Genomic DNA, 67510 nt, shown 5'->3' with positions numbered 1-67510 from the left:
CCCCCTCCACCACCTCTAGGCTGGGCCAGACAGAGGTGAAGACTCCAGGCCCTTGGGCAGAAGCAGAGCCTCACTCCCTGGCCCGGCCCGGGGTACCGCCTGGCCCGAGGCCCGGGAATAGACTGTGCAGACGAGATGCCATCTGGGATCCGGGCACTGATTCCGGGGGTGGAGAGGCCACCTGGCAGATATCCGCAGGCCTCGCCTCACCCACCACCTCACACATTCATTGAGTAAGCGTTTCCTGCCACTTCCCCTGCCCAGCGTCAGAGGCTCCTGCTAGGTGGCCCACGGGAGCCCTTCCAAGCGGAGGCCGACCTCCACACTCCATGGCCCTGGGCTGTCTGAGCTGTCTCGTCTGACAGGCTCAAGCAGGGCTGAGGTTTTCCGTTGCACCCCTCGTTCCCGTCAAACTCAGCCCCTTCGCTCCTCAGTGTTCCAGGTGGAAGTTACCTCTATTTTCCGCCTCCCCATCCCTACCCCTACATAGCCTCTGGGAGCAGAGGGCAGGGCCTGGCACCCGGGGCTGCTCCTCATTCGGTCCTAGCACTGGGCAGGGGGCTGGAGGCAGGCACGATGGGGGCGGTGAGGGACAGAAGACCGGGGCAGGGGCATTCCCCAGGTCCACAGCCACCAAAGTTCAGCCCGCCAGGGCCTGCTGGGGCCCACACCTAGTGCTCCCGAGGGATCTAGTTACTGCTCGTCCTGTTCCAGGCGTGTGCGTGCGTGTGTGTGTGTGTGTGTGTGTATAGTGAGGACGAATGGTAGCCACATATGCAGTTGTGCATAAAATGCTGCAGTTCCGTTTTCTTAAAACGACATCAAATTGCATCTGTCCCCTCATCCCTCTTGTGGGCAGATGTGACCTCGGTCCCCTTGGGGCTTCCTGTCCGTCCCCTTCCAGGAGTCTTGCCTGGGGCAAAGCACTGGGGAGTCCCTCTGGCGTATAGCCCACAGTGTATACTTGAAAGCCACTGTTCCTGCCCTCAAGGTCTCACGGCCTGTGGGGACTCTGCCATCTCTGGCCCACGTGCGGGTATGGGATTCTCACAGGCTGGGAACTCTGAGTCCTGGGCGGCGGGGAGTGAAGCACTCAGGAGAGTCCAATGTGAGAAGCCGGCAGCACTTTATTGTGACAGATACATCCATGGATGTGTGCCTTCCGCGCTGCACCTGCTCCCTCCGGTTCCCGTGCCTGAAGGGGTCTAGGTTATGGTCACACAGTTATGCTTTAGAAGTTGGGAGGAATTCTGCCAGGGGACCACCAGGATCTCGAAGTCACAGCGCAGTTTCTGCAGGGAGAGAAGGAGAGGTGGGCGGGGCCCCAGGCCTGACCCCTGGCAACTGCCATCCTCAGCCTGCGACGCTGTGCTCTGGGGTTCGAGAGCGGCGGTCACTGGCCCAAAGGGACAATGACTCAGATGGCCAGGACTAGATCCCAGATCTTGCTAGCCCGCTCCTGTGAGGGAGAAGCCCCAGTCTCCTCCTCTCTGTACCCCACCCTGGCCTGGTGAGTGAGTCATCCAGGTGACAGGGACAGGTTCAGCCAGACATCAGCCTGGCCAACCAGACCAGTTCGGGCCGGACAATCTAGGGCCTTGGGTGCTGGGCAGTGGGGTGCGGGGCTGTTACCTCCTCCTGCACGCCTGTGGCCAGGGGGCAGGTAGTGACATCTACGCCATCTCCGGTGGCCACGTTCTTCCGGCAGGCTGTGCTCCCCATCTCCAGGGTCAGGTAGTACTTGATGCCAGCCACCAGCTGGGGAGGGAGGGCAGGAGCGGGTGAGGGGCACCGGAAAACTACCCCAGACCCAGACCTCTCCCCTCTCTCCACATTCGGCATGCTGGGCTGGGCCTCGGGATTCAGACCCTGGATGGGGAAGTTCTGGTGGCGACCCCTGGGGAGAGGGGCGGAGGCCCGGGCCACACAGGAAGCTGAGACCCAGGTGTGCACATGTCCTGAAGCCCACCGCCCCATCTCCCTCACTCCCCTCTCCCCAGTCCGCCCCTCAGGGCGGGGGCTACCGTGAGGCTAGTGAGAAAGGGCTGGATCCCGTCCACTGAAAGCTGGATAGGTCGTCCATAATGAATTCTTGGCATTAATCCGATTTAAAAAATACATCGTATGAAAATGTCCCGATTACTCTCGTGGCACCCCCTCAACCTGGCCACCGGCTGAAAGCCCTGCTGGCCTGGTGGGAGGCTGCCTCTCTCCCCTGGCCCGCCCGCCCGTCCACACCTGACTCTGGGCCTTGAGGATCCTGGTGTCGCGGAAGTAGTAGAGGCTGTTGCTGCCCATGTTGTAGCTGGCCACGGCCGCCTGCGCTGCCTTCTGCACCTGCGGGTCACTGAGTGACAGGTTCTGGCGTTCTCCGACTCTGCGTTCCGCCGGGCGGGCACGGGCGTCACCGGGCAGCGCCAGGAGGCAGAGCGCGAGCAGGCCCAGGCCCAGAGCCCGCGAGAGGCTCGGGGGCGCCATGGCCACGGTCGGTCGTCAGTGTCAGGCCCTCGGGGGCGCGCCGTTTTTATAGGCTAGCGGCCCCGCCCGCCCCGCCCACCCCGCGGCAGAGGCAGAGCCGGGGAGGGATGGGAGCCTGGGCGATCTGAGAGGCCGCCGTCCTCGCGCCAAAGGGGGCAGTCCGTGGCCCCAGCACACCTGTGTCCCCCGCGATGCTGCCCTGCCCTCCAGGGACACACCCAGTTCGTGAGGGAAAGGACCGTGACAGTCCCCGGCAAGTGCCACCATTCAAACAGTTTCATGGAAAGCTCAGCCGGCATGAAATACCGACAACCATTGGCGAGGTCTTACTATTGCCACCGTTTGCTACCTGTGTAACCTGGAAGGAATGCCTTAATCGCTCAGTGCCTCAGTTTCCTTCTCTGTAAAATGGGTTGCTGTGAGAACTCAACAGGCAAAGTGCTTGGAGAAGCCCTGGTCCTATAAATATGACAGGAAAGGAGACCAGTGCACTGAGCTGGGCACCATTTGACCCTCCCGGCCAGCATGAAATGGGAGTTGGTAATGTTTCCACCTTACGCAGTGAGCCACAGGACGCAGAGGGGAGAACTGATTTGCCCCAGGATGTCAGCTAGTAAATAGTAAGTGATGATGCTGGCTTTTGAGCCCCGGCAGTCGAACTCAAATCTGTGCTCTCAGACCACGCTGAGCCCAAAAGATGAAGACGGGCCAGAAAGAGGGGTGTGTGTTGTACCAGCTCTGCCGTTTACTGACTGGTGACTTGGACAAGTCCCATGGCCTCCCAAGGCCTCTGTGTCATCATCGAGGATAGGTGACCACTCTTACCTGCTAAGGTTACACTGGCATTAACACCCGGGACTGGGCCACCCATAGGTAAACTGTGCGTGCTGGAGGTAGCAGCCAAATAGGGCACTAGGAGTTTTTTTAGAAAAATCTGGTAATCGATGAACAGCACTGAAGCAGCTAACACGGGAAAAGTCTGAATCTTGGTGGACTTCCTTATTTGTGTTTTAGAGCTCAGTGTAGCTTGTACTTTTAATCACGAGTTGTGGGGGGTAGGGGTGCATTTTGCTCTGGGGCACTAAGATCTTGTTAGTGCTTAGGGCCTCCAGGGATCTCGCTTGGGGCTTGTAAGGGGTAGTGGGTTACAGTACCTGACAAACCGTTGGGGGCTATTACGATGGTGAATATTACGAGCAGGTAGAATTCCCGGTCGGTCGCAGAATCCCAGGGCCAGGAAGGGCCGTGATTTCCTCCCAGGGAGACCCAGACCAGCTGCTCCCCACCCCCTCAGCCCAGCTGTGAAAACCAATCTGGGATTCCAAGGCACAGTCACACAGTCACACAGTCACAGGGTAGGCTCAGGTGTCTGCCTTAAAGGGACAGATGCCCGTTTGTGGGAGAGCCGGCTCACTTGTGGCTTAATGAGGCAGAAACCCAACGTGAGAGAACCTGGGAGGGGGTGGAGTAAGAGGCTCAGGGCAGAGGAAGGAGAGGCAGCCCCAGGGGGCCAGGAGCCTCCCCAGGCTCTCCCGGTCCTGCTCTGCCATTACTTGGAGCTCAGCCATGGCCACACTTACCTCCAACAGCTCCTTGGAAAACTAGCCAAGGCCTCGTCTCTGACCCACCAAGGGCCGGTGGGTCCCTAGCTCGCTGGCCCCTACCCTCCCCCTCACTCCTTTGCACCGGTGCGAATGAGTACCACAGGTTGCACCACAACCTAACAGTCTCCGAAGATCTTTCACCCACTGGTCTATCCCAAGCACTCTTAGGTAGTAAGCATCGAGCTTGTTTTTCAGATGAAGAAAGTGAATCAGAGAGCTCAGGTCATTTGTCTAGGGTCACACAGCTAGAAGCGGTGTCTTGGTGGGAAAAGAGGGATGGGGAAGGCTAAGTAACAATTGCTGGGCTTCTGGTGTGTGCCGGGCCTTGCACCGGGGCCTCGACACACTCTCATCCTCATAACTGCTCTGCGGAAGCCGTTTTACTAGGGAGAAATGGGGGAGGTCAAAGGAAAAGTGTCAAGGGTGGAGCCCGGTGCGTGCCAGCATCCTGGTGTGTGAGTCCCGGACGTGAGTCCCACGTCTCCACGGGGATATGAGGTCTGCTGTGTAGGCGGAGGCTCCCTGGAGGCAGGGGGACCCCAAAAGGATTTTCCCAGGGCTGGGTCTCATCTGGAGAAGAGCCCTCGGCCTGGGCTCCATCCTGTCGGAACCACTCTGGCTTCCAGAAGGAGGCATGGGCCAGGTGTGAGCTCAGGGTTGGCCCTCCCTACTGGCCACAGGGCACAGTCTTCATTTTTGCTGTGGCCCAGGGATCCCAATCCAGGTTGCCCGTGGCACCACCCTCTTGCCTCTGGCCGATGGGTCTTGCTGACCAGGGTGGGCTCTCGACATCTTCACCCTGGGATCAGGCTACTCGGGGCCTCGGTGCTGCCCCCAGAACCCTCTTCCCTGGACTTCCAGTTGGGCCACGGATATTCCCTCCCCCAGGGCTTCGCTCCCCCTGCCCTAAGCACATCTGAGAAAAGAGACGTTAAGGCAAAGAAAGCTGAGATCCAGGAAGCTCCCATCGGTGGAGGAGTGCCCCAGAGTGCCCGGGGCTTCAGGTTCATTAGCCGGTTGAACCTTTACCAACCTATACCAGGTGACAGAGGAGAGAAGTCAGGCTCAGAACAGTGAGCAGCTGGCCCCAGGTCACACGGCAAGTCAAGGAGGCCCTGATTCAGAAGCGGGTCTGGCTGGCTCCTTCAGGCTGTCAGCAGTCGAGGCCACGAGTGACAGTAGAAAGAGCCTTGGGTCCCTGAGGGGGTGTGGGCAACGGGGAGGGGGGTTGATAGGCAAGAACGTATCCTCTGAGCCTTTCACACCGTCTGGGCTGCTACTGGGCCAGAGTGGGGAGGCGTGTCTCAGGCTGGGGTTCATCCTGTAGCCTCCCATTTCCCTCCGGGGACAGCAGGACCCCTTCCGGACTCCAGACCGTGGAAGTTGGGTTCACCCCAAGCTCTGGCCACATCTGAGTACTCATAACTAGAGTGGCCGAGCGGGTCAAGCTCTGGCTGGGTACCGCAGGGGAGGGAGGAACAGGGGGCAGTATCTGCTGACTCCCGTGCCCACCCATGCCCCCTGGCCGGGCACATCCTGTTGAGCAGTTTGGGTTGACATTTAGATAACCTCCTACCCGTCCCCACTCAGGTCTGCTTTCTCCAACATTACAGGCCTTGGTCCCTATGTCCTGCAGGCTAAGTTGGGGCTGGATCTCTGAAGCCACCCTGTCACAAAGTACATTCTAGATGCCTTCTGTCTCCTGCTGCTCTAGGACTGAACCAGGAACTTGTGTGGGATGCACTAAGGGACCCAGATAAAGGGTTTCGACCTTCAACGTGTCACAGACGCTGCCTGAGCCCCAAGTGAGAGGTGAGATAGCAGGTCCCAGCCGCTTCAGAGACAAAGACTGTGGGTGAGGCAGGGAAGGGCCCACGAGACTGTGGGTGAGGAGGAAGCAGAGCGGGCAGTGTGGCCCACGAGCTTCTGCTGGGCGGGCCCCCTTGCCAGAACCACGAGAGGCAAGACCTGCCAACCGGCATGGGCAGGAGCCATGGGAAGGGTGTTGTGGGGGAGGAGGGAGTCTCCATTGCCTCCCGAGCGTCAGCAGCCATCTGGCAGCGTCAGGATTGAGGTAGGGGGAGGGCATGGCCCTGCCGAGCCCCTGCCTGAGCACCCCAGGCCCGCGTGGCAGCGTCACACCGCAAAGGGTTGAGGCTGAGGGGACTCTGAGGTGACCCTGGACCCATCCAGGAAAACATCTGAAACTTAGCCTGAAACTCCACGGACGGCCTGAATTACCACCGCGGTCTGGGAGTCAGACTGGCATCCTCCCAGAAAGTGGTCTGTAACACAAGCTGGGCCCTGCTCTGGCCACCTGGTGCCCTTCCAGGAGGGCTGCTCACTTTCCAGACCCAGCCCCGCACTCACCCCTTACCCCAACCAATAACCATCCTGTTTTCTAAGTAATCACATAATTGCTCTATTCCTGGGGCCTTACTTCTGGTTTCCTTTTTATCCTTCCACTGTTCTGAGATGTAGCTTACACCGAAAAAGCACACAGTACGTATGTGTTAACAAATTAGTCGATGTCTGTATTGCCACCCCCGCCCCCAAGCCCCCCGCTCCTCACACCTCCTTCCCCCAAAGGGAACTACTCCGCTTCTGCTATTGACTTTTACGATAAGCATTTCCTCGTCTTTTTTCTAGAGTCTTACCACCTATACAGGGATCCCTGAGCAGGGATCCACTTAACTTTACGTGAACGGCATCACGGCATTTGACATTTTGGGCGCTCGGTTCACCTGTCATTTGTTCGCGTTCACTGGTACCGACAGCCGTTACGGTTGGTCCAGTTGGGGGTTGTTATAAATAAAGCTGCGGTGAACACGCATTCGTGAACACACATTCAGGTGCAGATATGCGAGTCCTTGGCAGTGGCCCCGGGAGCAGACCTGCAGGGTCACAGGATGGGTCTTATCTTTAGTTTTACTAGAAAACGCCCAACTGTTTCCCCAAGGGCTCATACCAATTTACACTCCCACCAGCTGGATGGAAACTGTTGCTTCACTCCCTCATCAGCACTTAGTATTGTTTGACTTTGGAATTTTTGCCAGGGAGTGGACAACGGCATCTCATTTGCCTTTCCGACTCCTGTGATCGAGCACCTTTTCCTAAGCTTATCCGCCATTTGGGGTATTCCTTTCATGGCTGCCATTCAAGGCTTTTACTCTTTTTCTGTCTTGTCTGCTTCGTCTTCATCATAGTCAAGTTCTCTGGATGCAGCCCTGTTGTGTATGTGTGTGGCCCGTATCCTTTCCCACCCTGAGGTAGCACTGCCACTCTCTTTGGTACTTCAGACAAAGTTGCTATCAGCGGAGTTGAGTTTCTCAACTTTTCTTTCACTTTTCCCTTCCCCGGGATCACAAGAACCTTCACATAGTATCCCAATTTTTTGCATTTAATACCTGTCACGCTCCCCTCACCAGACTGTAAGTCCTGCGGGGAGAAGTCTGTAAGCAAGGAGTTCCTCATTAGTGGTCCGGGGAAAGAAACAAAGCCAAGCAGGGCTGGGTGCCACACAGCTAGCGTTATACCTGATCCTTACAACCACCTCATTTGCCAAGTGGGGAAACAGAGGCTTGGAGAGGCCAAGTGACGTGACCAGGGAACAAAGGGCCCTCAGGTACGTGGGTTTTGAGCTACATTTTGAGGGCCAATCTGGCAACTTCCGAGCAGGAAGTCCATGGTCAAATTACTTAGTCTCTCTGAGCCTCTGGTTTCCTCACCTACAAAAAAAAAAAAACAATTACCTCTTACCAGGGGAGAAAAATATGTTTGCAAAGATCTTAGCTGCGGGCCTGGTTAACACTGACCGTTCAACAAAGACCAGGACAAAAATATACCCAACAAAAGTATAACTCACTCAAGCCCGCGTAGTTGTGACGTCCATGTTCTTTCTGGCTCCCTAACCTCCCTAAGAGAGCCAGAGGCCTGGCCACTCCTCCCAAAGGCCAGGAAAGCACCCGATGATTGGCAGGTGAACTCTTACCTACATCTGATTCACCCTCTTCCCGGTACCCTGGACTCCCACTGACTTTTCCACCAGGTGCTGCCTAGCCCAGATGTTGACTTGGATGACATCTGGAACATCACAGCCCACCCAGATCCCAGGGAGATATCAGCCCACACTCCCTGCCAGGTTACTAAGGGACACGCCAAAGCACCTGGCTGAGGCCTACGTGGCTAGGGTGGCTACCCTCCCGGGTAGGAAGGAAGCCGCCAGTTTCGATCTGCGCTGATAAGGAGTGTCGCAGACCTGGTCAGTCTGTGGGGAAGTCCCAGCCCACCTGCTTTTCAACGCACAAAGCCCAGTCAGGAAGGCCACTGACTTTATTGATTTAAAAAACTTTACAAGGACAGTGACTGTTTTGCCAAAAAAGAGCCAAATAGCATAAAACAGACCAGAGGTGGGGGTGGGAGTGGGGGTCAGGGAAGGGCCTGGAATCCACTCGGAGAAGCTGGTAATTGTTGACATGAAATTGGCAGGGGAAGGAGAAGGGAAATGCATGCAAGGGCGAGAATTTCAAAAAGTTGAAATGGTGAGGGGAGAGAACTCCCAAAAGACCTTGGAGTACATCAGAGGTGGAGTACGACAACAGCAATCTCTTCCTTTGTAGAGGACAGGGGAGGAGTCCCCACGCGGCTGCAAACTCTGGAGACTCCATGCTGGGGCCAGGGGCTGGGGGCTCCCCGGAGAGCCTCACAAGAAGGCGTCGCACCACTCCCGAAGGCACCCGAAGCAGTCCCGGGACTGCTTGGCATTGGCACCACATGTGTCCTTCAGCCATTCCCGGAAGAGATCTTCATCTTTCTTTAGCACCAGGAACTGGCCAAGGACCACGTACGCCTGCACAACAGGCAAAGTAAAGGGCATGCTGCTCAGTGCTCGAAGGCCACTACTGTGGCTTCAAAGCACGTGAGGCTGGCAGGTCCGACAGGCTCTGGCTACCCCTTCAGATCACACACCACTGTCCACCCCCAACAGTTACTCTCGCTTTCCTCACCCCTAACTGCCAGGAAACATGGTAGTCTGCCCTACCCACGCCCCCCCCCAGATGCATGCAGTCACCCCGCACCTTGTCAAAGCCCCTTTCCTCCAGCTTCTTGCCCAAGACTTCACCAATCCCGGCCAGGCTCCCCACTGGCTTTTCCCCCATGGGCTCTGCCACGAAGTCTCGGTGCTTTTGGGAGGTTGTCATCTTGATCAGCTTAATCTAGGAATCCCAAGAAAAGGGAGTTAGGGCTGAAAACCGGGAACTCCCAAGGGCCCAGGGGCCCTGTTCTAGTAAGAGAACGCGAAACCAGCCATTGTGGCGGCTAACCCGATCCTACTCCTTTCACGGAGGAGAGAACGGAGGTCCAAGAAGAGTGTTTCCCCGCCAGGCAAAAGAACCTTTCCCTGCGGGATCTGGGTTTTAGCGCTGCCCAGGAGGAAAAACTCTCCTGCCCTCACAGATGGCGCACTCGGGGCAGCGGGAAGATTCCCAGAGTCGGTGGCCGGGGCCCTCCCTGAGCTGTCACTCCCTGTGTGACCTTGGCTGGGCTAAGAAGGCACTGACCCCGCCAGGAGCGGCTCCCCTGGGCCGAAAAGCCAACGAAGGGTCGCTCTGCCCCCACTCGCCCGCGCACGCCGCTCACAGAGCGAACGCGCTGGCCGGAGCGCGCGCACCTGCTCCTCCCGCGCGGCGGGGTCCACGCACGCGCTCCCGCCCCGCCCTCCGGCCCCGCCCCACGCGCGCCGCCCCGCCCCCTCCACGCGCCGCCGCGCCCCGCCCCGCCCTCTCCCCGCCCGGCGGCCGAGCCCTCTCTGAGGGCGCAGCCTCTAGGCCGCTCCAGCGCTCGGGCCCCTCTCCACCCCTCCTCCCCGCGCCTCCTCCCGCCTCCAGCTCCGGCCCTCCTCCGCAGCTAGCGCTCACCGGCAGCTCCCGCTCCCGTAACGGCTCCTCCCGCCACCCGGCTGCTCCGAGCGATACCTCAAACCCACTAGAACTTTCTTCCACTTCCGCTTCCGGGTCGCCTCAAGAGCCGCCTGTGAAAAAAAATTCCGAATTGGGCACTTCTAGCCGCCTCGAGCCATAGAGATGAGGCGCTCTCGACCTCAGCGGCACCTTTAAGTAGGCTTGGCTTTCGGGTTGCCTCTCGGGAAGCCCGGCTGCCTTCTGTGGTCTCGCTTCTCGGGCAGTATGTCCGGTCTCAGGAAGCTGGGGCGTCGGAGAAAACTCCATTCCCCGCTGCACGCATCGGGAACTTAAAAACTTAGCCTCGGCTGACCTGGCGGTGGGAAGAGTTAAAGAGACGGACGAGGCGGGGGAGGGTAGCCAGGAGGCTTCCGAGGTAGCACCGGAAGTACGGTGCTCGGAAGGATCCGACCCAGGAGGGCTCGCGTAGTCCTCGTCGTCACTGGGCTTGGAGGAGTCGGCTAGAAGTCAGAGGCGCGGGGGACCTGAGTATATGTCCACGCCATCGTCGTGACCGCCGGCAGGCCCCTTTTCTGTGCCTTCGTTGGCTTAGCTGCGAAGTGAGTCGTGGGCGAGCTGCTCTCAGCGTCCTGGAGAACGAGGTCGTTCGGGCAGCGCCCGTGGGAGACGAAGGCCAGAGAGTAAGTGTGGGTCTCGCTCTCAGCGTCTTTCCTCCAGGAGAGGGAGGGAGGAGGGCAGGGGACAGCAGCTAGAGGTGACACTTTGGAAACCTTCAGCCTTGGTGGAACGAGTCTTGTCTTCTCAGTACCCAAGTCAGAAATCAGATGCCGCAGACCAAGCCGGCTTACCCGACCTTTTATGAACTTGTTCCTGGCTCGGACCATCGGTCTCTGACTATAGTGTGTTGAAAAATTGAGCATCTGTGTTGTGTGGCTGTGCTAGGGATGTACGGATGTGTTGAGGAACATACAGTTAGGTCCTCACACACTCCTTCCCCGGGCGGTTGCTGGAATGACTTATTTCTGTAGGACATGTATTTAGTTTCTGATTGTGCCAGCACATGTGGTAACAGGAGGGGGTTTTTTATATTTATTTAAAAATGTTTACTTAAAATGTTTATTTCCGGGGGCGCCTGGGTGGCTCAGTCGGTGGAGCGTACAACTTTGGCTCAGGTCATGATCTTGCGGTCCCTGAGTTCGAGTCCCTGAGTTCGAGCCCTGCGGCGGGGCTCTGTGCTGACAGCTGGGAGCCTGGAGCCTGCTTCAGATTTTGTGTCTTCTCTCCCTGCCTCTCTCTTGCTCGTGCTCTGTCTCTCTCGGTTTTAAAAGTAAATAAACATACATACATACATACATACATACATACATAAATTAAATGTTTATTTAGAGAGAGAGAATGAATCCCAAGCAGACTCCTAAATAAATAAGTAAATAAATAGAATGTTTATTTAGAGAGAGAGAGAGCGAGAGATTGAATCCCAAGCAGACTCCACGCTCGGCACAGAACCAGACTCCCGGCTTGATCTCACAGCTGCAAGATGAGGACCTTAGACGATCTCAAGAGTTGGACACTTAATCTACTGAGCCACACAAGCACCCCAGTCAGTTGTTTTTATGTGCCATATGCTGTGCTAAGTGCTTTGCTTGCCTTATTTTATTCTACTAACGGTGATCAGAGTTAGCTATTATTTTTCTCTGAAACTAGGGAAGTTGAACAGCTGGGACATAGCCAAGATAGAATTTGAACCTTAGTAATTAGATTTTAAAGGTCATGTTCTTAACCAGGACATAGTCACTCGTCAGTAAAAGGTCTTTCTCCATCTTCAGAACAGTCCTGGGTTCTGAACTTGCCATCGAAGAAACCCGGGAGGAGGAGTTGACAGTCTTCCCATCCCTCACCCCCCTGGGACGGGCCCCAGCATGTCTCAGGCCACCAAGAGGAAGCATGTGGTGAAGGAGGTGCTGGGGGAGCATATGGTGCCCTCTGACCAGCAGCAGATCGTGAGGGTGAGTGGCATTGGGCATAAGCGGCTCTGCCTCCCCATCCTTCTACTCCCCTTGGACCCCTAGCACGGCGGTAAGGTGCAGCACAGCTCACTGAGTATTTGAGCTGGCTGACGAGGCTGACTGGTTCTTGGTCTCTCTTGGACCAGGTACTCAGGACCCCAGGGAACAATCTGCATGAGGTGGAGACAGCCCAGGGGCAGCGCTTCCTGGTGAGCATGCCCTCCAAATACCGGAAGAACATCTGGATCAAGAGAGGTGAGAGAGGTAGCCCTGTAGGAGACAACTGTTTCCTGGGGGCTTGGTTTCCCCCGCTGCGAGCAGGATTTATTGTGTCTTTTCTCCTGTCTTACCTGCAGGCGACTTTCTCATTGTTGACCCGATTGAAGAGGGAGAAAAAGTGAAGGCCGAGATCTCCTTTGTGCTCTGCAAAGACCATGTGCGCTCTCTGCAGAAGGAAGGGCTCTGGTAGGGTGGTCCCCTTGGTCACTGCCTGTCTCATTTTGGGGGATATTGACTTCCTAGCTGTGGAGGTGGGGGAGGGAAGATGGCATCCCAGGCAGGGACAGCTGGAAACAGCTTTTTTGCTGATAGATTTTTCTGTCTTTTCTGACCCTGGTTCTTCTCTTGGTACAGGCCTGAGGCCTTCTCAGAAGTGGCTGAGAAGCACAACAACAGTAGGAACAGGTGAGGAACAAGCCTTAGGACAGAAAATAGGGGCTGAGGCCTTGGAGACTCGAGGGGAAAATAGAGACCTTCTTTCTATCTGTGTAGAGTCCCTGGTGAGCGCTCCAGAATATGTGGTTGTGAGTGTGGCTTGAAAGTCAGATGCCTGGGGTTAAAATCATGGCAATACCACTTGTAAATGAATGGTTTAAGCAGGTTACTTCATCTCTTAGGCTTGGATTTCCCCGCCTGTAAGATGGGAGCTTTGTGAGGATTAAAGGAGTTAATGCTTGTAAAATTGGTTAGTATAGCACTTGGTATGTAGTGTGAGTCCATTGAGTGTTGGTGATTGGACTCCTTATTAAAACCAGTGGTTCTTGCAGACTTTTGATGTGAGGTGGGAGGTAGTCTTTAGACAATATTTCTTGGCCTTATGCCCTCCTTTTTATGGGGCTCCTTGATTGCCAGTCTAGTTTTTCCAGAAGGCATTGGGTTAACCCTGTCCCTTTCCCCCATGCAGACAGACTCCGCCAGAACTCCCAGTGGAGCCACAGTCATCAGGAGAAGAGTCCAGCTCTGAAGATGATTCTGACCTCTTTGTTAACACCAATCGCAGACAGTATCATGAGAGCGAGGAGGAGAGCGAAGAGGAAGAGGCAGCCTGAGTCCCTCGACCCGCTTCTCTTGCCCAGAGACTAGGATTGGCTCCTCTGAGCTCAGACATTCCTGAGGTGCTCTGCAGATCCTCCCCCTCTGGATGGGGGACAAGGCAGGGCCCCTCTCTGAACTGACCTTCTGCTCAAGGAGAATTAAACCCCTGGTGGGTGACGACTTGTGCTGGTGTCTGAGTGGCTCTCTGGAGGGAGGAGGGATTCGTGAAGTTACAGACTGCTCCTTGGTGCAGGTCCTAAACAGGCAGGAGATGGAAATGGCTGGAACCTTTCCTAGATTCTCACTGGGCACTCAGTAAGTGCCAGGCCCTGTGCTGTGCCTTCATGCATGTATTTACTAACTGGGAGCAATCCTTCTCTGTTGCCTGCTGGCAAGTAATACTGAGTCAGGCATTCAGGAGCACGGCGGAAGGATCTAGTGCCTCCGCCTCTAAGAGACACTCAGGACAAATTTTATAGTGCCTCGTAAGCTGTTTTCCTGGCATGCCAGTCACCACGACTGCAGGAATGCCCACCTCCGTGCTGTGGTGTACATCCTCTGCCTGGTGGCGGCCTTGTGGCTACACAGACCATTACTCCTCAGCCCTCTTGCAAACCATCCCACTTGTCCTTTGAAGCTCATAATTCCGGCCATACACTCCCTCTTCATTATTGGCCTTGACCTAATCACTGTTCAGATGTTGAAGAGTTTGCCCCCTGGCTTAGAGTCTTCTATTCCTGCTTCTGTCGTCATTTTCTACCTCCTGGGGGTGGGTCTCTTCAACACTGTATGTGGCCCCCTACTTCTTTGTCTTCCACTTCAGGCCTGCTGCCTGTGTCTTCGGTCCCTCCCTGGATCCCTGCCATTGGTAGGAATTGCCCTTCTTGAATTCATACATCTGTGCAGTCACCACCTCCTGGCTTTCTCGCTTGCTTGCTCAACTACCTCCTCTTTATCTTTATCTGCAGGCCTCCCCCCACCCCCCCACCCCGCTCCTTTCCCTTCTTACTGTTACTCTCCTATCTCCACTTCCCTATACCCTCCCGCTCCCTTGTGTCCCTCCACTGTGTTCATCTAGTAAAACCTAACCCTGGCCAACCCGTTTACCTCTCTGCTTATGCTCAAGTAACTGCTAGAGGAAACAGCCAACCTAGTTCACTAGTTTTACCTTAAATTCATAATTAACAAAACCTCAAGTGGACACTCAGCACTGCCTAGCAGATCTTCTCTGGGATGTTGTATTTGAAAACTTTTACGTTGTCTGCCAATTCCTCCTTCTCCTCTTAGGTGTTGACCACATCATTAAATCATAGCCTTTGGAGGGAACTCTCACCTCTCCGTTACCAAGCGTACAAATGTGCTCATGGATTGTCTTGTCTCTAATTTCCCCATGTAATCCAGTGGGACTAAAACCTTTTCTCTTGTGCTTTGGAGCTTGTCTGTCCTCCTGCTTAAGGACTGTATGGAAGTTTTGGTTTTTGTCATCCTTTCTACTGGATGTGTTAGCATCGAACATGCTGTAGACTCTCTCATCCAAAACAGCCTGAAACACCTGTCGCTGTTCCCACATCCTCTCCAGCTACTGCTTCATTTATCTGCTTGTTCACTTTCCTTTATAGTATCTTAGCATAGCTTTAAACGTATACATGTGTATGTGTTTGTATGTCTGTGTGTACAAAAAATAAACTTCAGGTGAGTTAAGGATATGTATGTGTGTGTATATTGAACTTGGCTGAAATTTATTTTTTATGGGAAGTGACTTTTGCTAAAGGGATAGTCATCCGTATACCATCTACTGAAGGGGTCATTCTTCACAGATTTAAGGTATCTTTTTAAAACGAAATTCCTGCGTATTTATGGGTCTCCTTTCGGAATTTCTAATCTGTTGATGTATGTGCACGTACCACATTTTAGGGCAGGATTAATAATCTCATAGCTCCCTCCTCTCTGCCTTACTATTCCTTGAAAATTTCATATTTTCTCTTACATAAGAACTCTAAAAGGAACTTGTTAATTTCCACTTAAAAATCCTGTTGAGATTTTCATTGGCAGGGTTTTAAATCTAGCTTGAGGGGTGCCTGGGTGGCTCAGTCTGTTAAGTGTCTGACTTCAGGTCATGAGCTCACGGTTCATGAGTTCGAGCCCCACATTGGGCTGTGTGCTGATAGCTCAGAGCCTAGAGCCTGCTTCAGATTCTGGGTCTCCTGCTCTCTGTGCTCCTCCTCTGCTCATTCTCTCTCTCAAACATTAATAAGTGAATAAATCTCCTAGCTCAATTTGGAGAAAAGCGCTATCTTAACTGGTGAGCCATGAGATCATGACACTTAACAGGCTGTGCCACCCAGACGCCCCTGAATTCTTTAGTTCTCGTGGTTTTTCAGTTAATTCTCTTGGCTTTCTGGGTAGTCCAGTCATGTCCCACTGGTGGTAGTTTTATCCTTGACACTCTTTTTTCTTTAGGGATTACAGGGATCAGGACCTCCAGTGTAACGTTGGGTGGCATCCTTGTTTTTCTCCCAATGGGAATGGTTCTCGTGTCCTCACACAGTTCTTGCTCTAAGTTTCTGCTAGATAAACTCCATTAGGCTGAAAATGTTTCCTTCTGTTCCCAGCTTGCTGAAGGTTTTTACCCTTTATTTAACAGTGATGGATTTTGCTATCTACTGAGTTAACCAAAAGTCTTCATTTTATTACTGCGCTGCTGTCCTTGGGTTTGCTTGTAAGCCCTGTTCAGTTTTAGAGGATTTGTTCATTTCTTTAGGATTTTTATATTTACTTCTGGGCCAATTTCACTTTTTGTTTTAATGATGTCGCTGTTCCATTTTGATAACAGCATTATGCTAGCCTTGTAGAATGGATTTGGAGATGTTTAATCTTTATCTTTTTCTTTGTTCTGCAATAATTTGTAGAACAGAAGTAATTTGTTGCCTCAAAGTTTGGTAGGCTTTATTTCTAAAAATATCTCTGTTTGGTTCCTTTTTAAGGGGTAGATCTTTGCTTTTTAATTCTGTGCCATTTTATTCAGGTTTTCTATCCTTGAGTCCATTTTGGCAGTTTATATTTTGTGAGTCGTATTTCATGTGTATTTAAGCTGTTTGGGGCATCATTTTGGACTTTCTTACTTATAAGCGACAAAATCTAACTCCAACTAGCAGAAGCAAACCAGGGCTCGTTGACAGAGGTCTAAGAATACAGCTCTAGGCAGAGCTGATCCAGGTCCGGCATGATTTCGTTAGGACTCTCCTTTGTTTCTTGGATTACCTCTGCTTCTGTAGGTGGACGAATCTCTTTCTCCCTACCATTGTTTTCTGCAGGAAGCTCCGGTTTACATTCAGTCCTTACAGGCAAAGAGTTCCTCCCTTAGCATCTGTGTATTTCACAGACGATCAGTGGGTATTCTTGGGTCACTGGCCCTCCTGAGCAAGCGCTGTGGCCAGGGCTGAATAGGGAGGATGGGGGTTTGGTGGGAGGCGAGATGAGCCAAACCTGATTCATATGTACCACGTGCTCCATAGAATAGAGAGGTTCTTTTACCAGAATAAGGAGACGGGGTGAGAGCAGTTAAAACCAACAAACATTTGTCCTGTATTCTGTGCATTTTATTTTCTTTGACTAGCTTTGCAAGATGTCTGCCTACTTTATTGGCCCTTTCCTTCTGTTTCTTTGCGTTTATTTGCTCAAAGCTACCTTATTGAGTTGTGTGCTTAATTTCAGTCGTGTTTTCTAACATTTGTGGCTACCAGTGTTCCTCTGAGTACTCCTTTGACTGTCACCCGCTTGGTCATGTGTATCTGCGATTTTTTTTGGCATTGTATCTGTAAGCCTGGCCTTAGATATTTCTCTAGCTTTCAGTGATTGTGTGATGTACCTAATAGCCCCTGTTTTCCCCCTAAAACCTTTTCATCACCATTTCTCCATCTCTTCTCAGTCTTTTAGCTCCTGTGGGTCGTAGCTAAGCTTCCCGATGCAGGTACAGTCCTGTGTTCTGCATAGTACTCCCCTTTGCCATTCTCTGAAGTTGAATGCCCCCTCCATTTCCCAACTTAGCGGCAGAATCCAATCATGAGTGAATAGATCTCCCAGAATGAGCTGAGTATTCTAAGAGCTCCCCCTCCGCCCCCCACGATGCCATGGTCCGTCCATGCGATTGGATGCCCAATAGTAGTAACTTGTTAGGTTTGAGACTTGTGGCCCTTCGGGCTCTGCGCCTGTATCACTTTAGCATCAGCCTTACGGCAGGTCATTTCCACGAGAACTTCCCCACCCGCTTCCTCCCTCACCATGCGGCCACCGGCATATAGGTGCCAAGGAGCACGCCTGGAAATCTGAGCGAGCCACATGTTTTTTCTCCTTTAGCCTGTGACTGTGGTAAGCTACCTTGAGAGTTTTCTCACCTTAAAACATCCTTGCATTCCTGGAATAAAACAGTCATGATATATTTTCCAATATATTGCTGGACTTGTTTTTCTGATATTTGGGGGCATTTTGGCATCCAGCTCAGAAATGAGATGGTTTAAGTTTTTTCTTTCCTGCGCTGCCCTTGTTTTTATATCGAGATTATTCCAACTTCATAAAATGAGTTAGAGAGTGTTCTATCGTCATTACAAGTGTTTGTACAACATTGGAATTTTGGATTTCTAAAATTTTTGGTAAAGTTTGCTGTAAAACCACTGTGCCTGGCATGTGTAGGGTGGGTGGGAAGGTTTTTTTTGGTTTGTCTTGTTACAAGAGCAAGAGATTATGAGCTGGGGAGAGGAGCAGAGGGAGAGAGAGAGAATCCCAAGCAGGCTCCAGGCTCAGTGTGGAGCCCCATGTGGAGCTCGATCCCATGACCCTGGGATCATGACCTGAGCTGAAATCAAGAGTCAGCCGCTCTACCGACTGAGCCACCCAGACACCCCAGGTGGGGAGATTTTTAACTCTAGATTTTTGGTGATAATAGATCGTTTAGGTTTCTCTGTTCTGGATTCTGTGATACTTTTAAGGAAAAATGTTTTCCTATTTTCTTATCTTGTCTGTGCTTTCAAATTTATCACAGAGTTCTTTGTAGAACTGCCTTATGTTTGTAATCTTGACTATCCACATTGTGTCTCCTTTTTTATATCTAATATTGTGCTTTCTCCTTTTTTGTCAGTCTTGGTAGACATTTCATTATTCTTCAGCGCATCCGTTCTTTGTTGTCATTCTTCTTCGCTATTAGTTTGTTTCTATTTCACGAATTAGAAATACGAATTTCCCTTTTTCTCACACTCGCCTGAGTTTATCCTGTGGCTCTTATTCTAACCCTTGTGTTTGGGCACTTCGGCTCGACCTCCTGCCCACGCCCAAGCCTGAAGAAAAGGTGAAAGAATCGTGTGCCCTTCGTGGGGCCACCGCTTTGTAAGATTTGCCACGTTCTACTCCTTTCTACACACAACATGCGTAGGTTTTACATCGAGTTGTTATGTCTGTTTAACCTCTTTTAATTTAGAATAGATCCCTTAATGGGTTGTTTTTTTTTTTTTTTTTTTTTTTTTTTTACAAGTTCAAGCCAGTTATCTTATTACAATGTACCATGTTTGGATATGTGTGATTCTTTATGCATACTTAGATTTGGGTTAAATAATTTTAGCAAAAATAGCTTAGGACTGATGTGTTCCTATTGCTTATCTAAGGTGCATGGTGGTGATGGAGAAGGTCCCAATCACTGGTGGTGCTAATTTTGATCACCTGGTTAAAGAGATGGCTTCTAGATCATTTTTCTTTTTTTTTTATTTTTTTTTCAACGTTTATTTATTTTTTGGGGGACAGAGAGAGGCAGAGCATGAACGGGGGAGGGGCAGAGAGAGAGGGAGACACAGAATCGGAAACAGGCTCCAGGCTCTGAGCCATCAGCCCAGAGCCTGACGTGGGGCTCAAACTCACGGACCGCGAGATCGTGACCTGAGTTGAAGTCGGACGCTCAACCGACTGCGCCACCCAGGCGCCCCTAGATCATTTTTCTACAAAGGTACTCTTTTCCCTTTGTGGGACAGTCTTACCCTTTAAGGCCAAAATGTCCTTTGATGCAGGTCTATATGCATTTGTATTTAGTTATTATTATTAAAAAATTTTTGTTTAATGTTTATTCATTTTTGAGAGAGAGCACAAGCGGGGGAGGGGCAGAGAGAGAGGGAGACACAGAATCCAAAGCAGGTTTCCAGGCTCCAAGGTGTCAGCGCAGAACCCAACATGAGGCTCGGACCCACGAACTGTGAGATCATGACCTAAGCTGAGGTCAGAGACTTAATCAACTGAACCACCCAGATGCCTAATTTAGTAATAAATTAAATTATTTAATTAGTAAGTTAAAATGTACATACAATTTCCCATCATAACCATTTTTAAAGCATTTTTTTGAATGTTTATTTTGAAGGACGTGAGTGGTGGGAGGAGGGGCAGAGAGAATCCCAAGCAAGCTCTGTGCTGTCAGCTGTCAGAGCCCGGTGTTGGGCTTGATCCCACAAACCATGAGATCGTGACCTGAGCTGAAATCAAGAGCTGGATGCTTAACCGACTGCGCCACCCAGGCGCCCCATCCCATTGTAACCATTTCTTAGCATACAGCTCAGTAGTGGTAAATACATTCACAATTTTGTGCAAACACTCTCCTTTTCTGACTGGCTTATTTCACTTAGCATAATGTCTTCAAGGTTCAGCCATGTTGTTAGCGCATGTTAGAATTTCCTTTTTACGGCTGAACCTGTCCCGTTGTTTGTGTATACCACAGTTTGCTTATCCATTCACCCATCGGTGGACTCCTGGATTCCTTCCACCGTTTAGCTATTGTGAATAATGCTGCTATGAACGTGGGTGTACAGGTGTACAAGTATCTCTTTGAGACCTTGGTTTTAACTCTTCTGAAGATATACCCAGAAGTGGAATTGCTGGATGATAGGGTAATTCTATTTTTAATTAAAAAAAAAATTTTTTTAATGTTTATTTTTGAGAGAGAGAGAGAGGGAGACAGAATCCCAAGCAGGCTCCGTCCGTCAGCACGGAGCCTGATGTGGGGCTTGAACCCATGAACCATGAGATCATGACCTGAACCGAAACCAAGAATTGGATGCTTAACCAACTGAGCCACCCAGGCACCCCTCTATTTTTAATTTTTTAAGGAACCATCAGCATACTGTTTTTCATAGTGGCAGCATTATTTTACATTCCCACCAACAGTGCATAAGTTTTCCAATTTCTTCATATCTTTGCCAACACATTATGGTTTTTTTTTTTTTAATAGTAGCTATCCTGGTAGGTGTGAAGTGTCTAGTGTTTTATTATAGTTTAGTTTTTTTTGTTTTAATTTTTTTTCAACGTTTATTTATTTTTGGGACAGAGAGAGACAGAGCATGAACAGAGGAGGGGCAGAGAGAGGGAGACACAGAATCGGAAACAGGCTCCAGGCTCTGAGCCATCAGCCCAGAGCCTGACGCGGGGCTCGAACTCACGGACCGCGAGGTCGTGACCTGGCTGAAGTCGGACGCTTAACCGACTGCGCCACCCAGGCGCCCCTATAGTTTAGTTTTGAGTGTTTTCTAATTTCCATATGATTCCATTTTTGGTCCATAAATTATTATATTTAAATATTTGATTAAAAAAAATTTTAACATTTATTCATTTTTGAGAGTGAGAGAGACAAAGCATGAGCAGGGGAGGGGCAGAGAGAGAGGGAGACACAGAATCCAAAGCAGGCTCCAGGCTCCGAGCTGTCAGCACAGAGCCTGACGCAGGGCTCGGACTCACAAACCGTGAGATCATGACCTGAGCTGAAGTTGGACGCTTAACTGACTAAGCCACCCAGGCGCCCCTAGTTGATTAGTTTTAATAATGTAAGCACCTTCAAACTCACCACCACAAAACAAAGACTCCAACTGACTATACAACAACCCAAGCTATCATTTGCCTCTACCCTCCCATCCTAAACCCTGTCCGTCCCGTCTTCCGTTCCTCCACCCAAGGCAACCAACTCGGACTCTGTATGCCCTTGTCTTCTTCCCATGTCATTTTCTTCTATCTACGTGCATTTTCTAAAAGGTTTTTTTAGGGGTACCTGGGTGGTTCAGTCGGGAAGCATCTGGCTCTTGATTTTGGCTCAGCTCATGATCTGTTTGTGAGTTCGAGCCCCACATCAGGCTCTGTGACAGTGCGGAGACTGCTTGGGATTCTCTTTCTCCCTCTCTGCCCCTCCCCTGCTCAGTCTCTCTTTCTCTAAATAAACTTTTTACAAAGGTGGTTTTTAACCTTATGAAAAGGATAACATGCCAAATGTCATGTTTAGGGGCTGATGTTTCATTTAATATACTACTTTGATTCTCCTAGTTGCTGTAGTTCATTTGTTTTGACTGCCAATAATATCTCCTTGTGGGACTCTCTCACAATTTATCCATTCACTCTTCTGCTGGTGGCCCTTGGGGTTCTTCCTCCCCGCCTCCCCCTCCCCCAGTTGTAAACGTTCCGGTAGATACATCTGTGTCGGTGTGAAAGTTCCTCTTAGGACATTTCTCGGGCATGGAATTTGTCAGAATTTTAGGCGATGCCACCAAATGTTTTCCAAAGTGGCTACATCGATGGACATTCATCAGCTGTGGGTCCCTGAGGGGATTGAACGATTTCTTCCTGTAGTCTGTCACCTTTTGCTTAATCGATTTTGAGTTTGTGGTATTAAGTACAACACATTTAAAATTGCTGTCTCCTTTTGTGAATTGAACCCTTTCTTATGGAGTGATGCTTTCCATCCCTACAGATGCGTTTTATCCTTGTTTATGTGATGTTAGCATAGCTCCCCCCAGTTTCTTTTTTTTTAATATGAAATTTATTGTGAAATTCGTTTCCAAATCCCAGTTTCTTCTGCTTAGTATTTTTCTTTCTGCCTGGTAAGTGCTCTTCCATACTCTTACTTTCAGATTTACTTTACTTTCAGATGCTCTACCCATCTCTACATCGTAAAAGTTGAATCACGCATCACCATTTTTCTTTTAAATGATACACTCAGCTCCTTTAACTTCTTTTAATAATTGGTATAGGGGACCCATCCGTCCTATTTGGCAGTTTGGATGGATATAAATTTCTAGATTCTAAATCTTTTCCTTCAATACTTTGAAAATATTACTTGATTGTCTTCTTGCTTTCAGCATTGCGATTGAAAAACCTGACATTGGTCTCGTTCTCATTGCTTTGCGTGTGGTATGCTCTTTCCTATCTGTGTTATCTGTGCTATTCGTAAAGTTCTAGATGGTGTGTGTAGATGTGAGTTATTCCTTTTTCTTCTCCTGGCACTCTGGGCATTTTGTGATCCCAGGTGCTTTATGTTTATATGATTCCAGGAAGTTTGTCTCCATTATTTCTTCAAACATCTTCTCCCTCCATGTTCAGATTTCTCTCCAGAATCCCTGTTTTTCAGATTTTAACATCTTTATTTCTACCTTCCATATCTTAGCTTTTCTTGTGCAGTTGTTTTCTTTAGTCCTTCCTCTTAGATCTTCTCAGTCTGGTATTCTGATTTCCCTGTTTCATGCCTAAGAGGTATCCCTTCTGTTAGACATCCCGTCTATTATGTTCCTTGTTTTTTTAATGTTTATTTATTTTTGAGAGGGGAGAGGGGCAGAGAGAGAGGGAGACACAGAATCCGAAGCAGGATCCAGGCTCTGAGCTGCCAGCACGGAGCCCGACACGGGGCTCGAACTCACGGACTATGAGATCCTGACCTGAGCTGAAGTTGGACACCTAACCGACGGAGCCACCCAGGTGCCCTCCGTCTGTTGTGTTCTTTACTTCAACTCAGGTTGACTTTTCCAGCAGGTTGAAACTGCAGCTGACCATACTAGAAATTTCCTTCCTAGAGAACTCTGGGAGCCAGCATCTAACCCTTCAGCAACAGCCCAAGGGCGAGGCAGCGAGGGCATTTCCCCATCAACGCACACCCGTCATTGGTGGAAGAGGGCTGCTCCTGGGGGGTTGGCTTCCAGCCTGCCCCTGTGTGGGCACACAGACTTCGGTGGCCAGGGAAAGTCCTCAGGCAGAGAGTTGCGTGTGATGCCCATGGAAATCTGGCCAGTACGCACGCATCTGTCATGTGCTGAGGGAATGCGTGTGGGGTTCTACAGAAGGCACATCCCAGCGGCAGGGAGAAGACCCTGAGAACTGGTGGAATGGAATTTCCGAAGCTGAGACCGTCATTCTGTGGGGTGTGCAGGAGACGGGGCTCAGTGGCGGCGCTGGGTTCGCAGCTGCTTGATCTTCCAAAACTTCCTGTTCCAGAGGCCCTTCAGGCACGGTCTCTCGCCTGCTCGCCTGGTGCACGGGCCTCAGTAAGGTTCTTAAATGCGGAGTCTGCTGCCTTCAAAATACAAGGAAGCTAAGCTGGCATAGGGCTTCTTTCTTTGTAGTTGGAGGCATAAGGCCGGCAATTTATCCTCAGTAGGTGCCCAGACGTCCCTGAAGGAAGTCACCTGCGTTGCAGGACCCCGGATTTTGCCCTCACCCAAAGCCCAACCATCTCTGTTTATCTGTATCTGAGCGGCGTGTGAGGCAACATGGACAGTTGGCTCAGTAGGAACCGGGGTCCGTGTCGTCGACCTAATGGAAAGTCAGGACAACAGCAGTAGCTCATATCGTGCTCCGGCCTGATCCACTGAAGACACCTGCAAGAGACTCCACCGCCCCTACAGAAGGCGTAAAGGCACTTTGCGCACCTTGCCTGGTGACGCAGAGGAATAAAAGCGCTGGCCGAGGCTGTCCGCTGCGCGTTCATAGTGACAGCAACTTTTCAGCTGCTGTTGCGATAGAGTCCGATGATGCTAGCTACTAAAGTGTGTGTGTTCAGTAACCCTCGCTGGTTCGCAGTGAGGTGCCAAGGGCCAGGAACCTTCGTTCCCAACCAGTCCCTGTTGTTAGCCATGGAGGTGGTCGTGGGTACCACAATGCCTCAGTGATTTTTGTTTGAGACCGGCACTCTCTTTTCCTCCCTGTGGTATGCACTCTGGTTCCAACTGTGTGACCCGGGCCCAGGGCCCACATGAGGTTGCTGGCTCCATATTCCGCCCACATTTCTAGAAGCTACCAGCAGAGGTCACGATGAGCACGTCCAAGCGGCAAGTCAGCACCACGCCTGTTCGGCAGCAGCCGCACCATCCGTCCTGATGGTGGGATCCAAGACCAGCCACAGCAGGCCAAGTTCAACCGGGGACTCCAAGTTTCTCAACAGCAACTGCAACACAAGTCCCACGCCCCACGGGGAACTCACTTACAAGGCGCTATCAGTCCCCTCCCCTCCAGCGTATATAAAACAGAAGACGTGCTTGGGGAGAGGTGGGGAGCTGCCTTCGTCTTTCAGTTTGAAAGTATCCAAATCAGGGTGCCGGGGACTCAGCAGTATCTGTCCCCCCAGATTTTTCAGAAAATGGCATGGAATCCAGGAAACCATGAGAGGCCGAGGAGGGGGTGAGACCTCGGAACCCTACAGGGGTATTCTCCCCAGAGGCCTCCTCAACCCCCTATTTCGAGTGTTTCCCTTCTAGAAATTGCTGGAACTTTCAGACTCTTACTTTCCTTGCTCCCTTCATTTGCCTTGTCTCTGAACCCTCCAAGTGCTTTCCTCCTTCATATGGGTCCCCTGTCACCTTATGTCTTCCATAATCTAGCATTTTGATAGTCAAGTTGTGCCTTATTAAACCGTCCGTGGCCACGCATAGCTTTGCGAGAGGGGGCCTTTGCAGGGAGAACCTCCCCTTTCTTGGTTCTCTGTCCAGACACTTTTTGGACCCCCTACCTCCCCGCCAGCTGTCTCCTCCCCACTCCCCAAGGCAGAGCATATCTTGGCACAGAGAACTATTTTACTTCTCTCAGTGTCTCCCAGAGCAGGTGCACAGAGGAAGGAAAGGCCAGGGGTCTGAGGAAGGGCAGGTAACATCGTGTGTCTGTGCTGGGCAGGGGCATGGTAAGTCTGGAAGGTACGGGGCTTGGAATGCCAGGCTAAGGGGCTTTGACCAGAACTTGAGGTGGCAAGATCTGGTACATCCAGTCTGGGAAGGGGAGACGGATGGCTAGAAGCCAGCCCAGCCCGTGTGCAGACCCTGAGTGAAGGGACTCCGACTTCCCAAGGTGTTGGGGCTTCAGAGAAATGGCCTAGGAGGAGAGACTGACTCGCCCCAGTCCCGTGAGCAAGGACGGCCATCCCTATCTTATACCAAGGTGAGGGCATTCAGACCAACTGAATATAGGAGTTTATCACCAACAGACAGGAGGAACTTCTAGAAGATGAACTTCAGAAAGAATGAAAATGACTTCAGAGAAGAGATCTGAGAGGGAAGAAGGAACGAGGAGCAAATGAGTGACTGAGGATGATGTCCAATCTGGGGGTGGTTCTTAAAAAGTCAAAATTAAGTACTGGAGAACAAAAACCCGTAAGAACAGAGAGCGATAATAATAAAGTGTTCTAAAGGCTTTGTATAGGTTGAAGGGAGATAGATCCATTGACTAAGTTTAGACTTTTGTCAATACACTTGTTGAAATGTAAGAGTACTCTCCAAAAGAATAGAAATTGTAGGGCGCCTGGGTGGCTTCGTCGGTTAAGCGTCCAACTCTTGATTTCGGCTCAGGTCATGATCTCACAGTCGTGGGATCAAGCACAGATCTTGTTCAATATTCTCTCCCTCTCTCTCTCTGCCTCTCCCTTGTGCTCACTCACCAAGAAAGAAAGAAAGAAAGAAAGAAAGAAAGAAAGAAAGAAAGAAAGAAGTGCATACCTTCTGAGTCAATAGAAAGAAAACGTACTGGGGCGCCTGGTTAAGTGTCGACTTTGGCTCAGGTCACGATCTCATGGTTTGTGAGCTCAAGCCCGGCTCCAGACTCTGCACTTTCTCTCTCTCTCTCCCTGCACCTCGTGGGATTCTCTCTCTTTCACTCACACACTCTCAAAAACAAATTAATTAACTAATTAATTTTAAAAAAAGAAAAGATGTTTAAAACCCAATCATTAGAAAAGAAAGCAAGGAAGCAGAAAATCAATAGAAAGCAGGACAAACCGAACATACAAAGGTTGTGTAGAATAAAAGCGACTCTGTTTTTGTTTAAGCGGAAAAAGAATTTTGGAGACTGTTTTAGGTGACACGTTTTGATGTTAATTTTCTGTGTCAGCTTGACTGGGCTAAGGGATGCCCAGAGAGGCTTTATTTCTGGGTGTGTCTGTGGGGCTGTTTCTGGAAAAGACTAGCATTTAGATCAGCAGGCGGAGTAAAGAAGGTCCCCCGCCCCAGTGCTGGCGGGCACCATCCAGTCCGTTGAGGGCCTGGAGAGAAAACCGGAGAGGGAGAGCGAACCTGCTCTCTGAGCTGGGACCGCCACCTTCTCCTGCCCTTCTGGACTGGGACTCACGCTGTCGGTTCCCCTGGTTCTTGGGCTTCAGACTTGGGCTGACTTACGCCACTGGCTTTCCCAGTTCAGTCCACAGACGGCAGACGGTGGGACTTCTCGGCCTCCAGAATTACGCGAGCCAATTCCTATAATAAATCTCAGACATATGGGTATATCGTGTTCATTCTGTTTCTCTAATCCACTCATGGAATCTCAGAAAGCTCAGAGACTCAGAGGTTCCATGGCCAGGAGAAACACCACTTCGAAGCGTCCAGTGGCCCCAACTGGGGAAGTGTTGCCCCTGGAGGTGTCTCACGGCGCTGGCCTGGGACCTCAGCATCCATAGCCCACCACTCTTTCTTCTGGAAGTCAATACACATCAGAACTGCTTTCAGCATCATTGCCACTAGTTGACTTAGAGCTTTTACTTGATGTTTATTTATTTTTGAGAGAGAGACAGAGAGACAGAGTGTGAGTTGGGGAGGGACAGAGAGAGAGAGGGAGACACAAGAATCCGAAGCAGGATCCAGGCTCTGAGCTGTCAGCACAGAGCCTGACGTGGGGCTCGAACCCACGAACCGTGATATCATGACCTGAGCCGAAGTCAGACGCTTAACCGACTGAGCCACCCAGGCGCACCCCCAAGAGCTTTTTTATTTGAAATAGATGATGTATTTTTATCAAACAGAATGAATACAATTGCATGGTTTGCTTATTTAATTGTGCATGTAATGAATGATGTCAATAGATTCTCCATGAAGAATCACCCTTACTCTTCTGAAATAAACCTCATGGTGTATTATTCTTTTGATACACTCCTGGATGTGATTTGGTATTTTATTTAGAGACTTTGCATCTATATGATTTATAAGCAACATTTGTTTTTTGCAGCATATTCCTCAGAGTTGGCTATTCCCATTTTATCAACATCACAAAGTATGCTAGAGTGTTACCATCTCTCCCTGGGGTCTGGAACAGTGTAAATAGCATATGAATCATCTGCTATTTATTTTTTTTAATTTTTTGATGGTTATTTATTTTTGAGAGAGACGGAGCGTGAGCAGGGGAGGCACAGAGAGAGAAGGACACACAGAATCCGAAGCAGACTCCAGGCTCCAAGCCGTCAGCACAGAGCCTGACGCGGGGCTCGAACCCATGAACCGCGAGATCATGACCGGAGCCGAAGTCAGATGTTTAACCGACTGAGCCACCCAGGCGCCCTGGAATCATCTGCTATTTAAAGGTGAGACAGAACCATCTGGGTCTGGTGCCTTTTTTGATAGTTCAAAGAATAACCACAACAAAGATTTACACTGTGTTTAGATTTGGAAAATTAATAGTGGCTCTTTGTTTGAAACAACTGTAGCAGGAAGACAGGAAGTTACGGGCCTGGGAAATGATAGACCCTTAAGAGAAAAAGGAGAAAAGTGAGCTTTCTACTAGTTGTTTACCCCTCAAGTGAATGGAAGAATTCATGGACTTTCCTCAGTTCTCAAGCTGGACATTTTTGTTCCTTTTGCAATTATTGAAAACATTGCTTGACATATCTTTTTTTGTGTTTATTTTTTTATTTTTGAAAGAGAGAGAGAGCGAGCGAGCACTATGGGGGTGGGGCAGAGATAGGGGGACAGAGGATCTGAAGCCTGTTCCGCGCTGACAGCACAGAGCCTGACGCAGGGCTCGAACTCACAAACTGTGAGATCGTGACCTGAGCTGAAGTTGGACGCTCAACCCACTGAGCCACCCAGTGCCCCCAATGCTTGACATATCTTAATGAACTTAATGAACTTAATGACCACGAACTTTTTATTTCATAAGAGAAAAAGATGAACTTTCCGGAATGTAAGAGCCAACTTATAAAATAATACGGCGAGCAACAGGAATTTTAGCTTAACAAATTTAGCTAGTGAAGCAATTTACAATCTTATAAAGGGAGCCAATATTTCTGACTTTTTGCTCCTTCACAACGAAGGGCCTTATATATATATTTTTTGCCTTCACTATCTTTAATCATCTTTCCAATCTCTTGTTTGGTCATTAATCTATTCCTGAATTCTAATGGTTTCAAGGTCAATCTTGGTATTTTACATTATCCTAGGAAATGATTAATTTCCTTGGAATTTTCCAGCTGGTTGTTGTACTTTTTCTCAAAAACATTCCCTAGTGATTATTCTGATTTCTTCTGGATCTGCAATAATGTATCCTTCCTCTTTCTAAGCCTGTATATCCTTAAGTTTTTTTTTTTAATTTTTTTTAACGTTTATTTATTTTTGAGACAGAGAGAGACAGAGCATGAACGGGGGAGGGTCAGAGAGAGAGAGGGAGACACAGAATCGGAAACAGGCTCCAGGCTCCGAGCCATCAGCCCAGAGCCCGACGCGGGGCTCGAACTCACGGACCGCGAGATCATGACCTGAGCCGAAGTCGGATGCTTAACCGACTGAGCCACCCAGGCGCCCCTATCCTTAAGTTTTTTATTGAAGAATATTCATACAATAAAGTAAACGAATAATAAGTATACAGCTCAATATATTTCCACAAAGTGAGCAAACACTCCCGTATCCAGCACCCAGAAGAATAAATAAAACGTGTCCAGCCCAGCTCCCCTAGTGGCCGCTCCTTGTCAGTCTCTACCCCCAGAAACAATATACTGACTTCTAAGGGCATAAATTAATTTTCCTGTTTTTGTAAAGCGGAAGCGGCATGTATGATTTTATGTTTTACTTCTTTACTTCTCTACTATGTCTTGAGAGCCATCATGTTATTCATGCCATTATATGAATATCCACTGTTATTTATCCATTTTACTGTTGATGGACATTTGGCTTGTTTCCAGTTTGGGATGGTTATAAATAGTGCTGTTCTGAACATTCTTGTTCATGTTTTTGGCTGAACATATGTACATTTTTCTGTTGCTAAGCCAACATTTTTGCTTTTTTTTCTTAATTTTTTTTTTTTTTTGAGAGAGAGAGAGTGCAAGCGGGAGAGGGATGGAGGGGGAGGAGAGAGAGAGAGAGAGAGAGAGAGAGAATCCCAAGCAGGCTCCATGCTGCCAGTGCAGGGATCGATCACACAACCCTGGGATTATGACCTGAGCCCAAATCAAGAGTAGGACGCTCAACCGAGTGAACTACCCAGGCTCCCCTTTGTTCTTTTTAAAAAAAATTTTTTTTAGTTTATTTTTTGAGAGAGAGAAAGAGAGAGAGCGGGGGCGGGGGGACAGAGAAAGGGAGAGAGAGAGTCCCAAGCAGGCTCCGCACTGTCAGCACAGAGCCCAGTGCGGGGCTCAAACCCACAAACTATGAGATCGTGACCTGAGCCAAATCAAGAGTAGGACGCTTAACCGACTGAGCCACCCAGGCGCCCCATGTTCTCTCTTTTTAAACAAACTTTTACAATAGAAGTTTTCAAATATATTCAAAAGTAGATGGAATGGAATAATGAACCCCCTTGTGCCCATCACCCAGCTTCGATAACAATCACCTTGCTACCCCTGCCTCATATATCCCCACTCCCCATATTTTTATTTATTTGTTTTTTAATTTTGGAGTAACTTAAAGCAAATCCCAGATCTCAATGCGTACTCCTGGCGGTTGTATACATTATAACACACATATCATATATATAATATATACACATGTATATTACATGTTTCTCTAGCAGATAAGGATTTTTTTCTTAGCATAACCATCTGATGGTATCATGCCCAACAAAATTAATAGTTGCCTTGATAGTATCATCGAATACCCAGTCTGCATTCAAATTGCTCTGATAATCTTAAAAATGTTTTTCTAATCCTGTTTGAATGAGGGCAGACAGGGTCTACATTGTGCTTTCCTGTGGATGTCTTTTTTTGTCAAGTTTTTTTTTTTTCTTTGAAAGAGAGTGAGTGGGGGAGGAGCAGAGAGAGAGAGAGAGAGAGAGAGAGAATCCCAAGAAGGCTCTGTGCTGTCTGCTCAGAGCCCAACACGGGGCTTGAACGCATGAACTGTGAGATTGTGACCTGAGCCAAAACCAAGAGTCAGATGCTCAACTAAGTCACCCAGGCGCCCTGTGTCTTTTTCATCCACCACATTCACCTCTCACCTTTTCTTGTGCCTTTTATTTTTGGTGAAACAGGTTCACTTGCCTGTGGACTGTCCATGCGTGATTTGGCCGTGTCCTAGTGGTGATGTCTTTTTTTTTTAATGTTTATTTTTGTAGGAGAGAGAAAGCATGAGTAGCGGAGGAGCAAAGACAAAGGGAGGCACAGAATCCAAAGCAGGCTCCAAGCTGTCAGCACAGAGCCCGACGCAGGGCTCGAACTCACAAACCGTGAAATCACGCCCTGAGCGAAGTCGAGCATTTAACCTACTGAGCACCCCCCCAACCTGGCGCCCCCTAGTGGTGATGTCTTAATGTGCTCTGCCGTTGCCCGTTTGTCGTGTAGACTGGTAGGTAAATTTAGAAGCTATTGTTTTGGAAAGAACACTTCACAGGTGATGCTTCTGCATCACATCAGGAGGCATGTTCTGCTTTTAAATGTGAAAATTGTGATTTTAGATGTGAAAATTGACCCGCGTGTTCAGGAATTGTTGGCAAGACGCATCTGTTATAAAGTCTCCTATCGACCTTCACGTGATGGTTTCAGCAGCTGTTGGTCGAGTTCATCATGATCCCGTTGATCAACCTTCGTTAGCCAGGCATTGCAAAAGGGTGATTTTTTTCTCATTAGATCATTAGTTCTCTATTCTCAGCTGGAATTTTTCTAAAAGGAAAAGCTTTTCATTATTAGCTATTTGGTTACCCTCAAATATAATAATCAAGTAGAGGAGAAACAAGAAAAGTCTTGTTTTTTCTTTTTTTAACATTAATTTCAGCATTATCTGGCGCCTGTACCAGCCAGAGCCCAGCAAGGAGATAGAAGGAGCCACTTCAACGGTGAGAATGTTGTCTAAAGAACCGTTCAGCAAAGTCTTTAAGAACTGGGAAGGCAGGGGCGCCTGGGTGGCTCAGTCGGTTCCGACTTCGGCTCAGGTCACGATCTCACGGTCTGTGGGTTCGAGCCCCACGTCCTGCTCTGTGCCGACAGCTCAGAGCCTGGAGCCCACCTCGGGTTCTGTGCCTCATTCTCTCTCTGCCCCTCCCCCACTTGTGCTCTGTCTCTGCCTCTCAAAAAATAAATGTAAAAAAATAAAAGTGCACAACTTTTGAGAGTATGATTATGAACTCATGATTTTTTTAAATGTATTTGAGTGTGTTTGAACCCAAGTCATTAATATTGTTGATGCTTAAATCGTCCTATCTCTGGCTGGCGGTGGTCCCTTACAGGTGGCTCCTGTGTCGATCTGACAACCCCCATCCTAGGTTCCTTGCTATCCAGCGTGACAAGATATTTCAGACTCAGCTTGTGTATTTCCTGCCCCAGACCCAGAGTCCACCTTCTCTAAAGATACCTGCTTCCTTTTAGTGGTAAGTGGTTTTTGTTTTTGTTTTTGAGAGAGAGAGAGAGAGAGAGCATGAGCAGAGGAAGAGAGAATCTCAAGCAGACTCCACACTGCCAGTGCAGAGCCCGACCCTGGGCTCGATCTCACGAACTATGAGATCATGACCTGAGGCGAAATCAAGAGCCGGATGTTCAACTGACTGAGACACCCCAGAGCCCCGTGATTTCTTAATTAATTCATTTCTTAATGGCTCTTTTTATCCTTAGTTGATACCCCAGTAGGGGGTGTAAAGTCAAAATGTATTTTTTGTATCATTCAAAAGAATTTTTTGCTATGTTGCTATGCAATCAACTTGATATAAAATTCGGTTCACTTGTTTATTTAGGCTTTTAGGGATTGCTTTTATATTGACTTACATTTAAAAAATAATGTAAAAAACTTACCTGGTTTCCAAAGTCAAAATGAGAAAACAAGACACATCAGAGAAGTCCAGACTTCTTCCGCGTTTCCACTCAATTTTTTTTCTTCCATTGTTTATTTTAGAGAAAATAAGATTATTTGCATGTATTAACATCCCTCCACTTTGCTCAAAAGTTCAGAGGTCTGTCTAGCTTTAGCAGTCTCAATTCTTCAAGCTTTTGCTCTGTTAGACACCAAACCAGCTTCCAGGGGCTCCCACTGGTAAAACTTGGGACAATTTGAGGTGGGAGCTTTTGTCTCCATCTGGGAGCCAAGGAGGCGGGGCTCAGCGGGGGCACGCAATGCACCCAGGGTCCCCAGGGTCGTGTAGATGATGAGCTGGGCGAGACCTGGCCTAGTGACCAAGGAGGGAAAGGGAATTTGAATGTTCCTCCCGCTGTTGCACCCCCTCCTCTGGGAAACAGCCCCTTCTGGGCACTTGACATAGAAGCCTCAGAGGCTTGACAACCCAGAGCCCTGCTCAGTAGGCTCCTTAAGCCACCTGGCTCCTTCCTGAGGATGCCAAGGGACGATGTGGGACAGCTGGGAAAGGCGGGGCAGGGAGCATAGCTCCAGGGGGCAGTCATGGGCTTGGCGCTGAGGGGCGCCAAGGATGGCACCTTGGGGGCAGACAGGAAAGAATTCAGCTCACCAGCCTGTGTGTGCTCCGAGGACCTACTGCTAACAGCCCAGACTGGCACCTCTTTCTGGTTGCATCGGGATGCCTGGGCCGGCCCTGCCTGAGCTGTTTCCGGCTCCGACAGTGATAGCCTCCTAAGGGACCGCTGCCTACGAAGTGAGGCCTGAGGTCGGCACGGGCCTGGCCAGGGCGGGAGCCGCACGAGGCACGGCGACCGTGCACACCGCCAGCCGGGTCTCACGAGCTTCTGGGAGAAATGTCCTGAGTTCCAAACGCTAGACCCAGCGTTGGCGCCCCGAGCCCGCGGGCGGCCTTCCCCAGGGACCGGAGGGGCAGCCGAGGTGGAAATTCAACCCGGGCGAGACCTCACACGAGGGAGACCGCGAGCTCAAAGAAACCGCTTGCTGGGTTTGCCCGGCAAAACCGTCCCCAAGAGCAATCAGGGCAACTGCGTGTCGCCCGAGCTCACACTTCCTGCGAGACCGTTTGAAACCATCCTTCTCTTCTACTTCGTGTTTGTTGGCCTCAAAAAAAAAAAACCTGTGAACCACCTGGAAAGTGTTTGGGCATCGGCGGCAGCAGGACACCAGCTCTCCAACGGGAGCCTCGATTCAGGGCTCTGGTGCATCCCGTCGTGGCACGTCCAAGCCTCCTTCAGAGCTCACCTCCCTGGGGAACCACACGCGGGACACGTCCCCAAGCAGACGGGGGCGGCACAGGGGCTCGAGGAACGCGGCATGGAGCCCGGCCCACTGGCCCACGCGGTCCCGGGCCCCCGAGGGCAGTGATTCATGTGCCATCAGAGGCTGGAGAGACCAGGGTGACCGAGGCTCTAAAACCACCTCCACTTCTCACCCGACAGCCATCCCTGGCGAGGGTAAGGTGACAATCAGCCACGACCTGAACCACCACACCGGGGGCGGGGGTGGAGGACTGTCCTAGAGGATCTGGACAGTCTCTCCCTCGTCTCTTTATCTGTGTCACTGGATGGCTGGGTCATACCTAGCAGATGTCAGACTCTGAGGCATCTCTGAGGGGTCCTGCTCGCCTCTAAATGCCAGGTGGGTGGGTGGGTAGATGGACGTACAGATGGATGGATGGATGGATGGATGGATGGATGAACTCATTTAATCCTCACAAGACAGTCTATGAAGCAGAGGTGCTTTGACTGTACAAATGGCAGAACTAAGGCTCAGAGAGATTCGGGGACCGTCCTGAGGTCACACAGCAACCAGAGCCCGCCTGAGGGCAGCGGATGCCCCGCCCAGCACTGCCTGCCCCTCCTCCCAGGTCTAACCCTGGAATCTGCACCATGACGAAGGAGGAAAAAATAAGGAGGGAACTTTATTTAATATTAAAGTCGGGGAGGGGATCGGAAGGGAGATCGGATTCACTTGGTGATGGTGTTCCTGCGGAGAGAAGAGAAGCGTGAGGCTGGACACCGGCTCGGGCCTTCCCACCCGGTCAGGTGGCCCCTGCCCCGGCCCTGCCCGCCGTGCGTCCCCACTCACGCGTTCATGCTCTTGCCGCTGCCACTGAGCACGATATACGGGGTCTTCTGGGCCTTTTGCTTCTCCTGGAGCAAAGCCACTGTGCCCAGGGGCGTGTCGCTGGAGCTCATCTTCTTCAGGAGCTGCAGGACGAGGGCCAGTCAGCACAGGGCAGGAGTGGGCCCCAAAAGACCCATCACCCCAGCACCCGCAGGTGCCGAAGCCACCCCCCGTCTCCACGGGCCACCCACCGCCTCCTCGTCCAGCTTCTTCATCCGCCGCTCAGTCTTCATCTTGCCTGAGCCTTTCCCGTGGAAGCGGTGGGACAGCTGCCGGAAAGCCTGGGGACACGGGGCAGGAACCGTGTGACAGCCGCCTGTGCCCCAGAGGGAGGGGAGGGGTGGCTGGGACTGGGCTGGGAGGAAGGCAGCGACCTGGCGCCCCCCAGGGGCTCCGCAGAGTCACAGAGACGGACGCGGGGGCCGGAAGTGCCGCGACAGGGACACCGAGGGTCCTCAGTGAGACCTGCGTGCGGAGGCTGAGCCGGCCAGGGGCCGGGGCCGGGTGGGCCGTCCGGGTTGACGGTGCACCCCGAGGCCGGGCTGGGAGCACGTGGGGAAGAGCGCCAGTGGGGCGGGGGCCTGGACACCAGCCACCAGAAAGGCGGCCCCCAGGGTGGGTCAAGCCACGAGGGGGCAGGCCGGCAACGGGCCCATGATGGAGCCTGCTGTGGCCCCCAGAGGTGGAAACTGAGGCACAGGGGCTCTGACACTTCACCAGCACTCCAGCCAAGACCCCGCGGTGCAGCTCTGCCTCCTCCGGGAAGGGCAGGGGCCCCACCCTCCGCGACTCAGTCGCCCACAGCCCTGCTCACCTCCTTGGGCGTGAGTTTCCGGCCCGTCTCGTCCACATACTCAATCTTAACGTCGGGTTTGTAGCCGTCCTTCTCCTTGAAGTCCTGGGTAAAGCCTCGGTACTCCTCCCGCCGGCTGTACTTGTCGTCGATGGCCCTGGGTGTGAGACGGGGGGGGCGGGGCTCAGGGCCAGCACCGCCCACCCCGCCTGAGTCCCCACAGCCTCCGGCCGGTGACACCCCCATGACCCGCTGCCCAACCGCCCCGCTCACATCTTGTCTTCGATGCAGTACACGGCCGACGGCAGGGACTTGTTGGGCGCCTTCACCCGGGCCACCTTCTGCACCGTGGTCTCCAGCAGCCCTGGGGAGAGGCGGTGGTCAGACTCCAGGAGGCCCGCCGGGTCCTCAAGCCAGGGTCTCTCAAGGCCACGGCCTGACCACTTCCACTGCCCCGGTTCTCCCCAGAGATGCCAAGACTTCAGGGGCGAGTGGTGGCTTTGGGGTGGAGGGGGGGATGGGCAAAGCCGTCAAAAATGGGGTGACGCGGTGCAGAAAGGCCAGATGCTGCTATGACACCGCCCCAGACCTGGGGGCAGGGGGGCAGCTCGCGGGGCCCGGGGAGTGGCTCACCCTGCCGCCCCCGCAGGGCTCACACCCTCACCTTTGTTCTGACACAGCAGCAGGGCAGCTGCCAGCCCTCTATTCACGATGGGCTCCTCGTCCAGGATGGTGGTGGAGGAGGCAGAGAACTGGGGGGCGGCACACGGGACGAAGGTGGTGAGCGGGCCGCGCGGACTCTTCTCACGCCTCACCCCCCACCCTCCCCCCACCGCACACAACCGCGGTCCTTCCGGTGACCGGCCCCACGCCAGACGCCTCGCTGAATCCTCACCACGACCCTGTGAGCATCACAGGCCCCATCGCAGAGGGGGACGGCGGGGCTCTGAGACAACGGGCCACTGCTCCAGGTCCCCCGGCCCCCAACCCCGCTGCGCCGTGGGCCCCTGCTCCTCCCCCCCCCAACCCCCCGCCTCGCTCCGCGCCCCTCACATCCTGCTGCTGCTTCTCCTCGTCCAGGTTGACGGTGCTCCAGCCAATGTTCTCCTCCCCGTCGGACTCAGAGCCGCCGTTGGCCGAGCGTTCCTCGTCTCGTTCAAAGTCCTGGGGGTCGGGAGGCCAGGGTCGGCCCAGGGAGCCCCAGCCCCTCCCCGCCCCCAGCCTCCCAACCCACCGGGGCCCTGAGGCTCGTTACTGGGGACCTGACCGGAGTGGGGGGGGCCCAAGCCGGAGCCGAGGGGAGCAGGGGGGAGAGGCAGGCCGCCCGAGGACCCACCATGAGCTCTTCCTGCTCCTCCCGGTTGCCCGCCAGCCCGTAGGTGGGGATCTCCCCCAGCGTGCGGCAGAACTCCGACGTGGCGTTGAACACGATGGCCCCCTTCCGCTCGGGGTCCTCGTCCTCCTCCCAGCCCCGCTGGCGGGCTTCCAGCTTCTTCACAATCTCCACCACCTGGGGGAGGGAGCAGCTGTGGGCAAACCCAGAAGTTTCTGGGGAGGTGCCGTCGAGACCCAGAGGCCGCTCCTATGTCCACAGCGGACCTGGCTGGTCTCTGCTTCCTCCCTGGCTCCCCGTCCGCTCCCCCACTCTGCACCTACACCCATCTCGCTAGGTCACTCCTCTGCCGCAAAGCCATCGATGGCTCCCTTCTGCCCTTTAAATTAACATCCGGAATTCCACACGGCCGTTCTCCAAAGCCCCACAGCCTCACATCTTCCTCTGGGACCGGGGCACCCGGGGCCTCTCGGCCACTCCACCGCCACCCACCCTTCACCCCACACACTCCAGTTTCAAACACCTCTTCCAGAACCCTTCCCTGAGCCCACAGGGTGGGGAGATGCCTGTGGAACTCCCACACACTTCTGGCCCCCCCGCCCCCCCGCACCGCCTGCCTCGCTCCTCCCTCAGGCCACCCTCTGGCCCAGCATGGCCCCAAGGCCCCTCACAACTCCGCTCCCCTCCGGTTCCCTCCACACAGCACTCCTATAAGCACCCAGGACCGTCTAGGATTTCCCCTCCTTCCACCCCACACTTCCGTGCTTTGCCCCGACAGCAAGCTCCTCAGAGAAGTTTCCGGTCACCACATCCACTTCCACACCCCTTCCTTCCGTCCTGTTTTACTACGTTTATTTTTTTTAACGAGTATCACCATAAACATAAAAGGGTCCTGGCACATGCATGTTTAAAAATAGTAGTAACTAAACACACACCCGGGCACCCATGGCCCACTCTCAGATATATCATGAATATCCTTTCAAGCCTGACTGTCTCCTCGCCCCTTTTTGGGCTCATGATTCACTGGCTTTACTCTCCTTTTTTAATAAAGTTTATTTACTTACTTTGAGAGAGAAGGAGAGAGATGGAGAGAGCTACCAGGGCAGGGGCAGAGAGAGAGAAAGAGAGAGAATCCCAAGCAGGCTCTATTAGTGCAGAGCCCGATGGGGGGCTCCAACTCATAAACTACAAGATCATGACCTGAGCCGAAGTCGGACGCTTAACCAACTGAGCCACCCAGGCGCCCCTCACTAGCTTTTCTTTACGGTTTTACCACACAAGGACCCATCCACAAACAGGGTATTATTTTGTTGTACTTTTTTTTTTTTTTTTAAAGTTTATTCTGAGAGAGAAAGAGCGCATAGTAGGGGGAGGGCATAGAGAGAGGGAGACAGAGAATCCCAAGCAGGCTCCATGTGGCCAGCACAGAGCCTGACACAGGGCTTGATCTCATGGTGTGAGATCGTGATCCGAGCCAAAATCGAGAGTCAGACACTTAACTGACTGAGCCACCCAGGTGCCCCTGGTTGTGTGTTGTTTTTTTTTTTTTTTTGAGAGAGAGACAGAGACGGAGGGTGCAAGTGAGCAAGGGGCAGAGAGAGAGACAGAAAGAGAAGCGGGGCTCACCTGAAGCAGGGCTTGTGTTTTACCTAAGTGGGGGGCTCATGTTTTACCCGAAGCAGGGCTTAAGCTCACCCGATATGGGACTCGAACTCACGAACCGTGAGATCGTGACCTGAGCCGAAGTCAGATGCCTAACGACTGAGCCACCTAGGTGCCCTGGTTGTGTATTTTTTTTTTAATGCTTTATTTTTGAGAAAGCACAAGCGGGGGAGGGGCAGCAAGAGGGGGACAGAGGTTCCGAAGCAGGCTCTGTGCTGACAGCAGCAAGCCCGAGTGGGGCTCGAACTCACAAACTACAAGATCACGGCCTGAGCCGACGTCGGACCCTCAACCTACTGAGCCACCCAGGTGCCCCCAGCTGCACGTTTTTAAAACATCATACAATCTGAACCGTGCTGTAGATTCCTCCGTGATTTGCTTTTTTTTTTCAATACGTTTTAAGATTCATCCTGACACGAGCGGCTGTACTTCGTTAGCTTTTCACTACAGAATCGTGTTCCACGATGTGAACGTGCTTAACCTAGGCACCTGGCGCTGCGGACGGCCCTTCTGTCTTTCCACACAGGACGCAGCGACCAGCGACGTGACGCCCGGGCCCCCGGAGCGCGCGGGCAAGTGCGTGTGAGGATTCTGGCTGCTCCAAACCCTGACGCTTGATCCCGTCAGACTCGGACATTTCTGCCAAACGGTGCGGGCGGGACCCGATCGACGTCCTCGTGGCTCGCCTTGCCTTGACCACGAACGGAGCTGGGCCCCCCTGGGTATCCTACTGGCTCTCCCCCCTTCCGCCTCTGTGAAGTGCCTGCTGGGCTCTTCTGCCTGTTTCCCCGTTTTGCCCGTTTTTGTTGTTCGGGTATTCTCGACACCAACCCTTCGGTGACGGTTACGTGTACGTGGGCAGGGATCTTCTTCGGGCCCATCTTGTACTCCTCGGGACACCTTTTCAAATAACTCCAGTTCTTAATTTCTAAGTAAATATTAAGGTTTTTTTTTTTCTCCCCTCATGGTTTACGCTTTACATTTTTATCGTTTAAAAATCTTTCTCCTAAAATCATCCAATCACAAAAAAACAAAAAGCAAAAAAAAAAAAAAAACCTGTGATGCCCCCCCCGACAGGAGGTCCCTAGAGAAGGTCAAAATCACAGGGACAGGAAGTAGGGCGTGGCTGCCTGGGGCCGAGAGATGAGAGTGTTTAATGGGAACGGAGTTTCAGGGTTCCAAGACAGGAAGAGTTCTAGGGATACGGCTGGCTGCACAACCACGTGAAGGGATTTAACATCGCTGAACTGAACATTTAAAAATGGTTAAGGGGCGCCTGGGTGGCTCAGTCGAGCATCCGACTCTCAATTTTGACTTGGGGCTTCATCCCACGACCCAGGTCGGGCTCGGTGCCGAGTGGAGCCTGCTCGGGATGCTCTCTCTCCCGCTGCCCCCTCCCCCACGCACTCTCTCTCTAAAATGTATATATGTTAATAAAGGCCCAAGTGGCAATTTTTATGTTCTATGTATTTTAACGCAATTAAAAAAAGGAAAAACATTTTTCTCTGCTACAAAGTCACAAACATAACTTCCTTAACTTTGTTCTGAAATGTCCTATCCATTAGCGCAGCTGTTAGGGACTGCGCCGCGTCCCCCCCAAATTCCTATGTTGAAACCCTACCCCCAGTATGACTGTGTTTGGAGACAGGGCCTTTAAGGAGATGGTCATGGTCAGAGGTCATAAGGGTGAGGCCCTAATCCAGCAGGTTGGTATCCTTGTAGAGAGAGAACGACACCCCAAGGATACAGGCACACAGGGAAAAGGCCACGAGAGGCCACGGTGAGAAGACGGCCACCGACAAGCCTCAGGAGCAGCCAAAACTCCTGAACACCCTCCCGAAGTTTCAGACTCCAGGACTTTGAGAAATAAATTTCTGTTGCTTAAACTACCTTGTCTGTGGCATTTTGTCACGGCAGCTCTAGCTGCCTAAAACAACAGTGTACCTGTCTTCTTTAATGTCTTTTGAAAACAGACTAGGATCTTCCCCGTACAGATCTTTTTTTTTTCTGATGTTTATTTTTGAGGGAGCCGGAGTGCAAGCGGGGGAGGGGCAGAGAGCGAGGGAGACACAGAATCCGAAGCAGGATCCAGGCTCTGAGCCGTCAACACAGAGCCCGACGCGGGGCTCGAACTCAGGGACCGCGAGATCGTGACCTGAGCCGAAGTCGGACACTTAACCGACTGAGCCCCCCAGGCGCCCCTCCCCTCCAAATCTTACACATCACTGACTCCTTTTTATTTTGTTGCTATCCTCCTTATCTGTTACCCGTTTAGAAAAGATGGAAAACATCTGTTTAGCAAGCTGTCTATTGCTTGCCCGTATTACTTCACCACCTGTAACGCCTTCATAAGCAGTATCTTTTTTTAACGTATCTTCTGTCTCTTGCTGGGGGACAGAAACACGACCGGCTGTCCTCTGGTCATCTCGTATCACCAACCTCACTACAGCCTGCCTGATCTGCCCGCATTTCCCACCGAGGCCACTTTGGGCAACAGCACGGATGACCTCCGTGCTGCCCAATCCAGAGGTCAGCGCTCATCCCGGATACCCTAATTCTCCATAGCATTTGTCACAGATGCCTCCTGTCAAGAACCTCTCGGCACGTGGCTTCCAGGACAACACCCCGTCCTCCCGGTCTTCCTCGCGCGCTCTCCTCCTCGGGCTCCCCTCCTTTATCCACACTCACCGTCCTGGGGACTCTACCCACTCCTACGGCTTTTGACTCGCGTCTACACACTTACTGACTTCTGCATCTATGCCTCCAGCCTCAGCCTCTCTCTTGGCGTTCAAGTTCTTGCATCCAACTGCCCGTTCGGTGCCCATCACGTCTAGTAAAAAGGCACCTCAAACACAGCCAAAACCGAACCCTTGGGTCGTCTCCCCCAAACCTGTCCTCCCCTAGCCCTTCCCATCTCAGGAACGGCCCTCCCTGCTCCTTAACTCAGTCAACGGCCAGCTGTTCAAGTCAAGGTTCCTAGGGGTCGTCCTTAACCTCTCACACCCGCTCGCGATCTCGCATGCAATCGGTCCATCAGCCAACACTGTCAATTCCACCCTCAAGATGCACTCCACACACAGCGGCTTCTCCTGGTCTCCATGGTCCCCAGCGGGCCACCATCCCACCTGGTCTTCCTCCGACAGAACCGCACCGGCTAAACCTACCGCGAGAGCAAGCCCCCGCCTGACGTGGCCTCTGCCCACCTCCTTCCCTGTCACTCTCCCCGTGGCTCACGCCACACGGGCCTCACCCAACTTCCTGAGCGAGCCCAGTCGCTCCTGCCTCAGCGCCTCAGGTACCGGGTGCTCCCTCACCTCGGAACCGTGCCCTAGGATGTCGCTGAGGCTCACTTCATCTCGTCTCAACCGTCACCTCCTCAGGGAGGCCCTCCCTGACCAGCCGACTGAAAACGGGAGTGCTCCTTTACTCCTGATCTCCCCACCGCCTCGCCTTTTCCTCTCTCCTCTCCTCACGGCGGTTCTCACCGCCAGATGTTGTTCTGCCCTCTCTCATCTCCTCTCACTAGAACAAAAGTTTCACGAGGACAGACACTCCTGTGCTTTCAGCTGCCGTGTTCCCTGCTGGACGCTGGGCGCTTGGCAAGTTACTCGCCGCGGAATGACACTAACATCCCGCGGCACCGTGAACTCTGTGAAGGCGCAGAGAGCCGCTCCGCCTCATTCCCGACGTCCCGCGGGGCGCAGGCCCTGGCGTGTGGGGGGCGCCTGCTGCGCCCGGACTCCCATCACCTCCCGACCTCCTCACTTTCACTGTGGATTCCAGCACCCAGCTTCCTGCCTTCCCTCTGCTCCTCCTCTCGTCTGCACTCTCGGGGACCTCTGCCTCCAAAGGACCCATCCAACCACTACCCCAGAGGTTTGCTGAACTCCTGGCCGCTAACAACCGTTTCCCCAGCCTCTCCCCCCCTACCCTCCCCCGCCAGGGCTCACCCTCCCAGCCCCGGCTTATCATCACCGACATCCACAGCCCCGCCCCGTCTCCTCTCCATCTGCTGCCTCCCATCTTCCCAGCTCACTTACCCCGTAAACCTCAATCCAGTAACTCCCCCACCTCACCAGGACTCCAGTCCCGTCCTCCCACCCGTCGCCCCTCCTGGTGCGTCCGTACCACCCAGCGTGCATTCTGTGCGTCAGCGGGGTCCCTCCTCTGCAACACTTTACCTTGTCTCTCCCCTCGACAAACCCAACCTGGATTAATCCCAGACATCACCTACTTGGCTGACAACACGGAGCACCTGGACGGGCTGCAGAAACCCTTAAATGCGCAGACCCACTTCCGACTCGCGACCCCTTGTTGCAAACGCGGAGTCTCCGCTCATCTGCCCAGCAGACCTGCTTTTCGCCCTGTACCCGACTCCGGGCTCCAACACAGCGCCCCACCTCCCCAAGACCCCGCGTCCACCCCCACCCTCCACCTCCTCGCTGGAAAACAGACCACCAGACGGGGCTCCCTTAACTTCTTCCCCCCACCAGCCACCTGCACCTGCTGTGCCCGCTCCTGCCCTCCCCGAGACAAACCACGACGTGACCTGGCTCCACTCAAAGGCCACCCCGACCAGCACTCCAGGTCCCACCCCTGCCTTGCTCCTTAAGGGTTTGCTTCTGAAAATAGCTCCTCCCTTCTCTTCGCTTCTCTCGCGCCCTTGGATCGGCAGCGAGCACACTCGTGAATCGCCGTCACTTAAGAAAACCTTCTGAGAATTTAAAACTGGATTAGACATTGGTTCAAACCCAAAAGGTGTTGGCGGCATAACTGGGAAGTTTTGTCATGGACTGCTATCAGAGGATTTATGGGATTTTTCCTCCAGGGAAGGTGGGGTCCCCTGAGCCTGGGGGTTCAGCAAGTACCGTATGGGATTTTTAAGGGAACACAGCTACGTAGGGCAATGTCCTTATTTTTAGACTCCTGCTGAAGTGCCTCGGGGGAAAGAGTCACAGAGTCCGCAACTTACTTTCAGGGATTCAGAAAAAACAGAGAAGAGAAAGCGAGGCGAGAGCACTGTGACAAAATGTTTAAAAATACTGAATTAAGAGGACGTATAAAAAAGCTCATCATGGGGGCGCCTGGGGGGCCCAGTTTTGGTTAAGCGTCCGACTTCAGCTCAGGTCACGATCCCGTGATTCCCAAGTTTGAGCCCCACATCGGGCTCTGTGCTAATAGCACAGAGCCTGGAGCCTGCTTCAAATTGTCGCCCTCTCTGCCCGTCCCCCGTTCTCTCTCTCTCTCAAAGATAAATAAACATTAAAAGTAATTTAAAATTAAGTTCGTTATGATACTCTTTCAACTGCCCTGCACCTAACTACTGCGGGGTGCGGCCCAGCCATGTTTACAAACACCCCCAGGTGACTCGGGCTCAGCCCAGGCTGAGAACCATCGGGCCACGTGACCTCTGCACAGTCCTTCCAGCCACAAATTCTACGATTCTTAGATCCGATCTGTAAAATACTAACGCTATTAACCATTAAGTACAGAAAAAAAAAAACCCTACTCTCCATCACGCCCCCTTCAGCTACCGCCCATTTCTCTAATCCTCTTTAAGGCAGCGGTGGACAAAGTACCGGCCACCACCTGCTGCCACAAATAAAGTTTTACCGGGGCGCAGCCATGCCCCGCTGCAACGGCCGAGCGCCTGAGCCCCTGCCCTCCAGTGTTTGTGCGGTCCACCTGCTCCCGCTCTAACTGTCCCAAGTTGCCGCCCTCGCTTCCGTGTCTCCTCAGTTTTGTTGACACACTGTGCCGCGCCTGACCCGCCTGTCCCTCCTTGAAAGTCCTTCTTGGCTTCTGTGAGCCCCACTCCCGCGGCTCTCCTCGATCTCAGGAGCTGCTGCTTCTCGGATCCCCCTGCAGGAGCTCCCACTGCTGTGCCCCACCGGCTGGGCACGCAGGGCTCCCTGTCCCGGCCTCTCTCTCTCTCTCTCTCTCTCTCTCCCTCTCCCTCTCCCTCTCTCTCTCCCTCCCTCCCTCCAGAAGTGGGAGGGGTAGGATTAAAAGCGCAGACTTTGGAGTCAGGCTGTTCAAACCCACGTACCAGTCACGTAACCCTGGGCAACTTGCCTAAGTGAGTCGACAGAGCACGCGAGCGGTGCCCAGACACGCTAGTGCCCGCTGAGGGTCAGCAACGACCGAGGCCATACGGACCACCGGCCCCTCTGCTCAGCTCACACCACCGGGTCCTCAAGAGTCCTAGGCCAATCCCTGCGAGGCTGGCTCCTCGTGTTAAGAAGTCTCAGCTCAGATGCCGTCCCCTGCGAGATCTCCCCCAAACAGGTGATGCAAGACGCCAGCCCCCAGCCGTCGGCTCCGTCTTCCTGGGTTCGGTCTGCCCCGCTCGAGGCACCACCAGAGTGTGTTCGTGCACGCGTGCCGGCCTCCACCCCCAGCTAGAAACGCAGCTCCGTGAGCACAGGGCCCCTCGCGGTCCCGCTCACCTATGACTCCCCAGCCCTCGGGACGATGCCTTACTCGCGGCAGGCACGCAACACCCAACCACAGCAGGGAGGGAGGCAGGGAAGGCTCCAACCCTACGCCACCTTAGAGCAAAAACACCGCTCAAACCTAGGGATCTGCTAACGACGTGATGTTAAACAAAAAAGAGGATCCTGGCCGGAGTGCAGGTGCCGTGCTCACGGGGACAGGGCGCCACGGCACACCCGTCCCCAGAGACCCCAGCCCTGGAGAGGCCAGCACCCACCCGCTCCCGCCCAGCCCTGGGGCCCCCTACCTTCTCGCCGCTGTCCCGCAGCTGCTGCAGCTGCCGCAGGCGGCGCCCCTTTTCCAGCTGCTTCTGTAGCTCCAGCTCCGCCTCGTCCTCCTCCAGCGCCTCTGGGGACCCGGCCTGCGCGCCTCCACCCTCCTCTGGTGGAAACACGGGAGGCCTCTGCTCGAATCATCCCCTTGCCCCAGGGTGCTCGTCCCTGCCCTTGACCGCCCCCCCTCCCCCCCACCCCCCCCGCCAGCCCCCGGCCGGCAGGGCGCCTCACCCTCATCGCTGATGTCCATGTTCTCCACGCGGGTGTCATCCGACTGCGAGGGCTGAGGCGCCGGCTCCTTCTCCTCCTCCTCCGGGGCCTCCTCGTCTGCCTCAGGCACTCGGCGCCGACCCCGGCCCCGCAATCTGGGGGGAGAGGCCTCTCGGGTGAGCACGGGCCCCTGGGCCAGGCCAGGCCAGCCCCCACCCCGCACCCCTCTTTCCAAGCGCACCTGGAACCAAAGTCCCCGTCTTGAGTCTGGTCCCCAAGAGGCAATAAGTCATCGGCCCGCACGACCACCTCCTTCTCTTTCTTGCGGATCTTCTTCACCCTCCGTTTGGTCTTTTTAAAGGTCACCTAAAGGGAGGAGAGGCGACACCTGAGACGGGGAAGGCGGGCGGCCACGAGCCCCCGAGAACGAACACTTCCTTAGTGCTCCTCCGTGCCAGCCTCTGTCCTAAGCGCTTCCCGCGCACAGACAACACGTGAGGGAGGTGGGACTTTGTCCCACCTGTGAGATGACGAAAACTGAGGACAGAGAGTCTGCGTTCCTTGCCTCCGGTTGCCCAGCTGAGAGGGACAGCCAGGATTGCGAATCTTGCTTTTGTGGCTCAGGGGGTCCTGTTCTTAATCACATGGCCAAGCAGTTCACCGAGCCCGGCGTCTACCTCTGCGTTCACAATCCTCCCAAACACAAACTCCACACACAGCTGTAAACTTACACTCACCCACGCTGTCACTAACCCTCGCAATGGCCCTCAAGACGGGGGCTCCTGCCATTCCCATTCCAGACGGGGAGCCTCGGCCTCACGGTTAAATGACTCACCCGAAGCACGAGCTGGCTAGATGGCAGAACCTGAACACGAACTCAGGACCATCTGTCTCAACGGTCCCCGTTCCGTTGGCAGCCACTGGCTCCCTGCAACACCGCCCTGCTTACCCATGAGGGCCAAGACCCTCACACTCGATCCCCCACAGCTCATCTGGCCGCACAGGACCCGGGAGGAGGGGGAGGAAGCCCCACCCCATCACAAGCCGTGGCCGGAGGGCTCGGGGCTCACCATCTCCTCGGGTGTGAGGTACTCGGAGGCGAGCCGGGGCCCGACTGTGCTCAGGGACTGAGCCTGTAGCCGCAGCTTGGCCCGGATCTCCTCCAGCTCCCGTTCCCGCAAGCCGTCAGCGGTGCCGCCCTGCTCCAAGCGGAAGGAGTGCGGCCGCTCGCCCTCGAGCTCCTCGTCGTACTTGGACAGGATGGAGCGGGGTTTCTGCTGCAGGACAAGAGGGACAGGTCGGGATCCAGCCTGTTCCTGAAAAGCCCCAGAGCCCCCATCTCACAGCCCCGTGCTGCCCGGCCTGCCTGGGCCAAGCCGTCCACGCTCTCATCCTCCGCATACGGCAGGTAGTCGGGCTTCTTCTTCCGTAGCTCCACGTTTTTCTCTGCCCGCTCCTTATCTACTAGGTTCACGTTCACCAGGACGTCCTCCTCCTCCTGCAGCACACCTGCGGACAGGGCAGGAGCAGCGGCCACTCACGTCTGCCCTCAACTCAGCAGTGCCTACGTCCCCAACCAGAGCACCTGAGCTCAACCCACCTTTGTCCTTGAGGGTGAGGATCACAGTCTCCCCCTCTCGGAAGGAATCGATAGCGTGCTCCACGGTGAGGCCCTGGAGGTCCCGGGCACTGTACAGGTCCTACAAGGCAGAGGGAACGTCCAGACAAGTCAGGAGCCCGGACTCCCCGAGCCCTGGGACCCCAGCACTAAGGACAGTGGTGCGTCCACCCCTCCCAGCCCTCGGCCGCTGCAGCGGCCTTACCTGCCGCCTCTGCCCAAACTCCTCCTCCACCAGAGTGCTGACACCAAACTCTTGGTCCATCTCCTCCAGCAGTTTGGCCTATGGGATGGGAGGGGGGTGACCTATGACCTCACGCCATTCGGCATCACTGGAAGACACGTGGGACTTTACCAGGTGGGAGTGCAGAAAAAGCAGGCCATTGCAGGGAATCCAGAGCAGACGGCATCGACCGCGGGCCTCCTACCTCTCTGAGCCCGGTCACCTCCCAAGAACAAGCCTCCTGCCTCACCAGCCGGTCGGGCTGCCAGAGGCCCTGAGTGACCGCCCCCAGCTTCCCCGGGCGCTCACCCTCTTCTCCGCCAAGTCCTTCTCCTTCTGAAGCTGCCGGCTCCGCTCAATCCAGGCCGCGGTGTCGTCCAGCCACGGGTCATCCTCCCCCAGTGTCTTTATCTTCCTGAAGAGGAAAGAAAGTGGCCTTCTGGAGAACCCCTTTCCTGCTCCCCCCACCTGACTCAAGAGCTCCCTGGCAGCCTCCTCAGGCCCTTCCCTTGTCCACCCCGGCAGGGACCCCCTCACCCCAGCTTCTGGTTCAGGAGGCGCTTTTCTTTGGCGGCTGCCAGCTTCTCCCGTAGCTCCTCTCGCTGTCTCAAGGCCATGGGATTGATGACATCGGCTGCCACGGGCTCCTCCTTGGTGCCCGCCTCTGGAAGGGGGGCCCAGACGTGAGGCTATGCCTGCCCGTGGCTGGTGGGGAGAGGAGGGAGCCACTCACCCTGCCCCCTTCCAGCTCAGGGGGCCAGAAGGGGCCAGGAGAGGGGGGATCGAACCCTTCACCTAACTCCTCCCACTACATCCCCACACTTCTGTGTCACCCCGCACAGCATGACGGGACCCTCCACACCTTACAAGCCCCCCAAGTCATGCTTTAAAAAACAAACACACCTGACACGTGCACAGCTCAGGTCAGTCTGTAGCAGCTACGCATGTGTCTCAGCCTGGTTAATGCTGCCTCACAGCACAAGGCTAGCACGTGGTGCTAGCCATTTGAACTTAAAGAACAAGCTGATTCCCAAACCCCCATGACCACTGTAGGGAGAAGCCTCATGTCTATTGGCAACTATGTACACACACACACACACACACACACACACACACACACACGGACAGCGCCACTAAATGGAGCTGAACCTGTGCCATAACCCCACCCTCCTCAGAGACCCCTTCAGATGGTCCTTTTCTTTCACCAAAATGCCCTCCCTCACCCCCATCCTCAGCCCCACACTCACCCTTCTTGACAGCATTGACCTCCAAGGGTTTCAGCCCCAACTTTGCCCGGAGTTTACTGAGGGCAAGAGATACAACTGTTAGGAGCCGTCAACAAAATAGGTGCACGAAAGACATTTCAGGACAGACGGGGTGAAAACAGGATGAGACTGAGAGATCACGAGGGTCCCCAGAACAGGACCTGACCCAGGCAGCCTAGGACATTGGGAAGGACACTGGCCTCCAATATGGGGAACACAGGCACCAGGCCTGGCCTGCCCCTTAACCAGCGGGCCATCCTTCCTCTCAGGCCTTAGCGTCCTCTTCTGTAACTCGGATGGTCATACGGCACTTCTGATTTCAATGAGAATGCTTTAGTGTGGGGAAGGCCACCCCCAAGAAGCTGTCCCAGAAAATAAAAGCAGAAACATACGGGAGACGGAACTTACTTGGTCTCCTCGATGCTGAGTGATGAGGCATCTCCTGAGCTCGTTTTGGAGCCGGCGGCTAGAACAAGAAGAAGCCTGGCTCAGGTGCCGAACACAGGCCCAAAGATGAGGGCCTCTTCCAAACTCCTCCATTTCAGGAGACGACACAACCACCCACCTAGCTGCTCCAACCAAAATTCAAGGAGTCATCTTCGTTTCCTTCCTCTTCCCACACTCATCCAAGTGCTAAGATGTCTTAAATTCCTTCCACAAAACACTATTTCGATCTGTTCGGGTCTCTCCATCCTGCTACTGCCTCGGTGCAGACCACTATCAGCCCTCACGTGGCCTCCACTCTTGACTACTCTTGAGCCAGTTCTCAATGCGGTGACGCTAACAACATGATCAACTCACTCCTCGGCTCAAATCTACGGCTCCCGACCACCCTCAAGACAAAACTCAAATTTCTACAGGGTCCTTTGCGTTCAGACCCGTTTCTTATCCCTGCTATGAGCCCTGCACGATCTGCTCAATACCAGATTTCTTCCTGTCTCTACACACGCTGGGACTACTTCATTCATCCGTTCGCTCAACACATTTACTGAGGGCCTGGGACGTGCCAACTGCAAGGAAAACAAAATCTCTGCCCTCGCGGAGCGCAGTAGAGGGAGACAACCCTCAACCCCAAATAACCACAGAAGGCCCTTTAATGAGTGCCGACGAAGACAGCCTGGGGGTGCCCAGGCCCAGAGTACTCGGCCGGCACACACCCAGGCCCTCCCGCTCCGGGGCCCCGGGTTCGCCCCGCCCCCACGGGCCACGCCCCTCACCGGCCTCGTAGCCGTCATCGCGCTTCTCCCGCTTCACGCGCCGCTCGGAGGGCTCTGCCTGGCTGCGCTCCCGCCCGTGCGCGCCGCTGCGGGCCTCGACCTCGGCCCCGCGCCGCCCGCTCCCGCGCTCGCCCCCACGCTCCCGGCTCCGCTTCCGTCGTTCGCCGCCGCTACTGCCGCCGCCGCCGCTCCGGTGCTTGTGTTTTTTGTGCTCCCGGTGCCGCGGCGGCTGCTCGGTGGCGCCTCCGGTGCTGGCCGCCGCCGTCGTCCCGGCCGCCTCCTTCTCCCCGCGATGCTTCTTCGACGACCCCATGGTGGCACGTCCGCCCCGAGCCCGGCCGCCGCCGAGGCCCGACGATGCAAAATGGGAACACTTCCGGGTCGCCCGGCAGCCGCCGTCGTGTTGCCGGAAACCAAGAGCGGCCGCTTCCGTCGTTCGCGCCGGAGCCTGCCCCAGAGGTTCATGGGAAGTCTGGGATCGGAGCCCCGCGTCTTTAAGCTGGTAGCCTGACTGCGCATGCGCTCCGGGGGTTGCGTCGACCGGATGTAGTGGTTACGGGTCTCTCCGCTGGAAGCGCTCTACGCCAGGCACCCGGGAGCTGGAAGCGCCCGCCCGGCACCGGACGTTCCGTGTCTCACGGACTTGCTGTGGACGGCGCCCGGCGCTCCTTGGGCGTCCTCCTAGTGGACTCCCCAGGGTCCTGGCTCCATCGGGTGTCGGACAGCGCAGCATGGTCTCCTGACACCCGTGGCTCCACAGTCCAGCCTCCAAGTCCCTGCGACCAGTATGGTCAGCAGACTCCGCCTTCCCACGAGCCTTGGATTGGGCTTTTTAACCTGTACTCCGGAACCCCCTAAAACTGAGTGTAGAATTTCGGCACATCTATGTATGTGAGCCTCCTTGGAGGGCGTCTCACTTGAAATTAAGTTAAAAGCCCAATTGGGGCGCCTGGGTGGCTCAGTCGGTTGAGCGTCTGAGTCTCCGACCCTCGGCTTCGGCTGGGGTCATGATCTCAAGGTTCCTGAGTTCCTGCACTGGCAGTGCAGAGCCTGCTTGGGATTCTCTCTCTGCCGCTACCCTGCTCGCGCATGTCCTCTCTCTCAATAAATAAACTTAAAAAAAAAAGGCTCAATTCACATAATCCCTCCTCACACTCCCACCACCCCACGGTTGCTCCGTCTGGCCTGTTATGGTGTGATGTACCTCATTAAAGGTCCCACCCCACACACGCACCAGGAGTTCTCAAAAGCCAGATCCTATTCACTCTTGAGTTCCTAAGACCCAGCATAGATGGAAATGGGGGTGGAGGAGCCGCAGCTGTTGCCCTATGCGACGACCCACTCGGGAGCAGAGGCAGGGCTGTGTGTGCTGGGCGGGAGCAGCTCCTGGGCGGCAGCCAGAGCTCCTGGGTGATGGGACAAGCTAAGCCTGCTGCCTACCCACTTGCCACCTCCTACTCCCAACCTGCAGCCTCTTCCCAGCACCACCAGAAATTACACAGTGTGTTTCCATAAAGCCTTTAATCATTATCTTAGGAGCTGGGCTCAGTCTGGGCTTGGAGTGGAGTGCCTGTTGGGCTGGCTTCCAGTGGGTTCTGCCTTTGGGGGGCTTTCAGAAGAGTGCTCCATCCTTACCCTCATTGACCTGTGGCTCCTTAAAGGCGAAGACATAGGTAGAGACCATGGGTTTCTAGCTCCCCACCCCCATGCCCAAGGAGACCTGGGCTGTAGGAGGGGAATGGCCATTATTGACATGTGGGTTCAAATCTGGCTCCTATGCTGTGAGACCCTGAGCGAGTGATTTCCCCTCCTGAAGCCTCAGTGTCCTTATGCATGGGCCTCATAATCCCTGCTGTGTATCACCTTGTTCTAAAGCACAAGGGACAGTATACAGGGGGTGACTTGTGGGGCCCCACCCCACAATGGGGTCTTGGTGTGTGGCCACTCATTTGGCCACAGATTCCCAGCCCGGCTCTGCTGCTTATTTGCTCCTGTGTCTTTGGACAGGACCCTGCCCCTCAGGTCCTTAGTTTCTTTACTGGGATCTGGAGAACATCACCCCGGTCCTGCCTTCCTCGGGTGACCTGGGGGACAGGGCCTAGGGAAGGACCGATTGACTGCTAGAGCTAGGCAGTGTCCTTCGGGCCGAGGGGTTGGGCCACCAGGACTTAGATCCAGGGCGGGTCAACATGGCTGCTGGTGAGTTTTCTCAGCTCCTTCCCAGATGGTCCAGCCCAGGCTGGAGATGGGCAGGGCCACAGCTAGGGGAGACCCTGTAGGGCCCAGAGTACTGGCGGTGGCCCCCCCACTTCCCTTCTCCCTGTAGCTGGGCAGAGCCAGTTCCTTGGCTAGCTAGACGGCCTCACCTGGGTTTCCCGGAGGCGCCCTCTGGGTTCCCCTTTCCTGCTTCAGCCCGTAGCTGCTCCTCATCCAGTCCCAGTGCTGACAGCACCTGGGAGAAGCGCCGGGTCACCGTGAGCCGGGCGTTGGCCTGAAGAAAGAGAAGCGTTCCTGCTCTGCAGGCTGCCGGGGACGGGTGGTGCCGCGTGTGAAGGTCCCAGGGCTTCCGGATGGGCGGTGGCCCCGGGGTCCCGTCTAAGGGGGCCCACTCTCACTTACATCCCTACGCACTCAGCCAATGAGAAGCGCTGCTCTCGGGGAGACTGATGCTCGTCCAGGGGCTAGGCCTTACCTGCATGGCCTGCTGGAACAGGTAGGGCCGGGCCTGCACCCTGTGCTGAATGCCCTGCAGCTCTGCCTGGTACTGAGCAAAGCGCTGTCGCTCCTGGCGCCTGCAGGGAGACGGACCTGTGGGCAGCCAGCCGCGAGCACAACCCATCCCCGGTCCCGAGTCCACTCCTCCTCTCTAGGGACGTGACGTCCTCCCCGCCCTTACCTTGCAGAGCCATTTCATTCCCAGCCTCGCCCCGGGTTCCTCCTGAGGTCAGCGGGGTGGAAATTATTTGCTCCATTTTACCCATGATGAGCCGGAGGCCCAGGGGGGTTGAGGGACTTGTCCGAGGTCGCACAGCTGGGAAGTGAGAGACTGAGCCCCGAGCCCAAGTCTGCGGGCTGCGCAGCCGGGAGCTCATCTAGCATCCCGGCCACCCCCAGGCGGAGGGACCAGCTCCGGCTGCGGAGCAACTGGGCATCAGCTTGCAGGGCCTCTCCCCTCCCTGCGTTTACACCTCTGCGCCCCCTCACACTGCACCTGTGAGGAAGAAGCGGCGGCCGTTGGCTGTGGCTTTGGGCAAGGCCCCAGTCTGGGCTCTGGGTTCGGTTTCCTCTGCGCCATGGCAGGGATTACACAAGCTTGCCGCCATTCTCTGTGGTTTTTATAAGCACGCGGCTTGGGAAATGGGAGGGAGGGACAAAAGAAATATGTTGCAGATGACAGACTGCATCCCGAAAATACCAGGATTGCACGGGGGAAGCACAAATCCATTTACAAAAACCCAGTCTGTGCACTTGTCTGAAATGTGTCTGCTCTTCAAGCCGGGTATCCTGGCAGCAGGAGGGGCCCCCTGGCTGTACTAACACCCGAGACCAGGAATCCTGCGAAGCACGCAGGAGAGGTCTCGGGAATTGGTGGCAGCACCCACACACAGGACGGGAGGGGAGAAGCAGACAAGACCCCAGGACCCACTTGGGACCTCTAGCAAATGTGCCGGGGCCCCGTGGAAGAACCCTGCCTGGCACGGCCAGGATCTTTGGCTACGTGCCAGGGAAGGAGGCTTCCTCCATTCGAGAAGAAGAGATGAATTTGAAAACCCCTGGCCAGGAACAGGAGTTATTGCAAGATGGAGTCTTCGGCATTCAAGAGGTCATTTCAGCAGCTACAGGAGGCGGGGGTGGGGAGCGCCAGCTTGCGTTTGGTCTCTGTGCCGCCTGTGAGGTCTTGCATGTTTTTCCTGCTTGATTCTTGAGGCTGTTCGTTAGAATGGAGAGGAAGTCCACATCTTGGAGCCCCAGGCAGAAAGGAAGCCTTGTGAGTGGATGTCAGCCCTGTCCAGCATCCGGGAAGGAAAGGAAGTCACATAGCCTCCCTACCACCGGGTGACCTGAGTTGAGCCAGCCTCTCCTGCGCAGGGCAGAGTCTTTGCGGCTCGGAGAGAGCAAACTTCACGGGCTGTAAGGGCCGAGAGAGCCCGTGGCATATATCTGCCCTCAAGTAGAAAATAAAAGGTGTGTGGGAAACACTCCTCTCACTGACGTCCGTCCCTTGGAGTTCTGAACTTTAGGCTTCCTGCCTTATTTAAAAAACAATGAACTTGAGGTCTGGCGCGGAGAAGGCCTCTCCTCCATCACTGGCCAAGGATTCCTTTAAAACACCCTTGACTTCTTAGAGTCCCGGTTTCCTCGTCTTCGGAACTGGGGATGATAAGACTGAGCCTCAAAGAGTAGGTGATCAGGGGCGCCTGGGTGGCGCAGTCGGTTAAGCGTCCGACTTCAGCCAGGTCACGATCTCACGGTCCGTGAGTTCGAGCCCCGCGTCAGGCTCTGGGCTGATGGCTCGGAGCCTGGAGCCTGTTTCCGATTCTGTGTCTCCCTCTCTCTCTGCCCCTCCCCCGTTCATGCTCTGTCTCTCTCTGTCCCAAAAATAAAAATAAACGTTGAAAAAAAAATTAAAAAAAAAAAAAAGAGTAGGTGATCAGAACCCCACTGAGTCCTTGGTGGGTCGCTGCAGGACAGAGACCTTCTGGTCTCTCCGCAGCACTCCACTCAACCTTGACCTAGCCCTTCTCCCAGGATGAAAGGAGATGAGTTGTGGAAAGATCTACCCTGCTGCCAGGTGCACCCAGTAGGTGCTCAATGTCAACGGCCCTGGTGGCCATATTTATTTGTGTTCTCTGTTTCACTAGGTAGGGCTTTGGGGGGACCGTCGTGGCGCACTTTATCAGCAGATTGGGTATCCGAGCGCTCCGGGACCACGTAGCAGCGCGACTCAATGGCTGCCCAAGTTGGAATCCTAGCTGTGCAGCTCCCTTGTGACCTTTGGCCAATTATTTAAGCTCCCTGAGCTCAGTTTCCTCCTCTGTCGAATTATCGTTCTGATGCTAACGCCCCCTTCATGGTCCTGTTATGAGTCTAAAAAACTTTTAAATACACATGTGCCCGTTTCTTTTTAAGCGTGAAAATATAGGGAGAGAATGAAACAGATGACTCTTCACCTGCTGGCAAAGGACGGTTGTCCCCAGGAGTGAGATCCCAGGCTCGCTTTACGTGCCATGTTAACTATTCCGGTAATGGCGGAGTTTTTTTGTAAGAAGCATCCCCGGCTTTTGAAATCGGAAAAGATTAGAACGAGTGGGAATGCAGGCAGAACATTTTAACCGTGAACTTTTGCCAGCTGCCGGGATTGGTCTTACTAGCCGGTGACCTCGCCTCAGCTCCTCCTCCGCCAGTGCCTCGGTGTCTTCACGGGTAAAGCGCGGCCAAGTGGCCTGGAAGATGGTTGCGGAGACTCACTCAGCCCTGAGGGGAGGGGAGGTCTGCATCTCCTCTGTCCTTCGTCTGACATCTGACATCTCTCGCGCTGCCTCCCCTGCCCTCTCCCCACCAGCCCCTCCCCGGCGCCAGGCTTCCTACCTCAGCTCCTCCAGCTTGCACTGGGTGGCGCCCGGCCCCCGGCTCCCTCTGGGCGCATAGGCCGCCAGGCAGCAAGCCACCTGCTGCTGTACCCGCTGCTCCCGGGCCCTCCGCAGCTTGGCCCGCTGCAACTCCTCCTGCTGCTGCCGCTCCCAGGCCTGCAACAGGCTTCTTGGGAGGGGGGAGGGAAAGAAGAAGGTGGGAGAAGTCTGGGGGGAGCAGCAGTCTCGTGGAGACCAGGAGCAGGCAGAGGGGTGTGGGGGCCTGAGGGAGGGATTGCAGGAGCCCAGAGAGCCAAAGGCCCGGGGAATGGCGTTCGTCATGGAAGCGTGCCGTGATGAGGGCCGCATCTGGCCCACCTCGGGGCCTTCGGCTACTCTTCCTGGAGGCCTCGTCCCGCTCCAGCCAGCTGTGTGCCCCGACGGTGGACATCCTCCGCCCTGTGGGGCTTGGTGCACCTGTGACCCCACGTGTATTGCTAACCTCCCCTTGCAGAGCAGCTCTCCTTGAGGGCAGGGGCCAGCTCTTGTTCTCTCTGACCCCCATCTCTGGCAGGAACTGGGTTAATGCCTTTGGGTTTGAGGGACAGACAGATAGATGAATGGATGGGAAACAGAAACAAATTGGTGATGGGATCAATGGGTGGATGACCGGATGGATGAATGGTGTGGACGGTTGAATAGACAACATCTAGATCCATGTGGAACATTCTTCCCCCAGCTCTTATGGCCAGTTCCTTCTTGTCAATTGGGTCCTTGTTCAAAAGCCAGAGAGAAGAAGAGTCCCTGACCACCCCTTCTGCCTCTAGCTATACATCTTGTTCATTTCTTTATTAATTATCCTTCTTCCCAAGGAGAATGTAAGCCTCATGAGAGCAGGGTTCCTTATCTCTCCTCTTCACCACCAGTGTCTCCCCAGCACCTAGGACAGTTCCTAACCTAACTAGAAACTCAGTGTTGGTGACTTCATGCATAATTCAATCATGGTTGGACTAATAAAAGGGAAGATGCGGTCACTCACTCAGCACGTATTTATTGAGCACCAGCTGGTGCCAGGTCCTGTGTAGGGGCACCAGAGAGGCCATGATCAATAAGATCTGGTACCTGTCCTCAGGGAGCTCTGTACACGGGGATAGACAGGTACCCCAGGACCCCAATGCAATGCCGCGTGGCAAAAGCTATGGTGGAGGCAAGCACAGGGGAGAGCTTCCTAGAGGGCGCCTGACTTGGAAGTTGAAAGATGCATCCGAGTTACCTAGGTGAATGAGGAAGAGGGGCAGTCCCGGTAGAGAAGGGAGGGAGAGCATGGGGCATTCTAGCACTCTGACTGGCTGGCATGGGAGACAGGAGCCTCCTTACCAAGAAATCTGGGCTTTGTCCTAAGCACACTGGGAAGCATGGGAAGCAAGCAGGGGATGGCAGCAAGAATTGGAGGGTGCTATTAGAGTGCTGAGTGGATTCTCACCTGCCACTTCTAACCAGTCACCAAGACCTGCTGAGCCAGCCCCCAAATATCTCTTAAATGGATCCCCCCGTCTCCATTCACATGACCACCTGGTTTATGCCCTTATCATCCCTCACCTAGACAATGCAACAGTGCCCCCTTTCCAGGCTTTCCCCCTCTGTTCCCATTGTCCTTTGTTTAAGCCCCAAGTATAGCGATTGTCTAACTCTACTGCCCTCATTGCTGTCTTGCCCATCCGTCTCCTTTTCCAACAGACCTTGAGCTTCTCAGGGCTAGGACCAAGTCTTTTTATCTTTACATCCTGAGGACCCATGAGTAGATACTCAATATATGTTGCATTAATCACTTAGTTAATAGATTAATTGATGGATAGAAGATGGGAAATGAATGAAAAGTAGCTTGTGTCGATAGATAGCTGGCCAAGAAGACAGAGATGGATGGATGGGTGGGATGGATGGGAGGGAGGACGGGTGGGGGGTGGACGGATGGATGGAGGGATGGAGGGGAGAGAGGATGGGTGGGTGGATGGGTGGGTGGGTGGATGGATGGATGGGAGGGAGGACAGGTGGGTGGGTGGATAGATCCATAGAAGATTGGATGATCAGAAGATTGGAGAATGGATAAATGAAGGAATGAATGAGACGATGAATGATTCAATGTCTCTAGAGAACTGGCTCCTTCTCTACTTCCTGTCCTTTCTTCCCATCCTCCTTTTTCTTCCACCTTACCTGGTGGCCTCCTGTCGTTTGTGGAAGGTACGGTTAGGAAAGTTGGCACACTGGAAAGTCTCTTCATCTCCCAAGGCATAGGTCTTCCCACTCCGGCTGGAGGCCTGCACAGCAGCCCGCAACGCCTTCCAGGGCTGCTTTTCAGGGCCTGTCCACAACGGGACAAGTTAGAGAGTAGCCCCCCTCCCAGCCCATCGGGTGATCCTGCCTAGTATGTGGAGCACAGCACAGCCCTGTCTGAACTGCTGGCCCAGGGTGCCGGCTCCCCAACCTGTCTCCCCGCTGTGTAGTTTCCTGGGGGACCCAAACGTTGAAGTCCACACTCACCGCAGTCCAACTCTTGGTGTAACTGCCTCTGCAGCTTCTCCAGCTCCTTGGCCCTTGACTTCCTCGTCTGCGGCCCTCGAAGGTTGGAGCTGCTCGCCTTGCGCTGTAGGTCACCCTCATCCAAGGCCTCCTCGCCAGAGTTCTGCCCCTTTCTCTGCGAACCAGCCCTCCTTCTATGGGGGGCCCTGTGCTCCCCCTCCTCAGCTTCCTCTGTCACCCCTGCAAACCGCTCCTCTTCCCAGATGGACCCCCTCTTGAGGATCTGGGACAGTTCACCAGGGCTCATACCCTTCTCGACCTCCTCAGCACCCAGGGCTTCCGGCTCAGCGCCCTCCTCAGACTCTGATCCTGAGCCTGACCTCTTCCCAGGTGGCTGGAGGTCACACTCACTGGGGGCCTCCAGTTCCTGGCTCCCCCCTTTGTCACAAGGGGTAGGGATGCCGTCCCAGGCCCTGAGCTGCTGGCTCCTCTCCAGGTTTGGCACCTCTGTCTTCCAGCAGAAGCCGTGGGCATCTGGGAGGGTGGCTGTGGACTTGAGCCTGGCCTTGTGCTGGGTGACGGCTCGGGGCAAGGGCGGGGCTTGGTGGCCAGGCTGAAGCAGGGCCCGACCATCAGTGAGGAAGCTCTCCCAGGCCCACTGGAAGGGAAAGGAGGGTTTCCGAGGAGCAGAAGGGATGAGACTGAGGAAGGAAAGGACAGGGAGCAGGGGTCAAGGTCAGGATGCCGGCCCCCCCACGGGGCCTGACACCCAACATCCCACCCAGCCGGTCGCACAGATGCTTACTCTTCAGCCTCAGCAGGGCTATGCCCTTTCTTGTTCCGGGCCTTGGGTCTCCGGTCCTTCTTTGCCGTCTGCCCAGCACTCCGAGACCTCGGCTGCCGGCCCTGAATTACACCATCACCGCTCCCAGGCCTCCCCTGAGTGAAGACAGGAGAGGAGGCCCAGCTCCAAGCAGGCTCCTGGACCACCTCACAAACCACGAGATCATGACCTGAGCCGAAGTTGGACGCTTAAACGACGGAGCCACCCAGGCGCCCCCTGGACTCTTGTTACCAGTATAACCGACTGATCACCATCTCAGTGTTTAGAATTCAAATAGCAACCACTGCTCCTTACTGAGTACCTGCCAGATGCTCAGAATTGTCTCTCAGTAACTCATTTAACCTTCCCGAGGACCCTATATTCCACTGTTACCCCCATCCTGCAGATGAGAACACTCAGCCTCAGAGAGGGGAAATCACTTGACTTAGGTCACCCAGCGGGTAAGCGGAGCCAGGACTTGATCACGTTGAGTCTGTCCCCAGAGCCCAGATCTGTCACCACGTGCAGTGCCGCCTCTGGGCCCCGGGCAGCTCTTCTGAATGGCCCCATGGGGTCCTGGACTTGCGGAGTCAAGGTGGAGGAAACTCATGATCTTTCCCAAAACCCTCCTCCTCCTGCAGTGTTCCCCAAATCACTCCACCAGAAGGCTGGGAGTCATCGCTGGGTGTCTTCCTCATCTTCACCCTGGACGACTTAGGCCTCCCTAGGGTCCCTGTCCCCTTCCCCCCCCCGCCCCCCGTCTCTCACCTGGGCCTCAGCTCAATCTCATGGCTTCTCCAGGGCCTCCCTCAGCCCTGGCCTATGTGGACCCCAGGCAGCCAGCCTGCCTCCAGGCAGTTGGAAGTCCTCCCACAGGGCCTCCCTCACCTGCTCAGCCTGGGGGATGTCCGACAGAAACTTGAGCAGCCCTGTGGTCGTCACTGGAGCCTGGAGCCGCGTGTCCCGCCCTGGTCTCCCCGAAGTAGTCCTGATCAGCTGTTGGTGGGTGTTTCGCATGTTGGTGTCCTGCCCCATCCCCCACCCCCATCTGCCGGCCTTGGAACTGCCCTCCCCACCATCTCTATGGCAACCAGTCCTCAGCCAGTCTCAAGGGCTCCGGCAAAAAGCAGGCCAGGAAGGGTCAGTCAGGGTACGTGAGGCCAACTTCCTTCCAGGGGGGAAAGTATAGGAGGATGCTGAGGAATGATCCGGGGCTGGGAGTCCTGGGACCCAGGGCCAAGCCCTGCCCCTGTGGGACTCTTTGTTGACCTGCTGTAAGTCCCCTGCCCTCACTCAGCCTGTGTTTTCCCATCTGTCTGTGAAAAGGACCTCAAGACCATTTGGGAGGGTCCTCACATCCTATGAAGATGGCCGGGCGGCGCCTGAGGTGGGCCCGCTCCCTCCTCCTGCCTCCTGGGCTGTCTCCCAGCTCAAATGAGGCTTTATGGGAGCCAAGCTGAACTCTCACAACAAGATCTCCTTCGAACCACGTGGCCCCCCAGGTCCTGGCAGGACAAGAAAGGCCAGGAAGTTGCACACCAGGCCCAGGAGGGAGGCAGCAGGCAGACCCGGGCCCAGAGGAGGCTCCGGAGGGATGTAGAGCCTTTAAATCTTATCCCAAACTTCTAAGCATCGCCAAAAGGCCCTGTCGTGGCAAATCCCCATGGGACACCACCACCACCAACAGTGCAGGGATGTGGCGCCAAGCTGAGGCCCCAGAGACCGAGCGGTCTGGCCGGAGGCCTGGCTTGGCCTCGCACCGGCTCTGTGACTTTGGGCAACTCACCTCTCCCCTCTGAGAAACTGGAACTCACAGGCCATCCCATAGGTGTGTTGCAAGGATCAAATGGAATCATAAAGGCAGCGCACTCGGCAAAGGTTTGTCCTTATTAGACCGCTAATGATAACCGATCGTTATTGGGAGGCCGCAGCAGATAACGGTTGGGGCTGTAATCATGGCGTCTACCTCCTGGGGTCGTAGTGAGGATTAAGTCAGTTAATATACACAGGCGCACACAGAACATTCCCACAGCTCATCCTAACTGCTGTGTAAGAGCTGTGGCTACTCAGCCAACGGTGCGGCCCCAGTGACGAAGGTCAAGGAAGTACATCCCAGCAGCGTTGTTTCCGAGGACCCTCATCTGCTCTCAGGCTCCATCCCAGCAGCACCTCTACAAGGAGCACATCCAGCCCCATTAATGATTCAGGTGGAGATCTTTTGGCCCTAAAAAAAAGGCCAACTCCGCTTCTTCTGGTGGCTGCCATGCCCACCCAACTGCCTCGGCTCCCAAATGTCACGTAGAAGCGCCCAGGTAGAGGGCAAGCCCTCTCCAGACCCCGCCCAGTTGATTTCCTGGACGAACTCTGGGCCACTTCCTTCCGCGGCAGAGGGCAGGTCTGAGCCTCTCGGGTCTGTATTTTCACGAGGCGTGGGCAGACTCTTTCCTTCTCTAGCCACGCTCACTTCTCAGGGGAGCTCATCCGGCCCGACACAAGCCATCCTCCGCCTTCCACCCGCCCCCAAGTTGACATGTCTCAGCCCTGACTTCTCCCCAAAACTCCAGACTGCTATCTGACAGCCACGTGACACCCCACTTGGATGACGCGTGAGCATCTTAACTTGACGTGTTGAAAGTAAGACTCTCCCCATCTCGGTCAAGGCCACGTCCATCCTTCCTGTTGTTCAGACCAAAACCCTGGCAGCATCCTGGGTTCCTCTCTCCCACACTCCACACCCCACGCACTAGCAAACCCTGCTGGTGCCGCCTTCAGGATTCAGAGAGAATCCAGCCACTTCTCCCCACCTCCGCTGTGAACACGCTCCCCCCCCCACCCCAAACCACCACCACTGCCTCTCCGCTAGATCACTTGGCCTCTTCCTGGCTTTTGCTCTTGCCCGATCCTGTTCTGTACTCAGCAGCCAGAATGATCCCGTTAAGGCCAGATCCTGTTCAAAACTCTCCGATGGACCCCATCTCTCATAGAGCAAAAGCCAAAGTCCCCACCATGGCCTCCGAGGTCCTGTTTGGTCTGTCTGCCGCACGATTCTGCAGGTCCCATCACTGTCCCCCTTCACTCACTCTGGTACAACCACACGGCTCCTTCAGGATACCAGTCAGTCCCACCTCAGGGCCTTTGCACTTGCTGCTGCCTCTTCCTGAAATGCTCTCTCTCCAGAATCCCTATGGCTCACTCTCCCATTTCCTTCAGGTTTCTGCTAAAATGTCCCCTGCCAAATGTCCCCCTAAAATGTCCCCTGAAGTGCCACTGTGCCCTTACTCTACTTTACTTACATACACACTTCATATATATTCATTTATTGCCTGCTCAAGGGCGTGGCTCCGGTAATCGGCCCCCTCTCTCCTGGGCAACTTTTCACCGTCTTTGGAATCATTTCCATCAACGCAAACGTGCCGTGATTTCTCTCTTGACCTCACTTCTCCTTCCCCAGTGCTGCCCTATTTCTCAATTCCCCTTGGCAACAGAACCTCCTGACAGAGCTGATCTGTCAACTCAGTCTCAACTGCCAACATGAATCTCCCCCTCCTGTTCTCTCTTGGACCCTCTCCCATCAGGCCGCCCACCTGCTCCTGCTTCAGTCACCAGCCACCTGACCTGTTGTTAACCCAAGATGCCCTGGATCCTCCTACCTCTCTGGTCACTCCTTCCCAGCTCCTTTGCTGGCCCCACCTCCCCTCCCAGGAGCCAGCTCAGCCCGTGGTCCTTTGTGTCCACGTTCACGCTCCTGGTGGTCTCATCCAGGCTCGTCTTTGAAATACCATCTATCTGCAAATGAGTCTCAAAGTTATCAGTACTCCTGGCATCTCTCTCACACTTGGAACTCGATTCCTTTCTCCCAAATGCCAAATTTCTACTCCACTCCTCTGCCTGGATGTCTACTAGGCATCTCAAGCGTACTGGGTCCCAAACTGAGCTCTCTATCTTCCCCACAGGCCTCCCCATCTTGGAGGAGTGGTTATCTATCCTTCCAGTTTCTTTAAAAAATTTTTTTTTAATGTTTACCTATTTTTGAGAGACAGACAGACAGAGCCCTAGCTGGGGAGGGCAGAGAGAGAGGGAAACAGAATTTGAAGCAGGCTCCAGGCTCTGAGCTGTCTGCACAGAGCCTGATGCAGGGCTCGAACCCACAAACTGTGAGATCATGACCTGAGCTAAGTCAGAACCTAACCGACTGAGCGCCCCAGACACCCCTATCCTTCGAGTTTCTTGAGCAAATCCTGGACTCCCCTTTCTCTTCTCCGTCCTATCTGACAGTTAATCCTCATGTCAAAGTGTATTCAGAGTTGGAACACTTTCCACCACCTGAGCTCAAACCACTGTCGACACTCACCTAACTTTACCATTTTAACCACTTTTAAGTGGACAATTCAGCGGCATTAGTATACTTATAAAATGTTGTGCAACCATCACTGTTACCAATCTCCGGAACATTTTTTATCATCCTACACTGAAACTCTGTCCCCATTAATTCAATAATAACTCCCCATCTCCCCAGTCCCTGGCAATCACCATTCTATTTTCTGTCTCTCCGTGTTTGATTATCCTAGGGGCCTCATGTAAGTAGAATCCTATCATACTGGTCCTTTGGTAACTGGCTTGTTTCACTCAGTGTGATGTCCTCAAGATTCATCCATGTTGCACCATGTGTCAGAATGCCCTTTCTTTTTCAGGCCGAGTACTATTCCATGACTGCATCTAGCACATTGCATTTACCCATTTACCTGTTGATGGGCACTTGGGTTGTTTCCAGCTTTCGGCCACTATGAACCACGCCGCTGTGAACGTGGACGCGCAGCTCTCTGTTCCAGTCCCTGCTTTCCATTCTCTCGGGTGTGTCCTCAGAAGTGGGAGCACCAGGTTATATGGTAAGTCTATGTTTAATCTCTTGAGCAATCGTCACACTGTTTTCCATAGTTGGTTGCACCATGTTACGCTCTCAACAACAATGCACAAGGTACCAATTTGTCTATATCCTTGCAATACTTGCTATGTTCTGGGGTTTTTTGTTTGTTTGTTTTTGTTTTGCTTCTGCATTTTATTTTGTTTTGATAGTAGCCTCCTTGCAGATGTGACCTGCAATGGTCTTGAAAACTCAAAGTCAAAGTCCTACAATGGCCTATGGTCACCCGGCCCCCAACTCCACTGGCTCTCCCACTTCGTCCTCAGCTGCTTATCCCACCTCCAACCCTTCGCTTCTAGCTCTTCTTTGGGATACATCAGACAGGGTCTCACTTCTGCCCTGGCCCTTCCCCCTACCTGGATGCTCTGTCCCCAGATGTCTGTGTGGCTCAGGCCTTCAACTTCTTCCAAGGTAGTGCTCAAATGTCTACTTTACAGAGACCCCACCCTGACCACCCTATTTAGAGCTACAACCTGCACCAAAAACACGCATTCAACCCCTCTTACTCTGCTTTTTCCCATTGCACATATCACTTTCTATTTTTTTAATTTATTTTATTTTTAGAGAGAGAGCACACACAAGCAGGGAAGAAGGGCAGAGGGACAGAGAAAGAGAATCTTAAGCAGGCTCCACACTCAGAGTGGAGCCCAACCCAGGGCTCAATCCCACAACCCTGGGATCGTGACCTGAGCTGAAACCAAGAGTCAGATGCTGAACCGACTGAGCCACCCAGGTGCCCCAGCACGTGTCACTTTCTAACCTTCACCGTTTGCTATGGGCTGACATCCTTTCACCCTTAAATTCAGACGTTGACATTCTAACCCTCAGTAGCTCAGAATGTGACTGTATTTGGGAATAGTGCTCTTAAAGAGGTGATTAAGGGGACGCCTGGGTGGCTCAGTCAGTTAAGCATCTGACTCTTGATTTCAGCTCAGGTCATGATCTCACGATTCGTGAGATTGAGCCCCGAATCGGGCTTGTGCTGCCAGCATGGAGCCTGCTTGGGATTCTCTCTCTCCCTCTCTCTCTGCCCCTCCCACACTCATTCTCTCTCATAAAGCAAATAAATATCTTTAAAAAGAAGCAATTACGTTAAAATGAGGTCATAGGGGTGGCCCTCTCCCTAAAGAGGAGATCAGGACACAGACACACACAGAGGGAAGCCCATGTGAGGACACCAGAAGAAAATGGCCATCTACCAGCCAAGGAGAGAGGCCTTAGAAGAAGCCAAACCTGCCAACATCTTTTTTTTTAATTTTTAATTTTTGAGACAGAGAGAGACAGAGCATCAGCAGGGGAGGGACAGAGAGAGAGGGAGACAGAATCCAAAGCAGGCTCCAGGCTCTGAGCTGTCAGCACAGAGCCCGACACGGGACTCAAACTCACAGACTGTGAGATCATGACCTGAGCCGAAGTCAGACACTCAACCGACTGAGCCCCCCAGGCACCCCCAAACCTGCCAACATCTTGATCTTAGACTTCTGGCCTCTAGATCTGTGAGAAAATAAATTCTTGTGGTGGAAATTTCTGCTGTCTGTAGTACCTTGTCATGGCGGCCTCAGCAAATGAATACAGCTTCTATTGAATCCACTTATTTGTTCCTCTTGATTGTCCTTCCCAGTTAGCTCTCAGCTCAGGGAGAGCAGGGCCTTCATTCGTGTTCACAGCTGTATCCTCAGCACCAAGGACAGAGCCTGCCCATCGTGGACCCTCAGTAACTAGTCTGTGAGCCAATGGACGAACAAGGATACACTGCAGGGGCACCTGGGTGGTTCAGTGGGTTAAGCGTCCAGCTTCAGCTCAGGTCATCATCTCGCAGTTCAGGAGTTCGAGCCCCGCGTCGGGGCTCTGTGCTGACAGCTCAGAGCCTGGAGCCTCCTTTGGATTCTGTGTCTCCCTCTCTCTCTCTGCCCCTCTCCCACTCACATTCTGTTTCTCTCTCTCTCTCCCTCTCTTTCTCAAAAATAAACATCTAAAAATTTAAAAAAAAAAAAGAATACACTGTAGATTGCTGTCATCTTAGGCCGAAACCCAGTGAGAATAACTTCCAGATGCTTTCAGGTTGTTGCCTCTCATTAACCTTCCTTCGGCCTCCAGATTGGGACCCAATAGTGGTTAGCAAGGTGACGTGAACACAACACCTTCTTTCAATATCTGATGGGCACATACACGAGCATCTTCTTTTTTTAATTTTTTAAAAGTTTTATTTATGTTTATATAATCTCTACACCCAGTGTGGGGCTCGAACTCATGACCCTGAGATCAAGAGTCGCATGCTCTTCTGACCGAGCCAGCCAGGTGCCCGAAACATTTCCCTTACTTTTAAAATCAAATTAAGGGCGCCTGGGTCAGTCGGTTAAGCATCCGACTTCGGCTCAGGTCATGATCTCACAGTTTGTGGGTTCGAGCCCCGTGTCGGGCTCTGTGCTGACATCTCAGAGCCTGGAGCCTGCTTCGGATTCTGTGTCTCCCTCTCTCTCTGCTCCTCCCCCACTCATGCTCTGTCTCTCTCTCTCTCTCCTTCAAAAATAAATAAAAACATTAAAACTAAAATTAAATTTTAGAGTAGGTTCTGTGCCCAACATGGGGCCCGAACTCATGACCCCAAGATCAAGAATTGCACTTTCCCCTGACTGAGCCAGGCAGAAGTGCCCCAGCATCTTTTTAAATATATACATACTTCACAGGAATAAATTATATCTCCCCTGAGGTGGAACTCAGAAAGGAAGGAGGAGCAGAGGGCATGGAAGGCACTCTGGACCGGCAGGACCCATCTTGAGGCTTTCTTTTTGGGGCAATTTATGGGTGCTCCAGAGACCCTACTGCGAACTTCCAGCCACAACCCCTGGCGCCAGAAGCTGCCCCTGCTCTGCACCCAGAATTTCTTTCTCTGCAAAGTCCCCATCACCCCCATCACCATCGAGTGCTCCCTTGGACACACTTCCTGTCAAGCTAGTCAAGCTAGTCCTGACCTGCATCCCTACCCACCGCGTCTTCTGCCCCTTGAGGTTGGAGGCTTGCTTCACTCTTGGATCACAGGCAGTCCACTCCCTAACCAGCCCCCTCGCCTGTCACTAGGAAGGCAGCGGCTGCCCAGCCTGTCCCCGTGCCATTTCCATTTCCTTGGGTCAGACTCCAACGCTTAGATCTTTCCAAATTTCTGGGAACACAGTTCTCTGAGGCCCTGTCAAAGTCCGAGGAGAGAGGAAGCCCAGCCCATCACCCCAGGTTTCTCTTCCTTGCCCCCTCTTGTACATCTCCCGGGGTTGAGGTGGATACTGGGTTGGTGTTACCTCCTCTGTTCCCCTCCCGTTCTGCCTGCAAGGGGGTCTGGACCCTAGCAATGTGGAGCCCTTGAACTATAGCTTTACGCTTGGCTTTCAATGCAAAAAACTGAGACCCAAGGGGTGCCTAGGTGGCTCAGTCAGTTAAGCATCTGACTTTGACTCAGATCACGATCTTGCAGTTTGTGGGTTCAAGCCCCACATCAGGCTCTGTGCTGACAGCTCGGAGCCTGGGGCTTGCTTTGGATTCTGTGTCTCCCTCTTTTTCTCCCTCTCCCCTGCTCATGCTCTCTCTCTTTCTCAAAAATAATAAACATTAAAAGAAAAACTGAGACCCATGTCAGTGGGTCATTATAACATCTTCTGATTGTGTGTAAGTGTGTGTATATATAATTCTTCAATCTTCAACAAAACAAGATCTACTTTTCTTACTTAATAGTATGTTATGAAACAGATGAACATAAGGGAAGGGAAGCCAAGATAATATTAAAAAAGGGAGGGGGACAAAACATAAGAGACACTTAAATATGGAGAACAA

The 67510-nt window shown here is 53.5% G+C and overlaps 5 protein-coding genes and 1 non-coding gene across 6 annotated transcripts; 1 reads left to right on the top strand and 5 right to left on the bottom strand.

Moving 5' to 3' along the window:
- Window positions 1-1168: 1168 nt before the first annotated feature.
- Window positions 1169-2478, bottom strand: CST6 (cystatin E/M). The gene is made up of 3 exons (XM_047070157.1): window positions 2239-2478; window positions 1633-1758; window positions 1169-1292 (listed from the first exon to the last, which is right to left on the bottom strand). Exons 1-3 carry the CDS (start codon window positions 2476-2478, stop codon window positions 1206-1208), a joined length of 453 nt encoding a protein of 150 aa, XP_046926113.1. The 3' UTR covers window positions 1169-1205.
- Window positions 2479-8396: 5918 nt separating this feature from the next.
- Window positions 8397-10106, bottom strand: BANF1 (BAF nuclear assembly factor 1). Its single transcript, XM_047071368.1, has 3 exons — window positions 10001-10106; window positions 9161-9298; window positions 8397-8931 (listed from the first exon to the last, which is right to left on the bottom strand). Exons 2-3 carry the CDS (start codon window positions 9281-9283, stop codon window positions 8785-8787), a joined length of 270 nt encoding a protein of 89 aa, XP_046927324.1. The 5' UTR covers window positions 9284-9298; window positions 10001-10106; the 3' UTR covers window positions 8397-8784.
- A 179-nt stretch (window positions 10107-10285) lies between these two features.
- EIF1AD (eukaryotic translation initiation factor 1A domain containing) lies at window positions 10286-15029 on the top strand. Its single transcript, XM_047071367.1, has 6 exons — window positions 10286-10683; window positions 11830-12009; window positions 12156-12264; window positions 12366-12474; window positions 12643-12693; window positions 13193-15029. The coding sequence occupies exons 2-6, from the start codon at window positions 11923-11925 to the stop codon at window positions 13335-13337; spliced, it is 501 nt and encodes a 166-aa protein (XP_046927323.1). The 5' UTR covers window positions 10286-10683; window positions 11830-11922; the 3' UTR covers window positions 13338-15029.
- Window positions 15030-27241: 12212 nt separating this feature from the next.
- TRNAR-UCG (transfer RNA arginine (anticodon UCG)) lies at window positions 27242-27326 on the bottom strand. Its single transcript has one exon. It is a non-coding gene; the product is annotated as a tRNA-Arg (tRNA).
- Window positions 27327-34540: 7214 nt separating this feature from the next.
- Window positions 34541-50253, bottom strand: SART1 (spliceosome associated factor 1, recruiter of U4/U6.U5 tri-snRNP). The gene is made up of 20 exons (XM_047070818.1): window positions 49858-50253; window positions 49049-49106; window positions 48623-48678; window positions 47913-48039; window positions 47685-47790; window positions 47358-47435; window positions 47135-47234; window positions 46901-47043; window positions 46605-46811; window positions 45776-45900; window positions 45556-45689; window positions 45297-45430; window positions 36896-37069; window positions 36613-36723; window positions 36224-36311; window positions 35833-35923; window positions 35581-35716; window positions 34958-35047; window positions 34728-34849; window positions 34541-34625 (listed from the first exon to the last, which is right to left on the bottom strand). The coding sequence occupies exons 1-20, from the start codon at window positions 50168-50170 to the stop codon at window positions 34607-34609; spliced, it is 2412 nt and encodes an 803-aa protein (XP_046926774.1). The 5' UTR covers window positions 50171-50253; the 3' UTR covers window positions 34541-34606.
- A 1108-nt stretch (window positions 50254-51361) lies between these two features.
- On the bottom strand, window positions 51362-59802 carry TSGA10IP (testis specific 10 interacting protein). Its single transcript, XM_047071409.1, has 6 exons — window positions 59656-59802; window positions 57639-57742; window positions 55447-55617; window positions 52550-52649; window positions 52224-52420; window positions 51362-51511 (listed from the first exon to the last, which is right to left on the bottom strand). The coding sequence occupies exons 1-6, from the start codon at window positions 59800-59802 to the stop codon at window positions 51403-51405; spliced, it is 828 nt and encodes a 275-aa protein (XP_046927365.1). The 3' UTR covers window positions 51362-51402.
- Window positions 59803-67510: the final 7708 nt, after the last annotated feature.

Source organism: Lynx rufus, unplaced genomic scaffold (genome assembly GCF_022079265.1).
Source record: "Lynx rufus isolate CCGP_SWC_20201006 ecotype Redwood Valley unplaced genomic scaffold, mLynRuf1.p SCAF_9, whole genome shotgun sequence".
NCBI lineage: Eukaryota > Metazoa > Chordata > Mammalia > Carnivora > Felidae > Lynx > Lynx rufus.
Note: the sequence above shows the minus strand (reverse complement) of the source record. Positions and strands in the feature narration are given on the sequence as shown.

Excerpts from the sequence above, each read along its gene's own strand:
- EIF1AD (XM_047071367.1), top strand. The coding sequence starts at position 11,923 with ATGTCTCAGGCCACCAAGAGGAAGCATGTGGTGAAGGAGGTGCTGGGG. Across the intron at positions 12,010-12,155 it reads ACCAGCAGCAGATCGTGAGG|GTACTCAGGACCCCAGGGAA; the intron begins GTGAGTGGCATT and ends CTCTTGGACCAG. Across the intron at positions 12,694-13,192 it reads CACAACAACAGTAGGAACAG|ACAGACTCCGCCAGAACTCC; the intron begins GTGAGGAACAAG and ends TCCCCCATGCAG.
- CST6 (XM_047070157.1), bottom strand. The coding sequence starts at position 2,478 with ATGGCGCCCCCGAGCCTCTCGCGGGCTCTGGGCCTGGGCCTGCTCGCG. Across the intron at positions 1,759-2,238 it reads TCCTCAAGGCCCAGAGTCAG|CTGGTGGCTGGCATCAAGTA; the intron begins GTGTGGACGGGC and ends CTCCCTCCCCAG. Across the intron at positions 1,293-1,632 it reads CCACAGGCGTGCAGGAGGAG|AAACTGCGCTGTGACTTCGA; the intron begins GTAACAGCCCCG and ends CTCTCCCTGCAG.
- TSGA10IP (XM_047071409.1), bottom strand. The coding sequence starts at position 59,802 with ATGGGGCAGGACACCAACATGCGAAACACCCACCAACAGCTGATCAGG. Across the intron at positions 52,650-55,446 it reads TGCAAGCTGGAGGAGCTGAG|GCGCCAGGAGCGACAGCGCT; the intron begins GTAGGAAGCCTG and ends GTCTCCCTGCAG. Across the intron at positions 51,512-52,223 it reads GGCGCCTCCGGGAAACCCAG|GAGCCACAGGTCAATGAGGG; the intron begins GTGAGGCCGTCT and ends TTCGCCTTTAAG.
- SART1 (XM_047070818.1), bottom strand. The coding sequence starts at position 50,170 with ATGGGGTCGTCGAAGAAGCATCGCGGGGAGAAGGAGGCGGCCGGGACG. Across the intron at positions 49,107-49,857 it reads CGATGACGGCTACGAGGCCG|CCGCCGGCTCCAAAACGAGC; the intron begins GTGAGGGGCGTG and ends TTCTTGTTCTAG. Across the intron at positions 36,724-36,895 it reads AGGAGCAGGAAGAGCTCATG|GACTTTGAACGAGACGAGGA; the intron begins GTGGGTCCTCGG and ends CCCGACCCCCAG.
- BANF1 (XM_047071368.1), bottom strand. The coding sequence starts at position 9,283 with ATGACAACCTCCCAAAAGCACCGAGACTTCGTGGCAGAGCCCATGGGG. Across the intron at positions 8,932-9,160 it reads AGGAAAGGGGCTTTGACAAG|GCGTACGTGGTCCTTGGCCA; the intron begins GTGCGGGGTGAC and ends CCTGTTGTGCAG.